Source organism: Urocitellus parryii, chromosome 3 (assembly GCF_045843805.1).
Source record: "Urocitellus parryii isolate mUroPar1 chromosome 3, mUroPar1.hap1, whole genome shotgun sequence".
NCBI lineage: Eukaryota > Metazoa > Chordata > Mammalia > Rodentia > Sciuridae > Urocitellus > Urocitellus parryii.
The window spans coordinates 208,571,756-208,643,844 of NC_135533.1; the positions used below are offsets into that span (position 1 = coordinate 208,571,756).

At 39.5% G+C, this 72,089-nt stretch overlaps 4 protein-coding genes across 4 annotated transcripts in view; all 4 read left to right on the forward strand.

Moving 5' to 3' along the window:
- The first annotated feature begins 4,789 nt into the window (after positions 1-4,789).
- On the forward strand, positions 4,790-5,728 carry LOC144253874 (olfactory receptor 7A10-like). The gene has a single exon (XM_077796531.1). The coding sequence runs from the start codon at positions 4,790-4,792 to the stop codon at positions 5,726-5,728; it is 939 nt and encodes a 312-aa protein (XP_077652657.1).
- Positions 5,729-22,438: 16,710 nt separating this feature from the next.
- On the forward strand, positions 22,439-23,374 carry LOC144253875 (olfactory receptor 7A17-like). The gene has a single exon (XM_077796532.1). The coding sequence runs from the start codon at positions 22,439-22,441 to the stop codon at positions 23,372-23,374; it is 936 nt and encodes a 311-aa protein (XP_077652658.1).
- A 10,553-nt stretch (positions 23,375-33,927) lies between these two features.
- On the forward strand, positions 33,928-41,794 carry LOC144253548 (olfactory receptor 7A10-like). Its single transcript, XM_077795735.1, has 2 exons — positions 33,928-33,937; positions 40,890-41,794. The coding sequence occupies exons 1-2, from the start codon at positions 33,928-33,930 to the stop codon at positions 41,792-41,794; spliced, it is 915 nt and encodes a 304-aa protein (XP_077651861.1).
- Positions 41,795-62,328: 20,534 nt separating this feature from the next.
- The window catches only part of LOC144253876 (olfactory receptor 7A10-like), a 15,594-nt gene continuing 5,833 nt past the window's right edge, over positions 62,329-72,089 (forward strand). Inside the window, exons 1-3 of the mRNA XM_077796533.1 lie at positions 62,329-62,343; positions 64,333-64,550; positions 67,660-68,585. Coding sequence (XP_077652659.1) covers positions 62,329-62,343; positions 64,333-64,550; positions 67,660-68,585 — 1,159 coding nt within the window. The remainder of the gene's footprint in view (positions 62,344-64,332; positions 64,551-67,659; positions 68,586-72,089) is intronic.

Consider the following 72,089-nt stretch of genomic DNA (forward strand, 5'->3'; position numbering starts at 1 on the left):
ACACTTGATTCTTCAGGATCTTGAAATCTGACTTGAGGACCAAAGCTGGACCCATTTCTGTTCTCTTGTCTGGGGTCAGAGCCTCACTCTGCACTTTCAACATCCAGGGAAGAAGTGAAGCCTGTGCATGAAGACCCTCCCATCAGAGATGCCACCCAGGTGAGCCTGAGGACCCAGCAGACACTACAAGAGAGGACTGAAGAGAATGAAGGCAGGAGCTTTCATCTGAGGTTCCCTGAGAGCCCAACTAGCATGGCCTGCATCCCACAGATGGTGGTGTCTGTTTCTAGCTTAATTAATATATTAATGTATTTATAAGGTACTAAAAAGGATAAGTGACCAAGAAATCAGCAGCACTGGGTCATTCTTGACCATTAATTTATGGTAACAGAATCTCACTTAGAAGAAGGATGGGAGGCACTAAGTGATTCAAATAAAGTAAAATGTAAATCTGCTTACCTTTGCAATAAAGGGGAATGGATAAATCCAGTATTAAGTATGGAGAGACATGCACTGGAGGGAGCTCATTAAAAAAAAAATTATACTGCAACATATTTCAGCCCATTTTCATATTGGTGAGAAAGATCTAGATTTAGGAGTTTGTATAAGTAAATTCCTGCATGAGAAAATCATGATATAGATATTTCATTGAATCCTCTTCCTCTCTGGGTATCCACATGGAAAATGAACTAACTTAATCAGTGAAGATGAGTATGCCAAAGAGTTTTACATTGCAAGTATTTCACAACATGTCAAGATGAAATCAACAGGATGGCTCTCGACCTATTTCAATTTGTTAAGACCCTTTGCTTAGAGTCTATTCCCTCCCATTCTACTTTATTCTTTAGTTTTTTTTACTGGTTTTGCATATTGTCTCTAGTTTCATTTACATAAGCACAGCACATAAGTGGAGATATATCTGTGGGGAGTCTGAAAGTCTACAGATTCTGATGTTTTCCAATAGGCCAGTGTTTGTTATTGGGCTCCTGGCAGTGTTTTTCATTCTGAAAGATGTGACTCAACACATATTTCTTGACTTGTGAATCCTTGCTTTAAAAGAAAATTATGCACTCCTTGCACTAATAAGTCAACTTTTCAACATATATCCAACTTATTTTCATGTCTCTCTTAGGTCTCTTTGCCTCCTGATTTTCCATGATTCAATGTAGGCATTGCTCATCATCATTTTATTGGAGATCACATCCAGTATCTACAAGTATATTGGAGTTTGTTTCTCTATAGATAAGGAAGATTCAATCATAGCTTTTTACTCTACTTCCTTATCTTTTATTTCCAAGGCTTTAGCAATTTATTTTTACATTTTCTTGCTAGTACCCTTTTTGATCATTATGCAACATTTTCATGTATCAAAACATCACAATATGCCCCATAATCATATAATTATTATGTCTAACATGCACAAAAAATTTTTAAAAGCCTCAAACCCAAGAACAATCATGAAATGACACACACAAAACAAGCAAAGTAAAAACATAAGGAAGTAGAGTAAGGACTTAAGGAGATTGAAAGGCTAATTACCCTGATGTGATTGTCACACAGCACATAGATATATGGAATGATCACATATATACTCAGTGAACACGCACAATGATTCTGTATGAATTTTAAAATAGTGAGAAAAGGCTGCCTTTATCTGCAACATAGCTAGGGACAAGCCAATAGGTCAGGTGAAAGGGGCAGAACTAGGGAGACAAATCTGCTATTTCATATTCAATGTTCCCCACTTAGCTGTTTATATCTTGGATATCTCCTCTTGTGAGTTGCTGATATTTGACATTTGGTCATTTTTTTTTCTTTTGAAGTGTATGGTCTGTTGGGTGCCTTGACACAAGGAAGAGGAACAGTGGGAGGGAGGAGAGGAGGGAAAAGGGAGGTACTGGGGACAAAAGTGGAGCAAAGTAGATTCCCTGCATGAGAGCCTGTGTCAAAATGACCCTGACAGGGCTGGGGCTAGGGCTCAGGGACAGAGCACTTGCTTAGCAGGTGTGGGCACTGAGTTCAATTCTCAGAAAAAATAAGTAAATAAAATACAGGTATTGTGACCATCCACAACTAAGCATATTTAATGACCCCAACATTATGTATCACTGCAATGCAATAATGAAAACGTTTAAAATGTAGATTGAGAAAATGATGTCACTACTTTGGTGTTTTGGGCAAATGTATTTTGCTGCTTAAGGTTTTTGCTGGGCACTCAGTGAGGGTCACTGGGTTTGGAATACTGCCAGGACCAAGGCAGCCATTTCCTCCTGGAGAAGAGACACCCGGGCTTTCAAGGTCCTGTTCCACTTTGTTCATGTCAGCTCACTAGGTCTCTGACCTCACCTCTTCAGGTTCTGTCCACCACTTTGCCTTTTCTATCACTCCCCCCAATATATTCTGTTTCTGTTTCTCCCTCTGTTAACTGCACAGCTTTTCATGCTCCTTTTTAAACAGAGAGAAGAAGAGAAGCATTCTTTTTTTTTATTTCTTTCATACATGACAATAGTGGAATGCATTACATTCATAATTACCAATTCACAGCACAAGTTTTCATAACTCTGTATATAAAGTATGTTCATGACAAATTATGCCATTATACACGAGCTCTCTTATTGATATTTTTGCATTACAATTCTTAATACTCTTTTATACCACAATTTATCATATCTGTGTTTGCATATTAGGTGGGTTCACTCATTTGTTCATGGAAAGAGTGTCAAGTGGACTCTCCAGGTACCCTGTCCACATTCTTCAGAGAAAAGACAAACTCAGCTTGTTTTGTGGAAGCTCACAACCTTGTCAGGGTGACTGGTGCAGAGAGGCCATGGCAGAAATCAGGCTATGAGAGTGTGTGAGTGTGTGTGTTTGCCTCTTGGAGGGCTCAGAAAAGGTGACCTGATGTTATATATTCCAGGGTGATTCTTAGCAGTTAGAGGCCAGAACTTATCCTCAGGTGGTAGCAAGGAGGGAATCCTTTTGCAACCCACAGAATGTGTTTGCTGCAAATCTAAGTGCAAGAGGTTCGGGGTGTGGATTACGGACTCCCTGCACCTTGTAACCTCAGAGAGCAGTGAGGCCAGCTCACTCTTTAATATTCTCTGACACCATCTCTCATCACTCTCGGCCTTTTTCCTCCTCCTTGCCAACAGCATTCTTTTATACCTCAGTTTTTCACACAAGCATGTTACCTTGGACCTGTGCACTGACTGTCCCCCAATGAAGACCACTCCACTGAGGATGACTTTTGGCTCCTGCCCTGCATTCCTTGTGGTCTCCCTTTGGATGCCCCTCTTTCTGCTGGTTTTCCCTGCATTGCTGTAAAACTACAACTACCTCTGCTCTTTTTTTCCTCTTAGTACCCATCACCATGAGACACATTAAGTGATTTTAACCATTTTCCTTATGTGCTTTCCCTGTCTTTGGATAATGTGGACTTCTGTGTTTTATCTCATACAGATTACTGATCCAATGCGTGGAACGTACTTGATACTCAGTAATTAGTTATAGCTTTATTTTTAATTGACATATAATTATACACATTCACAAAAATAACTTTATATCTACATACATGTATAAATTGTATAATAATTGAACAAGTATGATTCGCTTAATTTTCTGAATCATTTATCATTTCTCTGTGACAAACATTCAAAGTCCTCTCCTCTGTTTTAAAATAGGTAACATGTTATTTTTAACTATAATTACCCTACTGTGCAATACAGCACCAGAAGCTATTCCTCTTCTCTTACTGTAATTTTTTCCCCTTGAGGAGCTTCTCCTCATCCCTTTGGGCCCAGAATGCACCTCAGCTTCTGGTGACCATCATGCTATGCTGACATTCTATGAGATCAAATTTCTCAGAATCCACACAGGAATGATATCATGCAGCTTTAGTGATCCTGTACCTGGCTAATTTGACTTCATAAATGTCCCCAGGTTCATCTATGTTGTCTCCAATGATAAGACTCATAATTTCATTAATAGCTGTTATTATTCCACTGTGTATCTGTACCATTTACAAATGGCCAATAGCTGTATTAAATGTGCTCAAAATTGCTAATTATCTGGGAAATGCTAATCAATACTATGGTAGACTGTGGACTAACTTCAGTTGGAAGGGCTATTATCAAAAAGACAAGGATATCAAGGGCCTAGGATTATGGGGGGAGAAAAAGAATCCTGACCTGGAGTTGGTAGGAATGCAAGTTATTGAAGCCATTATAGAAAACATTATGGAGAATCCACAAAATTAAATACAGTTATCACTTGATGTAGCAATCTTATTACTGGGTATGTGGCCAACGAAAATGAAATGGGTATTTTGAAGAGATCTGCCCTTCAACATTGACTGATGCACAATTCACTGTAGCCAAAACACAGAAAGAACCAAAGTGCTCATGAGGGGTGCTCAATTTACACTTCTCAAAGGCCTGAATAACTTACTTATTAGAATTCTGAAATGCATGACTTCCTAGTGAAACCTTCAGAATGAAACAGGAATTCCTCTTCAGAGGTGACACAAGATCCCTTAGGGAACAAGAGCCACACATGTTCTATAGAAGTTATTTTTCCCCATTCTCTTGGCATTTCTCTATTTTTTTTTTTTTTTGAGGTACGTGGGTGGTAACCAGGGCCTTGCATATGTTAGGCAACCACTCCAACATGACCTACACACACATCACTAAAATTATTTTATAGCAAAATATGTATTGTTTCATTTCAATGATGTAAGTAATACCTGTCTTAAAAAAATTGTTATGCTCTTTTTCTCATTTCTGGTAGTCACATGCATTTGGAACCAGGGAATGATACTCAACATTTAGAATTCCTTCTTCTGGGACTTGCAGAGGATCCAGAACTCCTGCCCCTCCTCTTTGGCCTTTTCCTGTCCATGTACCTGGTCACTGTGCTGGGGAACCTGCTCATCATCCTGGCCACCATCTCAGACTCCCACTTGCACACACCCATGTACTTCTTCCTCTCCAACCTGTCCTTTGTAGACATCTGCTTCACCTCCAACACCATCCCAAAGATGCTGGTGACCATCCAGACACAGAGCAAGGCCATTACCTATGCAGGATGCATCACCCAGATTCACTTTTTTGTACTCTTCATTGGGTTGGATGACTTCCTTTTGACTGTGATGGCCTATGACCGGTATGTGGCCATCTGTCACCCCCTGCACTACGTGGTCATCATGAACCACAGGCTCTGTGGATTGCTAGTTCTGGTGCCCTGGGTTGTGAGTGTCCTACATGCATTGTTACATAGCTTAATGATATTGCGGCTGTACTTTTGCACAGGCTTGGAAATAATCTCCCACTTTTTCTGTGAACTTAACCAGGTGATTCAGCGTGCCTGCTCTGACACCTTTCTCAATGAGGTGGTGATATATATTGCTTCTTTCGTGCTGGCTGTTGGACCCCTCATTGGCATCCTTTACTCTTACTTCAAAATAGTGTCCTCCATCCGTGCATTCTCATCAGCTCATGGCAAGTACAAAGCCTTCTCCACCTGTGCATCTCACCTCTCTGTGGTCTCCTTATTTTATGGCACAAGCCTAGGTGTGTACCTCAGTTCTGCTGTGACCCAAAACTCACACTCTACTGCAACAGCCTCAGTGATGTACACTGTGGTCACCCCCATGCTGAACCCCTTCATCTACAGTCTGAGGAACAAAGACATCAAGAGTGCTCTGAGAAAAATTTGTGACAAAGTAAGATAAAAGTGTTAATTGTGCTGAGACTGAATAAGTGCCCATGACTGCAGGGATCAGAGCCTCAGTAGCAGAATCTGCAATTCTTCACTGGAATGTGGAAGCAGGACTGGATCCTTCTATGTTAACTGAGAGTTTCCATTTCTTTGATTTCAACTTCGACATACAATCCCACTACACCTTTCACTTTATTGCACTCTATGATCGCTATGAAATTCAACCCTTTCCCCTGTCATTTCCAACTTGCCCCAAATTATTCCCACTTTGGATGAGAAATACTTGAAAATTCTCATTTATCCCAAAAGATATATTTTTAGAAATAATCTCCAATGACTTATGTAATGCTAAATAATTGTTCATTTGGCTTAAAATATGCATAATTACTATTCAAATGTGAAAAACTGAATATAACAACTGAAGTTAATGTTAATAATTTTATTGTGGAAGTAAATCTGAGAAAATAAAATTTGATACTGTGGATTAAACCCAAGACTGTTTAACCACTGAGCCATAGGCACAGCTCTTTCTGATTTTTGTTTGAGAGAGTGTCTTGCTATGTTGCTTAGGGCCTTACTACATTGCTGAGGATGGCTTTGATATGTGATCCCCCTGCCTCAGACTCCTGAGTCACTGGGATTGCAAGTGTGCACCATGCATGGATGAGAATAGATATTCCAATTTTGTATTTTTGGTTTTTTTCCTATATTATTTCCAAAACTTCCATTTTTGATAAGGTAGCCTTTAACTTCCCAAGGTATTAGCTGGTCATTAGGTTTTATTCTCACTTTTGAATTGTGTTTCTATTTCAGCGTGGTGTCCACAGTGCCTAACATAGTCATGGGCACAACAGGTCATGTTCCCAGAAGTATCTACTCCACCATTTTTACCAGGTGCATATTTTTATGTGCTAGACCACACTTGAAATGCTAGCAATATATAAATGGTGAGCAGATTGATGGTTCTGGGGGGCCAGGCACTGGGCAGGGAGAAAGGTGGATGGGGCTGTAACAAGTCAAAACTTGGGATCCTTGACTCCTGGGAATTGTTCTGTTTGTTATTTGATGAGTGTAAATAACTGTAAATATTAAGGAGGTTCAGTGTGATATTTCCACACATGCCCACAGTGAACACTCATCAAATATAGCCATCCATTATCCACCCTCTCCAACCTGATGTATAGTAATCGGTATTCTATATTCAAGTTAGCATTTATTTTATTTTATTTTTATCTTCCTTATTTGAGAGAGACCATGAAAGACTTTTTTTTTGGTATCTGCCTTATTCACTTAGCACAATGTGCTCCGGTTCCATCCACATTGTCCTAAATGACAAGATTTCATCCTAACATAAGGATAAATGGTGTTCCATGTTGTGTATATGCCATGTTTTTTCCCTTCACTCCTCTGGTGATGGGCACTTAGATATACTCCGTATCTGAGCCTGTGTGAATGATGTGGTAAGACATGAGCAGTGAGCTTCTCCTTGCTCGGTGTGTTCATTTTTTGTTATCAGCACTGATAAGTTGCCTGTGATATTTTGCTCAGTTTTACCATGGTGGAAACTGACTAAAGGGTCTTTGGAATCCTCTCTGTCTTTTTTTTTTTTTTTTTTTTTTTTTTTTTTACTATCACATGTTTCCCCAAATGGAAAGTTCCATTAAGAATTATAAATAAAAACGGAAAGCAGAGCAAGCCATTTGTACATAGTTTAAATGTTGATGCGTTTCTCCTTTCCTCCTGAACTCATGATTGCTGTTCACTTTCTCCCACGGTATTGCAAGATTTCATTGCTGTCCTGGTGCATCTAGGCTTCAAATTACCCTATGTTCTTTTTTTCTAATGAGAGCTGGTAAATGAAAGAGTTCCAGGTTTCTGTTCTCGTGACTAAAAGGCTCAGGGGTCACTCTAGTTAAACTGGGCTAACTGGGATGCACGAAATACCCACACAAGGCACTTCCATGGAAGATTCTATCCTAAACAGGGCAAGGGGTTATATTACAAAGGAACAGGTGAGCAGAGGTTCACCCATGGGGCTGTAGCAAGACACACCCATTTCTGTGACTGAGCGCCTCAGCACCCAGCTGGGGAGTGAAACTGAATCACCCATAAGGTTGGCCTCCCACATATTCCCCCTTTCTTAATATGAAAAAAAGAATGTAACTGGGAAATTTTCTTTCAGTCACTTGGCTCTTGGTCCAAGGTCATCTCAATCTGCTATTGAAACACAAAAAGAATTAGTAGAAAACATATTATCTTCATAAGAGTCAACACAATAATCTGGATTATTATTACCTTGCCAAACACTCATCAGAAGATTTTTAATCTTTTCCCAATTTTATTGGGACACATTGTGTTTGGCCGTAGTAACAGACGTTTTCATTCTCATGGCATTTAGGCCTCTCCATAAACCATAGAGCAAAGGGCTCACTCACATTATTCATTACATTGTCTTCTAGAACATCATTACTTAGTTCTCATCATTCCATCAGCACTTATCTGACCATGAAGGAAGTTGGATGTAATTTAAGTCAAACATTAAGAAAATCCATACATTGTAAGTGTTAAGACATAGCCACAAAGGCCTAAATTGAATAAGCAAGGAATAATATTTAAAGTAGTCACTTTAGGGATTTTGAGACCAGCAGTTTGTCTAGGTCTGGTTAATAGACATACACCTGTTTCAAGGCCTGAATATTAACTTCAGCATATTATAGTTCTGAAATATTAGCTGGCAATAACTAATGAGGCAATAAGTTGTATTCTTATAGGCTACAGGATATTTATCATTTTTTTCTCTTCACTCTCATATTTAAGGAGTTACATACCCTTGGAAAAATCTATTTTAATTATCTTTCCAACAATTGTCCATAAAGGTAAATGTAGTCTTAGTCACTAAAGTCCAGCATAATTGGCTGGCTTGGGTTTTTTATCGGCTGTCTAGCATAAGTTTCTGTCACTGGTGTGGTCAATTTGTTGCTTGGCTATTTGGCTACCTCAGTCCTGGGAGCTGGTGATAACTGACTGGTGACAAACCTCAAGTCAATGTCCAGTAGCTCAGTTTCTTTTTGGAATGTACACAACTGTTATAGGGTTTGAGTGAGGCATGCCTGTAAATCTACATAAGCAAGATAATATCCATAAGCCAATCATCTTCTGCTTAATATAACCATACTGTGAGAAAACTATATGCTTGTAGCTGTTAGTTGCAACTGAAGGCTATTCTAACATTTTCTCCTCTTCTATTAAATTTATTGTCAAAGGAGAACCCTGATGAGAAAAGAAAGGAAAAGGAAAAGCATAGAAAAAACATGAGAACTAAGAAAGAGAAAAGTATCCAGACATGGCCCATTCCTGTAGCTGCATTTGTCTCCTGCTGTGGTGAGCAGGCAGTCACTGTTGACTAGGTCTCTGTCACTAGGGTTCTGATCTGAGCTGGATGTGGGGAGCAAAGCAGCCATGGGGCAGGAGACCTCTCTCAGAAGGGGAGAAGAATTAGGCCTTTGCATCAGTGGGGGGTGAGGTTCTTTGCCTCACCTCTATTGGCCCCCCAATTTTTTCCTGATGGCCCCTCTGCGACTGTGCCTGTCTTAGGTTGTACCTCCCTTGAGGAATCTTACCTGTCATTGGCTCATCAGCCATTATCTGGGGCCAAACAGGGTGATGTGGAGTGTGCATGGCATCGTCCCCAAGAGGACTTTCTGTCTCCTTGATAGATAATGCCCTCGTGGCCTCCACGCCAGCATTTACCCTAGGATCAGCAAACTCAGGTTTCTTCTCCATGGAGGGCCAAGCTCACAGCCCTGGGCTGGTGCGGATGTGTTCAGGAAGGAAGGAGACAGGCCATAGAAAGACAAACTGTAGTATAGTGACAAAGCTGAGAGAGACGGATGAAGAGAGATCCCTCATACAGAACTGGCCCTTAACTGGTGTCACTCACATCTGGTCCATAGCTGCTATCCATAATGATGCAGAACAATCCGTTATTTCAACACTGTCTTTTTCTCAAAAGATACTTCCAGACAGTCTGTTTACCATAGAATCAATATATAGGTATAACTGACCATTCAGTCAGGACAATTAATCTAGTTTCATGGGTGGACTTTCCAGTCCTCACTGCAAGACACATTAAAGGTGGACCTGGGAAATGGGTCCATGCAAGTCTTTTCATAATTTTTATTTACCTAACAAGCTCGTGAAGCTGCATGGCTATAAACTCTGTAGCTGGAAATTTACCTTCCTGTGCCAGGTTTCTCAGTCATTATCATGATGACTGGTTTAAACTCTCCTTTGATATCTGATTTAATTTACTGAATCATGTTCAGTAACATTAAGACTCTCAATATTACAATTTAAGAAAAAACTTTTAAAGTATTTTGTAAAATCTAGTATCTCTCTGGGATCCTGTATTCCCCCTTTTCCTTATTTAATAAAATTGAGTAAAGGCTTGGTATAAGTCATAGTATTATTAGTTTAAGTTATAGATAATAATACAAGTATTTAAATGACTAAGAATAGATTTACCTTTTATTGATTATTAAATTTTTTATTATAGACTAGTTGATCCATCCTAACAATTTAGAAAGAATCCTCAATCTTTTTGAGGATTCTCTATATTTTAATTAATATTCTCTATATTTTAGAATATTATCCTTTAAATAGGTATCTCTTAATTATTTAAAAATATGATTAAGGTTATTTTCTGTGTAGGAAGCAGTATATAAATCTTACTGTATTTTTTTTTGGACAATAGATCTAGTTAGAGAACTTATATAATATCAATGATTTTTTTAAAGTTTGTAACCTTTATTGTTTAAAATTAATATATAACTTTAATTTGGAGAACATTAGTCTTAATAAAATGTTTTTTTAATTTTATAATTATCTAACAAACAAAATATGTAAAAATTAGTATCTCAGTGTCTTAGTTAGAATCAATCGATTTTAGTCTCTAAGGACAATTGTTAAAATCAGGATTTAAGTTAGTAGTTCAATATACTTAATGTTTAATCAACAATGTGAATTTATTTACCAAAATTAATCTTTGTCTTAAACAGTAAGAATTATTAGGCAATAAAGATCTTTCTTTAAAGAAATAAACTTACATTTTAATAGGTTGCTTATCATGTCAAAATATAGACAAAATCTTAGCTCACATTAGTATAGTTAAATTAGGAAAATAACCTGAAATATCCTTAAATTAATTATAGTCAGTTTAGTATATATAAATCTCTTTTTTAATCATTCTAACTTTTTACATAATCTGTTTAGATAATAATATAAAAATCTTTTTTACTTAGGAAAATACTTTTATCATTGAAATATGAATATAAAGACCTTGTTTTACCCAAAGATGATTTCTTTCTTCTTTTTAGGATCCATGTGTGCTTTTTCTTTGTTGAAGCATCTTTTTCTTTTAGAAAAAAATTTTTGGTTATACTTTGGAACAATTTCTGAAAACCTTAGAATCTATAAACAAATTATGGTACTTTGATAAGAAATATCAATGAAAATATAGCTAAAATCCTTAGATATTTTGTAGACATAATTATAATTATTTATCATCTTATGAGTTTGAACAGTAACTTTGAGAATTAGAAACTACTTGAAGATTGTATTTTCACTTAAAAGCAAATTTATAGTAAATACATTTATCTCAAATATCTGTAACTGAAAAGGCAGAGTATCTGATAAATGTAGATATAAAACATAAATTATGGGTTTTCTGTTGAAGAAAAACAATTAGGCATATATATATTAACTAATCAATTAGGCATGTGCTAATTATTTTATAGATTAACAAATATAGGTTATCTAAATATCTAAAAAATATATATTAAGAATAAGAACATAACTTATAATTGTATTAACTTTATGTAACCACGTGGTCTTAAAATATTTGGATCCACTTTAATTTATTTTTAACTAGGAGTGCACTCTTCTATGTGATGTCACTTGATGTAACTGAAATAAGATCCTTGAGTATACATATTTATTGTTTATAGTTAGGAATGAGAATAAGGATTTTTTTGGTCATTACAGGAACATTGCCGGCTTTGTTCCTGTGGTGAGAAAATGCATCCTTATAACCTCTAAAATTAAATGTAAAATATAAAGAATCATGTTTGATATGTCTCATCAATAGAACATTATTTAGTAACACAACTATAGAGAAAAGTCAGGTTATTCAACTCAGAACTAACTTAAATTTAGGGCTGCAACATAGAAACCTGTGGAATTAAATTTTGTCTGAAAAAGATATCTTTCGTTAGCATTTACAGGTAGGCATTCTTAAAAATACAGGCTCTGAACAGCTCCAGTAGAAATCTGAAACATAGTAGTACAGGTTAGTGGCTGGAAGGCAGGACTAGAAGTCCCATCTGAGTGACTGTGGAAGAACCAATTGGCAGCCCGGGAAAGTGTGGGAGGTGGGACTAGGAAGCCCGTTCTTCTGGCCAGGCACTCCGTGGTTACCATGGTGATGCAAACAACATGGAGTCTGCTGCCCATTGTCGGGGCAAAAGTTCCTTCCTAGCCGATTGCATTTTGTTTGATTTTGTCTGCATTTTCCCCCGCCTGGTCAAGATCCTACTGCAATAGCAGCTTGTTCTGCCTCTACGACCTGCGGTTGCAGCTCATGTACATCCTGCACTTTTTTTCTGTGGCACGTGGGTGCTCCAAAGGTTTTTTTTAGCAGCAAACGCTAGCATTACCATCAGATCTTAAGTTAGTCTGTGTTTGGCATTTAGGTCAAGTAATTCAAGGGTTAAAAGCACTGCTGGCTGCAGGGGCTAGGACCCCATAGGCAGCAGCCAGCGGCAGCAGCTAAAGTCTCTTGTCCCCAGCGGCTGAGTTACAGCCATTCTGATTCATAGGACAATCGAGTAGTAAAAAGGCCCATACATACTTTCTGAGTATTGACAAAAACAATAGAAAATTGAAACTTATTTCTCTCCAGGTAAACATCACATTTTCTCTCCCTTTTTCTCACTCTCCTAGCGCAAACTTCTAGAACATAAAGGCCAAAAAACTCTTTTTTTTAGCTCTTTTTTTTTTTTATGTGATGCTAAGCATCAAACTCAGGTTCCGCCCATGCTAGGCAAGCACTCTACCGCTGAGCAACAATCCTAGCCCCCCAAAAATCTTTTATAAAGATTTATAAAAACAATTTTTAAAAATCCACAAAAGCGCGCTTTCCATGGAGAGGACTCAACTCAACAACATAGCCCATCAATCATCTTAATAACTATATTTATTTAGAGTCTCTACAATTATACCCCAATATTAAAAATTTTAACGTCACAGATTTTCCTTTTCTCTAATTCACTTACTTTCTACAATTCTGCCTACAATACTCTGCAATCCTAAGCATGCTTAACTTTTGGAGAGAACTTTCAACTTCACTAACTTTCTTTAACATTTAAATTGGAGTCCCCTTAGGAGCCAGCCTTTGTCGATTTTGTCCCTGCAGCTTAAAGACCTTTTGGCCCATGTTGGACTCCAATTGCCTGGTTTCTGTTCTCAGGACTAAAAGGCTCAGGGGTCACTCTAGTTAAACTGGGCTAACTGGGCTGCAGGAAATAACCACACAAGGCACTTCCATGGAAGATTCTATCCTAAACAGGGCAAGGGGTTATATTACAAAGGAACAGGTGAGCATAGCTTCACCCATGGGGCTATAGCAAGACACACCCATTTCTGTGACTGAGCACCTCAGCACCCAGCTGGGGAGTGTAACTCAGTCACCCATAATGTTGGCCTCCCACAAAAGAGAACACCATCTTGATGACTATGTCAACCCACACACAAAATGTACAAAGACTGTGGTGAAGTCTGATTTTCAGATTGGTGTAAAAATGTTGGATATTGAAATAAACAGATTCGTGACAAAAAGAAATGTTGGCATATTACAACTCATTGATCTTGATCTCTGCTACATAGAGAAGAGAGAAGACATTACTGATGAATATTTCATTTAGAATATGGCTTTTACTTAAGTAAACCTCTTCTACTGCCCACCTTTTGCAAAAACTTACGAACCCCACACTGTTCCGGACTTGCCAGAATCCTGAGTTCCCCTATTCAGGCAACCTCATAAATAACATAGTAGCGTTCTTTGCTTCTATCATTCTAGAATTTTGACAGTCAAAAACCAGTTCAAAGCCTTTTCTGCATGTGGGTCAAAAATAATGGTAATGTCCATGCATTATGAACTTTCTATGTGAGTCAGCATTCTGTTACTCTAAAACAACACCTGAGATAATGGATTTATAAGAAGAGAGCATTTATTTTGGCTCACAGTTTTCAAGATTCCAATCTGTTTTGGATTGGCCCCATGGCTTGGCCCCATTGCAATGAGCACATGACCAGGGGTGGCAAGAATGTGGCAGAAGAAAGCCGCTGACCACATGGCCTGGATATAGAAGAGATAGAGGAACAGATGAGGGGTCCTACAATCCCTTTCAAGGGAAATTCCCAAATGAACTAAGATTTCCCACTAGACCTTCCTATTAGCATTTCCTCCACCTTCCATTGTACCAAGCTGGGGACCAAGCTTTAACACAGGGCCTTTGGGTGACACTTAAGATTGAAACTGTAGCACCGGCCTTCAGGTCTTCCTCAGTTCTTCAGGCACTTTGTTGTCTAGGATGACCTTGATGTGGCCTTGGTGTCACCCACATGTTGAGCCCCTTTGTCTACAGTCTGAGTAGCAGGGAGTTGGAGGGGTCAGGAGGATGGTGTCCCAGTGAAGGCCCTGGCAGGACTCTCCTGAGCAGCAGTGGGCACCACATCAAGGGCCCCAGAGCCTGACCTCCTCCATCCAGCCCTTTGACGACTTCAGCTTTCACAGGTTTTAAAGCCACTCCTCCCTGGGGTCTCCCTTCAGGACCTCCCTGTCTCCAGGACTATTTCTAAGGTTCCACATTGGATCAGCCTTTTAACGTTCACCAGGAAATCTCAGTTGGATGAATATAATAGGGCATTTTCACAGTTATCTACAATAAGGGATTGTCTTTAAATTAAACAAACCAAATCTTACACCTTTAACAAATAACCTCACAAGTGATGCCTTGTTGCCCTGGAAACTCACTTTCAGAGATGTGTTCTGAGGTGATGCAAATGAGACCAACTCTGAAGATTTCCTGCCTTTTTGTTGGATCCCCTTTCCTTCCCATCATCCCCTACTTACTGAAGTTTTCCATTCACTATGAATTCCTAGAAATTCTGAACCCTATCTCATCTGTGCCTGCAACCATGATGTCTCCTACAGTTCCTGGTAAGGAGTTTGTCCTGTGTGAATTTTAGTTAAATAGAATGAAAATTAGGAGATGATTGAAGAGAAAGAAGAGAGAGTCTGAGCCACAAAAGTATACATGGGCAGATGATCTAAGAGGCTTTGAGGAAGAAAAATAATCCAGACTCATGGAGGTAGATCTTGATAATAAAGCAAGAGAGGGAGTGAAGTCAGCACCCAAAGATGTATCTGCACTCCCCCACCTTCTTCACAGTAGTCAAGGTATGGAACCACCTGAGCTTCCTGTCTGTGGATGCATAGAAAAGGAAATGAGGTATATCCATAACTGAGCTCTTCAGTCTTCAAGAAGATTAAAATTCTGTCATTTACAACACAATGAATGGGACAGGCCATTGTGTCCCATGAAAGAAGCCATACAGAAGCAAACACTGCATGTTCTCCTATGTGGAGACCAAAGGAGCCTCAATCTATATACAGAATAGTGACACTGGAGGCTGGATAGGAGGCAGGAGAAGGAGGAGCAGGGGAGGCTGGATAACAGGTACAGGAACACAGGTGAATAGGAAGACCCAGTCCTGGTTTTTCACAATGAGTATGTTGGGTGGGGGCTGCAGTGCCCAGATCTTGACATGTGTTTTATGAAGATCTGAAGTGAGGAGCACAAACCTGGAATCATAAGGTAATGATATGGGGAGGGAAAGTTTCCTTAAGCTGTTTCGTTCAGCACACTCCATAGTATGTGCTAAAATGCCACACTCACCCCTATTGATATGTACAATCACATGTCAGTAAACATTAAATTAAAGATTTTATAACTCCACTCAGCATTTGATGGTTGGTTGGACCACCTGATACACACTGTCTCTGGAGGTTCCTGGTCACTCCTCCATGAGTCAGCAGGACCTTATGGTCTCCAGGCAATGAGCTTGAGGTCACAGGGGATGATGAGCCCCCCCGCCCCCAAGCTGTGTGGAGCAGGCCTGGCTCCCAGACCTGATGTCCATCTGGCTCTAGAGAAGCTCTTCCAATGTTAAAGCTCAAGGTCAAAGAAAAGAGAAGCTTCTGATACAAACTCCTTCTACTGGTATTCTCCCAAACAAAGAAGCACTCTATCTCTGGGTGTTGAGTTTTAGGACTAAAGTGAACACCAAGGTAAGGTATTTAAAGTTCCCTTGATGATTTTAATGTGACTTTTAAGATATTTAATTCCAAATTATTTTCTTAATTCTACAAATTATTAGAGAGTGGCATATTAATTCAATTCATGTATACAGTGTGTAATGATCATTTTAGGGTAGTCAACAAGTCCATTTTCTTAAACAATTTCAGAAACATGTGTAATTAACATGTAATAATTGTATGTAGGTATGGGTACAGTGTAATACTTTAATACTTGTGCACAGCAAGTATTGATAAAAATGAGGATAATTAATGCTTCCCTCTATTCCTAACTATCTCTGCTCTGGAGACTTTGACCTCCTCTTTCCTAGTTATTCATAAAATATATGAAGTGTTACTAAGAACATTTCCCCTCTTGTGCTCAATTGAAGAATGTGTTCAATAAGGCTTAACTGTTTTATATATAATTGTTATAAAATTGGCATCCTTGATCCTATGGAGAGAACTGGAGGTCACCATGTGAAGGGCAATAAGCTAGCCACAGAGAGACAAGTACGGCAGGACCTCACTCACATGGAGAAGGTACAGAAGTTGCTCTCACAGGTTCACAGAGCAGAATGCGGGTTCCCAGAGGCTGGAAATGGTAAGGGAGCAGGAGGGACAGAAGAAGGTTGGCCCCAGGGTATTAAGTTGTAGTCAGGTAGGAGGAATTGGTTCTGCTGTTCTGTCACACAGTACAGTCATGATAAGGTCCTGCATATTTCAAAAATGATGGAATCCAATATCCTTTGCAATTAGTGCTTTATAATTATACATAATTTTGGGATTCATTTTGACTTAGTCATGAAGCATGGAATATAATTTGCTCCAACAGTCCACATTACTTCCCCTTTTCCTCCTCTCCCCCTTCCTTTTTTCACTTTCCTTTCTTTTTTAAACCACTCTTGAGTTTTTTCACCACAAAGAAATGATAAATCTTGGGGAGGTATATATGCATACCTTGATCTGGACATTACCCAATGTATACCAGTATGGAAACATCACATGGTGCCCTAAAAATATGTGACACTTATATGACTCCATTAAAACTCTAATATCAAGAAAATTAATCTTCCCAATGCTCCTTTTTTCTGAAGTTAATCTTTGGAAATAAGCATAAATTCAGACCAATGTTCTGAGGAATGAATGAAATGTGTGGAAAATACCACAGAAAGTGGTCATGTACAGGGTGTGAATAAGACCATGTGTGCCTCTGGATTTGTAAGACATTTTGCTTAAAAGTTGAATTGTCAACCCAAATGGATACAGATGTACATACAATGTCCATTTTTTCATCTTGAAATGTGAGAGAAGGGATATGAAAAGAGCTAACTTTGAATGAGCATGAAATGGGAAGACAACTCAAGTCATGGTGCCTGAAGAGAATTCTATTCATCTCTTCAAACTCAACTCACATTTGAAGTCAAGAGCCGTAATTTGGTCCCTTATTAGAAACATGAGTTCATTAGAAGCATGACATTCCAGGTATGATTGGCAACGTGTGATGAATAGAGGATGGGTTGTCTTATGGCTTCACATTAAAAAATCAACCAACCAACCAGCCAACCAACAAACAAACAAAAACAGTGAATGCTTTTCTGATAAGAGGGAAATAGGAAAACTCTGGAGACACCAGAGGCTGTCTTCCCAATGTGAATCAGTGTTTTGAAGACATATGATTCCTAACCAAAGCAAGTTTCTTAGCTTCAGACATGGAAGTAAACTATATGTCAGACGAGGGATATGGTGATGGGAGGTTGGGACTTTGGGAAGGTGGCACTGATAGATTGGTGGTAATAAGGGGAGGATTTGCCTGATTCCACTTGATCTCAGGGGAATCTATGCAAACTCTTCCCTTTCCTGTATAGACCAGAGTCCTGCAGGGAAATCTGGTGCTTGGAGGTTAGAGTAAAAAGAAGGTCATGTGCCTAAAGAGCAGATAGAGAAAGCTGTAAACTACAATTGCTCCAGTCTCTGTGAGTGCACACACCGGAGCACACTTGATTCTTCAGGATCTTGCAATCTGACTTGAGGACCAAAGCTGGACCCATTCCTGTTCTTTTGTGTGGGGTCAGAGCCTCACTCTGCACCCTCAACATCCAGGGAAGAACTGAAGCCTGTGCATGAAGACCCTCCCATCAGAGATACCACCCAGGTGAGCCTGAGGACCCAGCAGACACTGCAGGAGAGTACTGAAGAGAATGAAGGCAGGGGCTTTCACCTGAGGTTCCCTGAGAGCCCAACTACCCTGGCCTGCAGCCCAGAGATAGTGGTGTCTGTTGCTAGCTTATTTAATTTATTTGTGGATTTCTAAAATACTAAAAAGAGAAGTGATCCAGAAATCAGCAACACGGGGTCATTGTTGACCATTAACTTATGGTTACAGAAGCTCAAATAGAAGAGGGATGTGAGGCATGAAGTGGCTCAAATTAAAGTGAAATGTAAGTCTGCTTACCTTTGCAATGAAGGGGAATGGGTAAATCCAGAATTAAGTATGAAGAGATATGCACTGGAGGGAGCTCTTTTAAAAAAATTACAAAGGAGCATATTCAGCACATTTTCATATTTGTAAGAAAGATCCAGATTTAAGATTTTTTTGCAAATAAATCCCTGTAGGAGAAACTCTTGATACAGATATTTCACAGAATCTTGTTTCATTCTGAGTATTATCCAAATAAAAAATAAATTTACATAATAAGTGAAATGGGCATGCCATAGAGTTTTATTTTGTAATTATTCCATAAACAGTCAAGATGAAGTAAATTGGAAAGCTGTTGAATTCTCTATTTCAAATTGTTAAAACCCTTAGCTTTGGGTTGGAATGTATTCCTTCCCCTTCTTTCTTCTTCCATTTTATTTTTTCAGACAGAATATTTTTCACTGATTTTAATATTGCCACTTGTTTTTTTTTACATAAGCACAAAACATATGTGGAGGTGTGTCTGTGAAGAGTGTCTGCAAATCTACAGATTTTAATGTCTTCCAATAGATGAGTGTTTGTTACTGAGTTCCTGCCAGGGCTCTTCATTCTGAAAGATCTGACTCAATAATCTGATATTTCTTCACTTATTAATCCTCAGTTTAAATGAAAATGCTGATGAAAGTTTTTCTGCACTTTTTGTGCTAATAAGTCACCTTTTCAGCACATTTCCAATTTATGTTCCCATCTCTGTTGTGTCTCTGTGTCTTCATTTTACACAGATGTAGGTGTATTTCCAAAAGCCTCGTCATCTTGGCCAGCAGTTGGAAGGCATTCCCCTTCATTATTTCACTAAAGATCACCTCCATCCTCCACAAATAAATTTGAGTTTATTTATCTTTAGATAAGATATCATCATAACTTTATGTTCTACTTTCTAATCTTTTATTTCCAAGTCTCTAGCAATTTATTCTTACATTTTATTCCTAGTACCCTGATCTGATCATGATACAACAGTGTATTCATGTATCAAAACATTAAAAAATACCTGATAAAAATACCTATACATTATTATGTATCTAACAATATAACACTTATAAAAAGTAAGATACCCTCAAGCCCAAGAACGTCCATTAATTGATTCCACAATTCATGGAATCAAAGAAATGGTGTCTAAGGAGAATGAAATGCTAATCACCCTGATTTGATCAACACACAACGCATACATATATTGAATTATCACATGTATACTCAAAAACAGGTACAATAATTCTGTGTGAATTTTAAAACAGAAAGAGGTTTGCCTTATCTACTACGAATCTAGGAAAAAGCCAATAGGTTGGGTGAGCAAGGAAGACAGATGTGCCATTTCATATTAAAATTTCTCAACTTTCTGTACATACTTTGGCATCTGCTGTTGTGTATTGTTGATTTTTTACTTAGGTCATTTTATTATTTGAAGTGTATAATCTGTCCAGTGCCTTGACATTAGGAAGGGTTAGGGTTAGTGGGTGCAGGAGAGGAGGGAATGAGAATGTACTGGGGACCAAGGTGGGCCCAATTATATTCCATGTATGTGTGATTGTGTCAATAGGACCCCAACATTAGGTTTTACTGCAACGCACTACTAAAAACATTAAACAGTAGGTTAAAAAATGTTACCACTTTGATCTTTTGGCAAATTTACTTTTGCTGTTTATGGTTTTTGCTGGGCACCCATTAAGGGTCACTGGGTTTGGAATGCTGCCAAAACCAAGGCAACCTTTTCCTCCTGGAGAAGAGACACCTGGGCTTGCAAGGTCCTGTTCCCCTGGGTCCACGTCAGCTCGATCTCCGCCCTCACCTCTTCATGTTCTGTCCACCCCTTTGCCTTCTCTCTTTTTCTCTCACTCCCCATCCTTCTATATTTCTCTTCCTCCCTTGGTTTACTGAATAGAAATCATGCTCCTTCGTAAAAACAGGGAAGAAGAGCAGCATTCTTAAGTGGGTCTGCTCATTTGTTCAGGGAAAGTGTGTCGAGTGGACTCTCCAGTGCCCTGTCCACATTCTGTAGGGAACTGATCATCTCATCTGTGTTGACACTCACAGCCTTGTCAGGGTGATTGGGACTGAGAGGTCATGCAGAAATAAAACCATGAGCCCAGGGTGTGTTGTGTGTTCCTGTGAGTGTGTGTGTGTGTGTGTGTGTGTGTGTGTGTGTGTGTTCATGTGCCTCATGGAGGGCTCAGAGAAGGGGTACGTTATCTTATATATTCCAGGGTAACTCTTACCAGGTAGAGGTCAGAACAGAACATAACCCTCAGGTGGTAACAAGGACGGAATCCTTTGCAATTCACAGAATGTCTTTGCAGCAAATTGAAGGGAAAGAGATTCAGGGTGTGGATGAAGATCTCCCTTTACCTTGTAGCCTCAGAGAGCAGTGAGGCCAGTTCATTCCTCAACATTCTCTGACACCATCTCTCATCTCTCCCCCTCTTATTCCTTCTCCTCTCCAAGGCCTTTCTTTTAAGCTCGGTTTCCCAAAACAATCACATTTCTGAGGATCTTTGCACTTACTATTCCCCCATTGAAGACCACACTGCTGAGGATCATTTGCGGCTCCTGCCCTGCCTTCCTTGTGGTCTCTCTTTGGATGCCCCTCTTCCTGCTGGTTTTTCCTGCCTTGATGTAAAAGTACAACTACCTCTCTACTCTTTTTTTTTTCTTCATAGTACCCATCACCATGGGACATATTAAGTGATCTTAAAATATTTTTCTTATGTTCTCTCCCTCTCACTGGGTAATGGAGATTTTTGTCCTTATATATATTACTGATGCAATAGAGTTGATACTTAATAATTAGTTATTGTTTATTATTAATTAACATAATTGTACAACTTTATAGGTATAACTATATGTTTCCATACTTGTGTAAATAGTGTAATAATTGCATAAGGATAATCAGCTTAATTACCTGGAACATTTATCATTCCTCTGTGGTGGAATACTCAAAATCCTCCCCTTTAGCTATTTTAAAATATGTAATATATTAGTTTTAACTATAATTATATACTGAGTAATACAGCATTACCTTGTCCCCCGTGACAGGATTCAATCTTTCATAAATAATGAATATTATTCCACTGTGTATCTCTACCACATACAAACAACCAATAGCCATATGAAAAATGCTTAAAATTGCGAATTATCAGGGAAATGCTTATTAAGACTGCAGTAGAATGTCACCTCACACCAGTTAGGAGGGCTGTTATCAAAATGACCAAAGATATCAGTGAGAGGGCCAGTGAGAATGTGAAGAAAAGGAGAATCCTTATTCAGAGTCGGTAGAAATGCAAATTAATGAAGTCATTGTGGAAAAAGATAGGGAGGTTCAACAAAACTAAAACAGAGTCACCATGTGAACCAGATATCCTACATCTGGCTATGTAGCCAAAGAAATGAAATAAGTATGTTATGGAGATATCTGACCTTCCTACTTTACTATGCATAATTCAGAGTTGCCAAGACACAGAGTGTTCATCAGGGGTGTTTGATTTGTATTTCTGAAATGCATGAAAATCTTTACAATTCTAAAATATATGACTTCCTAGTGCACCATACAGTGAAGTAGAAATTCATTATAGAGATGGCATGAGATCCCTTAGGGGATAAGATACACAGATCTTCTATGGAAGTTAATTTCTCTCCTTTCCCTGGGTTTTTCTTTTTCTTTTTCTTTGGGCTAAGGTTGGAACCCAGGACCTTGAACATGATAGGCAATCACTCCACCACTGAGCTACTCCCTAAATTAATTCGTTTCAGAAAAATATGTATCCTTTCACTTCAATGATGTGAGTAATATCTGTCTAGGGAAAATTCATTATGCTCTTTTTCTCATTACTGGTAGTCACATGAATCTGGAACCAGGGAATGATACTCAACGTTTAGAATTCCTTCTTCTGGGACAGGAAGAGGACCCAGAACTGCAGCCCCTCCTCTTTGGCCTTTTCCTGTCCATGTACCTGGTCACTGTGCTGGGGAACCTGCTCATCATCCTGGCTGTCATCTCAGACTCCCACCTGCACACGCCCATGTACTTCTTCCTCTCCAACCTGTCCTTGGTGGACATCTGCTTCACCTCCACCACCATCCCCAAGATGCTGGTGAACATCCAGACACAGAGCAAGGCCATTTCCTATGCAGGATGCATCACCCAGATTCAATTTTTTGTACTCTTTGTTGGGTTGGATGACTTTCTTTTGGCTGTGATGGCCTATGATCGATATGTGGCCATCTGTCTTCCCCTGCACTACATGGTCATTATGAACCGCAGACTCTGTGGACTGCTAGTTCTGGTGTCCTGGTTTGTGAGTTTTTTACATGCATTGTTACAAAGCTTAATGATGTTGTGGCTGTCCTTCTGCACAGACTTGGAAATCCCACACTTTTTCTGTGAACTTAATCAGGCAATTCACCGTGCCTGTTCTGACACATTTCTCAATGAGGTGGTGATATATATTGCTTCTTTCTTTCTGGGAGGTGGCCCCATCGCTGGCATCCTTTACTCTTACTGCAAGATAGTGTCCTCCATCCATGCAATCTCATCATCTCAGGGCAAGTACAAAGCCTTCTCCACTTGTGCGTCTCACCTTTCCATGGTCTCCTTATTTTATTGCACACTCCTGGGAGTGTACCTCAGTTCTGCTGTGGCCCAAAACTCACACTCTATTGCAACAGCTTCAGTAATGTACACTGTGGTCACCCCCATGCTGAACCCCTTCATCTACAGTCTGAGGAACAAGGACATCAAGAGTGCTCTGAGAAGACTCTATGAGAGAGAAAGATAAAAGCATCAATTCTACTGAAACTGGAGCAGTGCCCATGATTGCAGGGCTCAGAGCCTTTGGTCTGAAATCTGGGATTCTTTATCAGAACTTGCTCCTTCTAATTTATTCCTGAGTTATCATTTCTTTGATTTCATCTACTGCATACAATTCCACTGAATCGGTCACTTCATTTCACTTTCTGATCTCTATGAATTCAAATCCCCTCCATTTGTCATTTTCCAACTTTCTCAAAATTATTCCCATCTTTAGATAAGAAATATTTGAGAATTCTCACTTATCCCATAAAATACATCTTTTTTTAGAAATAATTGAATCTCAATTGACATACATCATAGTAATAGTTTATTTTGCCAAAATAGTCATAATTCATATTCTTATGTGAAAAAACTATTTGACAACTAAGGGTAGGCTATTTTTATAATTTTCTTGAGGAAGAAAGTTTGAGAAAAAAATTTCTTTTGGTAGTATTGATCAAACCCACTGGTGCTTGACCACGGAGCTACATCCACAGACATTTCTGTTTTTTGTTTGAGATAGTGTCTTGCTAAATTGCTTAGGGCCTCACTAAATTGCTGAGGCAGGCCTTGAACTTGTGATACACCTGCCTCAGCCTAATGAGTCAATGGGATTACAAGCAAGCACCACCCTGTCTGCCTGAGAATAGTTTTTCAATTGTGTATTCATGATATTTTTCCTATATTACTTCCATTTTTGATAAGGTAGTCTCTCACCTACCATGGTGTTAGCTGTTCATTAGGTTTTATTTGCATCTTTTGGATCCTATTTCTGTTCCAACATGGTGTTCACAGGGACCACATTAGTCATGGACAAAACAGGTATCCAGTCCACCATTTTTTCCAGGCACATATTTTTACACATTAGACAACATTTTTGAAAAGATAGCAATAGTTAAATGGTAAATATATTAATAGCTCTAAAGTCTATGCACTGGGCAGAGGTGGGGGGTTGAATGGGGCTGTAACAGGACAAAAGTTGGGATCCTTGACTGATGGGAACCATCCTCTTCATTGCTGATTATATATTAATTATAAACATGAATGAGGTTCAGCCTGATATTTCCACACATGCCAATGTCAATTCTACTGAAACTGGATATATATATATATATATATATATATATATATATATATATATATACACACACACACACACACAAACACACTCATTCTTTAACTATAATGCAATGAGTATACTCCTCAAATCCAGCCTCCATTTATCCTCTCCGCTCCAACACATTCCCTATATCTACTAATCTCTATTCTACATTCTAGTTGGCATTTTATTAACTTCCTCATACAAGAGAGACCATGAAGAGCTTCTCTTTCTGTATCTGCATTATTCCCTTTGCATAATGTCCTCCAGCTCCATCCAAATTGCCCCAAATGACATGGTTTCATCCTTAAATATGGTTGAATGATGTTCCATGTTGTGTATATAACACATTTTGTATCTCCAATCATCTGTTGATGGGCACATAAGTTGACTCCATATCCTACTATTTTGAATGATGCAATAAACATGGGCATGGATGCTTCTCTTTGCTCTATGATTTCATTTCTTTGTTATCAGTGTAAACACCCTGGATGTAATATTTTGCTCAGTGTTACCATGGTGGAAGCTCACAAAAGGGTCCTTGGATCTCAAATGGTCATTCATAATTTTCTCCAATTAAAATGTTAATTTATAATTTTCTCCAATTAAAATTTCAATTAAAAATTATTAAAGTGAATGATATCTGTTAACAGTTCAAATTTTGATGTGTTTCTCTTTCCTGTTGAAGTCATGATTGCTTTCCACTTTCTCCCATGTAATTGGAAGCTGTCATGGCTGTCACGGTGCATCCCATGCTGAAATTACCCTCATGTGCTTTGTTCTAATGAGACCTGGTAAATGAAAGAGAACCCTGAAATGTGCTGTGGCTTTCTGTCAATCCAGACATAAAACGTACAGAAGACTGTGGTGAAGTTTGCTTTCTGATTGGGGTAAAAGTGTTGGATATTGAAATAAACAGATTTGGGACAATAAGAAATGTTGGCATCTGACGTTTCATTGTTCTACTCTCTGCTGTGTAGAGACCAGGGGAGACGGTACAGATGGACGTGTGGTTTACACTGTGGCTTTTACTACTTAAGAACCTCTCCTACTGCTCCCTTCTGCACACACATGGGGATCCCACACTCTTCTGAGATCTTACCAGAGCCCTGAGTTCCTCCATTCAGGCAACCTCATCAATAAAGTAGCAGTATATTTAGTTTCTATCATTCTAGGTTTTTTTTTCCTCTCTTACTGAAATCCTCTTCTCTTCTTCTCAGATTTTTTTCGCCTCCATCCTGAGAATTTTGTTTCCTGGGTTCTAGTCCAAAGCCTTTTTCACCTGTGGGTCTAATTTCTTGTTTGATGCCCTGGCTGTGCTAGTCAGCACTCTGTTACTATAATACAGCACTTCAAATAATTGATTTATAAGGAGAGAAGGTTTATTTTGGCTCAAAGTTTTCAAGGTTCCAATCTGTGATGGATTGGCCCCATGGCTTGGCCCTGTGGCAATGAGCCCTTGATGAGGGGTGGCAAACACGTTGCAGAGTAAAGCTTCTCACCTCATGGCCAGGAAATGAAAAAAGAAAGAGGAAGAGACCTGGGTACCAATTTCCTATTCAGGGTAAATCCACCAATGAACTAAGGCCTCCCACTAGACTTTCATTTTAGCATTTCTACCACCTTTTAATAGCACCAAGCGGGGGCCCGAGGTTTAACACAGGGTCTTTGGAGGACACCTCAGATTAAAAATGCAGCTCTTGAGGTCTACCTCAGCACTGCAGGAACTCTCTTGTCTAGGATGATCTTGATGTAACTTTGGAGAAGGTCACCCACATGCTGAACACCTTTATCCACAGTCTGAGAAACAGGAATGGGAAGGGGCCAGAGGGATCATTCTCCCTAGTAAAGGCCATCTCCTAAGCAGCAGCATGCATGACATCGAGGTACTGAGAGCCTGGCCTTTGTCATCTAGCCCTCTGACTACTTCTGCTGCTACCTGTTTAAAGAAACTCATCCCTTGGATCTTTCTTTGGGATCTTTTCTGATCTTGGCACTGCTCATAAAGTTCTATGTTGATCATCCATTTTACTTGTCATCCAGAAAATCTAAGTTTTATGAATATAACATGGCATTTTCCCAGCTATCTACAATAATGATTATTTCTTTTTTAATTTTTAAGAAACCAAATCTTTAATAAACATTCTCAGAAGTGATGCTCTATGTGTGCTTTTGCTCTGAAAACTAACTTGCAGAAATGTGTTCTGAGGTGAGGCAAATAAGACCAACTCAAAGATTTCCCACCATTTTGTGTGATTCTCTTTGCCTCCTGTCATCCTCAGCTTACTGAATTTGTCTCCTCATGCACAGTATGAATTCCTCAAAATTCTGAACCCTATCTCATCTGTGCTTGAAAACCGTGATGTCCAGCACAGTTCCTGGTAAGGAGTTTGTCCTCTGTGAATTTTAGTTGAATAGAACAAAAATTAGGAGATGGTTGAAGAGAAAGAAGAGAGAGTCTGAGCCACAAAAACTACACAGGGGCAGGTGAACTAAGAGGCTTTGAGGAAGAAAAATAATCCAGACTCATGGAGGTAGATCTTGATAATAAAGCAAGAGAGGGAGTGAACTCAACACCCATCGAAGTACCTGCACTCCCCACCTTTCCTGGGGCAGTCTTCACAGTGTTCAGGGTATGGAAGCAGCCGAGCTTCCCATCTGTAAATGCATGGAAGATGGAAATGAGGTATATCCATAACTGAGTGCTCTTCAGCCTTCAAGAAGAATGAAATCCTGTCATTTAAAACACAATGAAGGGGACAGGTCCTTGGGTTACATGGAAGATGCCAGCCAGAAGCAAACACTGCATGTGAGCATTTCTATGTGGAGGCCAATGGATTCTCAATCTATAATCAGAAGCTGGCTTCTTCTTCACAGGAGGAGTCCAACACATGTATGGGCTTTTGAGTGAAAATGAAAGAGAACTTACTCGTGTGTTCCCTGGCCTTTGAGAAGAGATTATTCTTTTAAAAATGCAAGTTGTCCCATGAGATAAATGGGAATTTCCAATATTTCCAATCCACAATTGAAAATAACTTTGAGAAAGTACGAAAGGGACAAAGGTGAACACAGTTAGGATGTCAAAGGGCAGAAAGCTTCACAAAGTGAGTTATGAAACTGTTGTAGAGGAGTTGAAACCAAAGAAAAGGAAACTCAAGAAAATAAACAGAAGGAACAAGTTCTACTTCCACCATCTGAACAAACTGGCCATTTCTTGCTCTGAGGCTTCAAACTCTGCAGCCAACAGCAAGTTTTTAGTCTCAGGACAGTGGATACTTATATAGTTTATCTGAGAATATTTTCAGAGCACTCTTGATGTCCTTATTCCTCAGACTGTAAATGAAGGGGTTCAGCATGGGGGTGACCACAGTGTATGTCACCAAGGCTCTTGCACTTGAGTGTGAGTTTGTGATCACAGCAGAACTAAGGTGCACAATTTGAATAGTACAATAAAATAAGGGGACCACAGAGAGGTGAGATACACAGGTGGATGCTTTATACCTCCCCTGAGCTGATGAGATCGCACAGATGAAGGAAACAAGTCGTCCCTTATACTTTAGTTTTAAGCAGCTTCCCTGAGACCTAGTTATAGTTGAAGGACTGCACATATGTCATGTGCACAATCTGATGAGTTCAGTCATGTATAGAGCCTGGTGCCCGAATGCAATCAATGCCTTAGACACATTCATCCCTTCCAGAGTTTTATTTTGTTTTTTGCTTTGTTTTTGTCTGTGGTAAGGGCAATTAACACCAGTTCTGTCCTCCTGGAATGTTTTCAATATCATTTGCTAGTTCCAGGCACTAGGTTGTATTCAGGTGTCTAGAAATTAAATGTCTTATAAAATTAACTTTATACCCAATGAAGAAGCAAATGTTTCCTCCCACACTCCCTCAGCACCCTTCTGCTCTGTGCTCAATGACCTTGGTCACTTTAGAATTCTCATGTAGGTGGAATCATGTGGAATTTGATTTCAAAAGCATCCCCTAGACCCAAGTGGATTCCTTTGTTTCAGTCATCTGTAATTAAAAGTGATGATCTGGACAGACAAGGACCCTATAAAGAAAGAAAACTTGCAGACTGATGTTCTTCATGAACATAAATAAAAATACCCTCAGCAAAATATTTGCAAGATGAATTCAATAGCACCTCGAAAGGATCATTCCCAACTGAGAATACATGAACTCAAGAACCACAGCTCTGAAGACCACTCTCTATAACCTCCATGGCATCCCGCCCTGTTGAGCGCCACAGCTGAAGTGGCCCCAGCAATCTTCCAGCTGATTGGCTCACAGCGGCCCCAGCAAACTTGTAGATAGGCTTATTCAAACAGCTACCAGAGTTTTTGGGGATACAGAACAAGCAATGCCATTAATTAACAGCTAGCCTATGAACAAGCAAACAGATGGTGCAAGGAGACTATTAGATCATGGAAACATGGAGATTTAAACACATATATTAAATTATGCAGAGTCATTAATGAACAAGGGCAAGTCGTGCCAGCTGCAATACAACAGCTTTTAGATGCCAGGCCAAAAATAAGCTACAATTGTGAACAAACTGGACATTTTAAAAGGAATTGCCCCATAGGAGGAGGGTTTAAAAAAACTAGGTATCAAAGGAGTAGAATACCAGGTATTTGCCCACAATGCTGTAGAGGGAGACATTGGGCTAATGAATGCCATTCTCAAACCACCATAGAGGGTATTCTGTTATCAAAAAATGGACAAGAACCAAGTGTTTACCCACGATATCATGGAGAAAGGCATCGGGCTCCATTGCCAAAAAACAGACGGGGGGTCCAATGCTCCGGGGCCTATGACCACAAATGTACAGGGCACTGGAGGAACCCAGCTACACCATCCGGGTAGTGCCCAGGACACATTATCCATTAGATCCCTCACTAGACAAACCAGAGGGAGTGCAGGGTTGGACATTTGCACCTCCACCAGAGCAGTATTAACTGAGAGATGGGAGTTCAAATCATTCCCACAGGAGTAAAAGGACCTCTTCCCCAAGGGACAGTAGGCTTATTGTTATGACACAGTTCTTCTACTCTAAAAGGACTTATGCTAAGTCCTGGGGTAATTGATCCCAATTATGAAGGTGAAATAAAAATTATAGCCAGTTCTCCAAAGGGTATATCAGTAATTTCACTAGGAGATAGAGTAGCACAGTTACTAATAATACCCAGCCTACATGATAAATTTTCCAGTTGTACTGTATAAGGAGTTTCCAAGGGATTAGGCTCCACAGGTGTAGAATGGGCTATGCTTTCTTTAAATTTAGATTCTCTCCCCATGCTAAAACTAAATATTCAAGGACATGAATTTAATGGGCTACTGGATTCAGGTGCAGAACTTAGCATCATCTCTTGCCAAGAATGGCCAAAACATTGGCCATTACAACAAGCCAATCAAACGCTTCAAGGCCTAGGAGTGGCGACTATTCCCCATAGAAGTGCAATGGTATTAGATTGGAAGGATCCTGAAGGATGTGAGGGAACTCTACAGCCTTATGTATTGGATCATCTTCCCGTAAATTTATGGGGATGAGATGTCCTAGATCAATTAGGTTTGACATTAACAAATAATATCAATCAGAATGTACCCACTATTATGACTAGACAAGGTTTTAGGAAAGGAAAAAGATTAGAAAAACAAGAACAAGGTATAGCAGCACCAATACAAAAAGATCAAGGAACAGACAGACATGGGTTGGATTTTCAGAAAGGGCCACTGAGACAATAAAGATTACTTGGGAATCAGAAAGACCGGTATGGGTTCCTCAGTGGCCCCTGACTAAAGAAAAGATACAAGCAGCCCATGACCTGGTCAAACAACAATTAGCGGAAGGACATATACAACCTTCTGTATCTCCCCATAATACTCCCATTTTTGTCATCAAAAAGAAATCTGGTAAATGGAGATTACTGCAAGATTTAAGAACCATTAATAATGAAATGGTTATTATGGGACCTGCTCAATCAGGGATTACTCAATTGTCTGATTTGCCAAAAACCTGGTATGTTTTAGTTATAAATATCAAAGATTTTTTTTTCAATTCCAATTCATCCTGAGGATAGTCCACGTTTTGCATTTACTATCCCTGCACTGAATCATGAAGGTCCCGATCAGAGATATGAATGGAAAGTACTCCTTCAAGGGATGGCTAACAGCCCAACTATGTGTCAAATTTATGTTAACAAAGTAATCCAGCCACTTAGAAATCAAAATCTTGAACTACAAATATTTCACTATATGGATGATGTATTATTAGCACACACAGATAAAAGCACATTGCTAGAATGTTATGCCACACTTACAAACTTATATAAAAATTATAATCTAGAGATAGCAATAGATAAAGTACAATTAAATTTTCCAGTTACTTATTTAGGAGTTCTATTATCCTCAACCATGGTCTGTCCACCAAAAATTCAAATACGAGTAGATCAACTCAAATCACTTAATGACTTTCAAAAATTATTAGGAGACATAAATTGGATAAGGCCCTATCTAGGTATACCAACAGGAGAGTTGGAACCTTTATTTGATATCTTAAAAGGTCCATCAGATCCAAGTTCACCCCGAATGTTAACGCCTGAAGCAAGAAAGGCATTAAAAATCATTGAAACATATATGGAAAATATGCATTTGGATAGAATTGATATAAGTTTGCCTTTATTATTTATTGTATTACCAACAAAAAAATATTCCCACAGGAGTATTTTGGCAAGAAGGTCCATTATTATGAATACATTCATCTTATTCTCCTAACACTATGATCCCATATTTCTACTATAATACAACTATAATACAACCCAACAAGATAACACCAAACAAAACCGAGACAGAATGAAATAAAAATGGAACAACAGAAAATCATTATAGCCTTTCTATCCTCCTGACATGTGCATCCATCCTTTCTCCCTATCTGTTCCTCAGACGTAAATAGTTTTTCCTCAGATGTGAGCGGTTTTTCTTCCCTCTCACTCATCTCCAGGGACAGGCAACTTAGAACAAAAGTGAAGCAAAACAAAAGAGGAATCTTAAAATGGCTACCCATCCTCTCTCCCTGCCCTCAGGGGTGAGCAGTTTACCTTATCACTTACCCTGAGTTGCTCCCTGTGCGAGCCACCAAATGCTGCAGTCTGGCTTGGCACAATTCAGGAGCCACTTGTCAAAAGAAACTGACTTTATTTTTAGAACTACAAACGCCAAACAAAACAGCTCCTCAGGAAAAACCCTCAGAGCCCAACTGCCACCACCAGCTTCCACAAGCCTCTCCCCCACACAAACCTCACCACCTCCCACAATCCTCCTGCTCTTGAGTCCCATTGGCTGGGTCACGTGGGCAGAGCTAAAGAAGTCCCCCAGTGAGCATCACCACAGAGGAGCCAATCAGCTAGATGTTGCTGGGGCCGCTCTGAACCAATCATCAGCTGGCAGTCTGAAAGGGCAGGGAAACAGCCCAATGAGCATCACCACAGAGGAGCCAATCAGCTAGAAGTTGCTGGGGCCGCTCTGAGCCAATCATCAGCTGGCAGTCTGAAAGGGCGGGGAAACAGCCCAATGAGCATCACCACAGAGGAGCCAATCAGCTAGATGTTGCTGGGGCCGCTGTGAGCCAATCATCAGCTGGCAGTCTGAAAGTTTGCTGGCAGCTGGATGTTTGCTGGGGCCCCTTCGGCTGTGGCTCTCAACAGTGAAGTTTGCTTTCTGATTGGGGTAAAAATGTTGGATATTGAAATAAACAGATTTGGGACAATAAAATTTATTGGCATCTGACGTTTCAGTGTGCTCATTCGGTGCTATGTAGATACTAGGGAGATGGTACAGATGATGTGTGATTTACACTGTGGCTTTTACTACTTAAGAACCTCTCCTACTGCCTCCCTTCTGCACACACATCAGAATCCCACACTCTTCTGTAATCTGGCCAAAGTCCTGAGTTCCCCTATTCAGGCAACCTCATCAATAACATAGCAGTATACTTAGCTTCTATCACTGTAGAACAGTCAGAAATGAGATCAAAGCCTTTTCTGCATGAGGGTCTAAACTATTGATAATGTCCTTGCATGCTACACTGGCATATGTGAGTCAGAATTCTGGTACTATAGCACAACACCAGAGATAGTTGATTTATATTCATTTTGGCTCACAGTTTTCAAGATTCCAATTTGTTTTGGATTGGCCCCGTGGCTTGGCCCAATTGAAATAAGCATATGTCTAGGGGTGGCAAGCATGTGGCAGAGGAAAACTGGTGACCTCAAGGCCTGGAAGAAGAAAAGATATAAAACAGATTGGTGTCCTACAATCCCTACCAAGGGTAATTTCCAAATGAACTAAGGCTTCCTACTAGACTTTCCTCTTAGCATTTCAGCACTTTTGAATAGCACCAAATTGGGGATGAAGCTTAACACAGGGCCTTTGGGTGACTCTTAAGATTGAAACTGTAGCACTGGCCTTGAGTTCTTCCTCAGTTCTGCAGGAACTTTGCTGTCTAGATGACCTTGATGTGGCCTTGGTGCTACCCACATGTTGAACCTCTTTGTCTACAGTCAGAGGAGCAGGGAGTTGGAGGGGTTAGGTGGATGGTGCCCCAATGAAGGCCCTGGCAGGACGCTCCTGAGCAGCAGTGGGCACCACATCAAGGGCCCCAGAGCCTGGCCTCCTCCATCCAGCCCTTTGACAACTTCATATTTCACAGGTTTTAAAGCCACTCTTCCTTGGGGTCTCCCTTCAGGAGCTCCCTGTCCCTAGAACTGTTCCTTAGGTTCCACATTGGATCAGCCTTTTAACCTTCACTAGGAAATCTCAGTTGTGTGAACATAACAGGGCACTTTCCTAGTTATCTACAATAAGGGATTGTCTTTAATTTTAACAACCCAAATCTTATATCTTTAACACGGAACCTCACAACTGATGCTTGGGGAGCTTTGTTGCCCTGGAAACTCACTTGCAGAGATGTGTTCTGAGGTGATGTAATGAGACCAACTCTGAAGATTTCCTGCCTTTTTGTTGGATCCTCTTTCCTTCCCATCATTTTCAGATTCATAAAGTTTTCCACTCACTCACTATGAATTCCTACAAATTCTGAACCCTATCTCATCTGTGCCTGCAACCATGATGTCTAGCACAGTTCCTGGTAAGGAGTTTGTCCTGTGTGCATTTTAGTTGAATAGAATGAAAATTAGAAGATGGTTGAGAAAGAAGAGAGTGTTTGAGCCACAAAAATACACATGGGCAGATTGACTAAGAGGCTTTGAGGCAGAAAAAAAATCCAGACTCATGGAGGTAGATCTTGATAATTAAAAAAATAGATGGAATGAAATTATCATTCAAAGACGTACCTGCACTTCCCAATGTTCCTGGGGCAGTCTTCACAGTAGTCAAATGTGGTATCTTTATAACTGAGTGCTCTTCAGCCTTCAAGAAGAATGAAATCCTGTTATTTACAAGAGAATAAAGGGGACATGCCCTTGTGTATCATGAAAGAATCCAGCCAGAAGCAAACACTCATGTGCTCCTATGTGGAGGCCAAGGGAGCCTCAATCTATATTCAGAATAGTGGCCCTGGAGGCTGGGAAGGAGGCAGCAGGAGGAGGAGGAGGGAGGCTGGATAACAGGTACAGGAGCACAGGTGAATAGGAAGACCCAGTCCTGGTGTGCCACTGTGAGTGGGGGTGGGTGGGGGCTGCAGTACTCAGATCTTGTCATGAGTTGTATGAAGATCTGAAGTGAGGAGTACAACCTGGAATCATAAGGTAATGATATGGGGAGGAAAACTTCCCTTAAGCTTTTTTGTTCAGCATACATTGTGTGCATGGGCTAAAAATATCACATTCACCCTATGGATATGTACAATCACTAGTCCATAAATATTAAGTTAAGATTTTAAAACTCCACTCAGCATTTGCCACTTTGTTGGACCATCTGATACACACTGTCTCTGGAGGTTCCTGGTCAAGCCTTCACCAGGTAGCAGGACCTTATGGTCACCAGGCAGTGAGCATGAGGTCACAGAGGGCAGGCCATGGTCCCAGACCTCATGTTAAGATGGCTCTAGAGAAGCTTCACTAAAGTATAAATTAAGCTCAGAGGAGACAAGAACTTCTGATACAGACTCCTGCTTCTGGGGTTCTCCCCAACAAAGAATCGCTCTGTCTCTGGGTGTTGCAGATTTAGGACTACAGCAAACACCAAGGCAAGATATTTAAAGTCCCCTTGATGATTTTAATGTGATTTTCTCTGTGTACTCATGAAATTGAGCACATTTTCATGTTCCTAAGCCATTTGTATCTATTCTTTTAGGTCATTGACTCAGGCACATTGACTATGTTTTCTTCCATTTTAAAAATTATAATTGTTTTGAAATAATTTGTGTATGTATATTTTGCCTTTTAGAATTTCATTTCATTTAAAATTAATTTATTTTAGGTGAATATTCTTGTTCATATTTGATGTTTGTTATAGGGTAAATATAGGTAGTAAATGATTACAATAATGCGGCAAATATCCACAGTATACAAAAAAATTTTCCCCTAGTTTTTAAAATTTCTTATCAATTCTTTAAATTTATTTCTAAAAAATTTGTTCCAATTCATTATACATGACAGTAGACTGCATTTTGAAACATTATACATAAATGGGGTATGACTTTTCTTTCATCTGGTTTATATGATGTGGAGTAGTAATGTAGGTAATATAATCATGTATGTACATAGGGTAATGATGTCTGATTTATTCTCTTATCACTTTTGACATGCATAATTCAAAATAATTTGTTCAATATTTTTTTCTTAATTGTACAAATAGAGTATGGCATATTAATTCAATTCATGTGTACAATGTGTAATGATCAGGACAGGATAGTCAACATTTCTATTTTCTTAAACAATTTCAGAAATATCTAATTAACATGTAATAGTTACATGTAGGTATGGGTACAGTGTGATACTTTAACACTTGTGTGCATTAAAAGCTGATAAAATGAGGATAATTAATGCATCCATATACTCCTAACTAGATATTCTCTGAAGAGTTTGAGCTCTTCTTTCCTAGTTATTCATAAAAAAGATACAAAACATTACCATGAACAGTTCCCCTCATGTGCTCAGTTGAAGAAGGTGTTAAATAATGTTTAAGTTTTTTTATATATTATTGTTATAAAATTGGCATCCTTGATCCTATGGGGAGAACTGGATGTCACCGTGTGAAGGTCAATAAGCCAGGCACCGAGAGACAAGTACTGCAGGATCTCACTCACATGTAGAAGGCACAGAAGTTGCTCTCACAGAAGCACAAAGCAGAATGCTGGTTCCCAGAAGCTGGAAAGAGTAAGGGAGCAGTAGGGACAGAGAAGGTTGGCCCCAGGGTACTAAGTTGTAGTCAGGTAGGAGGAATTGGTTCTGCTGTTCTGTCACACAGTACAGTCATGATAAGGTCCTGCATATTTCAAAAATGATGGAATCCAATATCCTATGCAATTAGTGCTTTATAATTATATATATAATAATTATATTTATTATTTTGCCATAATCATAAAGCATGGAATACAATTGGCTTCAACTTAGTCCCCAGTACCTCTCCTTTCCCTTCCTGCTTCTTCCCCAATTTTACTTTCCTTTTTTCTACCAGTCTGGAGTGCGTTCACCTGAAGAAAAGATAAATCTTGAGGAGGTAAATATGCTTACCTTGATCGGGTCATTACCCAGTGTATAAAAGTATTGAAACTTCACATGGTGCCCTAAATATATGTGACACTAAAATGACACTATTAACAATTTAATATCAAGAAATTTAACCCCCCCAGTGCCCTTTATTCTGAAGTTAATCTGGGTAAATAATAATAACCTCAGAACAATGTTGTGAGGAATAAATGAAGTGTGTTGAAATACTTTGAGGGTCCACAGAAAGTAGTCATGGTACCAGTTGTGATGCAGAGGTGTGATGCATGAGAGGTATGAAGGGACAAATCCTACAACATGTGTGCCTATGGATTTGTAAATTTTTTAAGAGTTGAGACATCTACCCACACAAATCTACATGTACCTACAAAATCATGTTTCATTTTTCAATTTGAGAGGATATGAAAAGAGCCAACTTTGAATGAGCATGAAATGAGAAAGCAGCTCAAGACTTGGTGCTTAAAAGATTCTTATCTCCTTAAACTCATACGCACATCCTAAGGTAAGAGCCATCATTTGGTCCCTCATTAGAAATGTGAGTTATCAGATGCATGACATTGCGGGTATTGTTGGCAAAGTGTGATGAATACTGGAGGTGTTGTCTTATGGATTCACATTTTATGCAAAAACAGTTCACTCTTCTGTTAAACAGGGATAGAAAAAATTTCTGGAGAAACCAGAGACTGTCTCCCCAACATGAGTCAGTGTTTTGAGGACACAAGATAACTAACCAGGGCTTTCTTAGTTTCACACATGGAAGAAAAGTGTAACTCACAGGAGGGATATGGTGGTAGGGTAGATGGTTTGGACTTTGGGAAGATGGGGCCTGTAGATTCGTGTTAATATGGGGTGATGCACCTGAATCCACTCTGCTCTCAGGAGAATCAATGCAAACTCTTCCTGATTATAGACCCAAGTCCTGCAGGAAAATCAGGTGCTTAGAGGCTGCAGTATAAAAAAGGACATGTGCCTAGTGAGGAGATAGAGAAAGCGGTAGGCTGTGATTGCTCCTGCTCTCCCTGAGTGCACACCCTTGGGACTTGCTTTATTCTTCAGGATCTTCAAATCTGATATGAGGATCAAAGCTGGACCCTATCCAGTTCTCTTGTGTTGTATCAGAGTCTCACTCTGCACTTTCAACATCCAGGGAAGAACTGATGCATGTGCATGAAGACCCTCCCACCAGAGATGCTACCAGGTGAGCCTGAGAACCCAACAGACACTGCAGGAAAATACTGAAGAGAATGAAGACAGGAGCTTTCACCTGAGGTTCTCTGAGAGCCCAACTAGCCTGGCCTGCAACCCAGAGATGGTGGTGTCCTTTGCCAGCTTAATTAATTTACTAATGGATTTATAAGATACTAAAAGGGTCCCAGAAATCAGCAACAAAGGGTCATTGTTATCATCAACCTATTGTTTACAGAAGCTCATTTAGAAGATGGATGAGAGGTATGAAAGGTCAAATCAAAGTTAATGTAAGTCTGAGTACCTTTGCAAGGAAGGGAAATGCATCAACACAGAATGAACAGCAGAGGGATGTACCCTGGTGGGAAATCCTTTAAAAAATTACAAGGGAGCATATTTCAGCCCACTTTTAATATTTGTAGGAAATATCCAGATTTAGGATTATTTTTGTAAAAAAATCTCTGCATCAGAAACTCTTTATATAGATATATCACAGAATCTTCTTGCAATCTTGGTTTTATCCACATGAAAAATAAATTTACTTAATAAGTGAAAAATAGGTATGATAAAGAGCTTTATATTATGATTATTTCATAACCTGTAAAGGCAGTGCATTGGAGGGATGTTAAATTCTCTATTTCAATTTTTAAAACACTTTGCTTTGAATTGGAGGGTATTCTTTTCCATTCATTTTTTCTTTTCTTTTTTTCCTGCATTTTATTCTTTCAAACAGAATGTTTTTCACTGATTTTGATGATGCCACTTGTTAGCTTTTCTTTTCCATGAGCACAGCACCCATGTGGAGATGCATCTGTGGGGAGTGTCTTAAAGTCTACAAATTTTAATATCTTCCAACAAATGAGTGTTTGTTATTGGGTTCCTGCCAGGTCTTTTCATTCTAAAGGATCTGACTCAACAATGTGATATTTCTTCACTTGTGAATCCCCACTTTTTCAAAAATGCCAGTGAAAATTCTTCTGTTCTAATAAGTCAACTTTCCAACATATTTCCAAGTTATTTTCATTTCTCTCTTATGTCTCTGTGCCTCTTGATTTTCCACACTTTAACACAGGTATATCTCCAAATGCCACGTCACCTTTGGCCAGCTGTTGGAAGATATTCCTCTTCATCGTTTCACTAAATATCATGTCCAACCTCCACAAGTAAATTTGAATTTATCTTTAGAAAAATCATAATTTTAAATCCTACTTCCCAATCTTTTCTTTGCAAGAGTCTAGCAATTTGTTTTTACATTTTATTCCCAGTACCCTGATCTGATCACTATATAACATATAAATGTATCAAAATATCACAATATACACAATAAACCTATACAGTTATTATGTGTCTAACAAAATAACACTTATAAAAAATTAAAAAAAAAACAAGATCAACCAGGAATTGATGTCACATACAAAAAAAAATGGAATCAAGGAAATGGTCAGTGATAAAGAGATTGAAAGCTATTTATCCTGATTTGATCATTACACAGCACACACATTATTGGATTATCACCTATACCCTCAGTGAAAAGGCACAATGAAGCTTCGTGAATTTTAAACAGGGAGAAAGAGGCCTGCCATATCTGTTTCGGATCTAGGCAAAACTCAATGATCAGGTGAAAGAAACAGCAACAGGAAGACAGATGTGCTGTTTTCTATTAAAAGTTCCCCACTTTGCTGTATGTACTTTGGACATCTCCTGTTGTCAATTGCTGATTTTTGACGTTTGGTCATTTTTTCTAATGTGTATGAACTGTCAGACGCCTTGACATGAGGAAGAGAAAGAGTGGGAGGGAGGAGGGGAAGGAGGGAAAGTACTGGGGACTGAAGGGGAGCAAAAGAGATTCCCTGCATGTGAGATTCTGTCAAAACAAGCATGTTCCTCAGGAATGACTGTCCCCCAGTGAAGACCATACCACTGAGGGTACCTTAAGGTTTTTCCCTGCCTTTTTTGTGGACTCTGTTTGGATGCCCCTCTTCCTGCTGGTTTTCCATGCACTGGTATAAAAGTACAACTACCTCTCTACTCTTTCTTTTTCCTCTTAGTACCCATCACCATGGGACATTTTAAGTGATTTTAACCATTTTTGCTTATATTATTTCCCTCTCTTTGGATAATGGAGTCTTTTTTTAACCTCATACAGATTACTGATACAATGCCTGGAATGGAGTTGGTACTCAATAATTAGTTATTTCTTTTTATTTAATGACTTAAATATACAACATTATTAGTATAACTTTATATTTAAATGCATTTATAAATTGTGTAATAATTGTATAAGGGTAATTAGTTAATCACCTGAAACATTTATCATTTCTCTGTGGTGGAACATTGATTCCTCCGCTCTAACTATTTTAAAATATGTAATAAATTATTGTTAATTATAATTCTCTACAGTAGAGTACAACACCAGAAGTCATTCCTCTTCTCTAATTATGTGTTTACTCGCCTTCAGAACCTTCTCTCCATCCCTTTGTCCCCACCATGCTCCTCAGCTTCTGGTGACCATCTTGCTCTGCTGAGGTTCTATGACATCAGCTTTTACAGAATGGGCCTATGGATGATGTCCTGCAGCTTTAGTGTTCCTGTACCTGGTTTATTTCAGTTCACATAATGTCCTCCAGGTTCATTCAGGTTGTCCTCAATGAAAGAATTCAATCTTTTATCATCAGCTGAGTATTATTCCACTGTGTACTATACAGATACAAATGGCCAATAGCCATATGAAAAATGCTCAAAGCCAATTATCAGGGAAATGCTAATCATGTCGCCATAGAATAATATCTTATTCCAGTTAGAAGGTCTATTATAAAATGTTCAAAAATAACAAGGGCCAGTGAGAATGTGGAGGTAAAAAAAACTCCTTATTCAGAGTTGTTTGTAATGCAAATTAATAAAGCCATAATGGAAAACCATATGGAGGTTCTATAAAAATTTAAATGCAGTTATCACATGATGCAGCAATCACAGTATTGGAATATAGTCAGAGGAAATGAAATGCATGTGGTAGGAGATATCTTTTCTTTCATGTTTACTGATGCCAAGTTAACTGTAGCCAAGTTAACTTTCAACTGTAGCCAAGTTACAGGACGAACCAGAGTGCACATCAGCGGTGCTTCTTTTATACTTCTCAAAGGCACTATTAATTTTCCCTTTAGAATTCTGAAATACATGACTTCCTAGTAAAACTCTGAGAAGAGGAATTCATCATCAGAAATGGCACAGCATCCTTTAGGGGAACACAACACAAGCACGTTCCATAGAAGTTAATTACTTTCCATTCTAAGTTTTTGGTTTATTTTTTTTATTTTTTTTTTGTTTATTGTGGGGCTAATGATGGAATCCTGGGCCTTGCACATGTTAGACAAGCACTCCTCCAGTGAGCTACACATCCATTCCTATAATTAATTTCTTTACAGCAAAATATGTAGTTTCCTTTCAAAGATATGAGAAACACCTGATTATGGGAAAATTAGCTATGGTCTTTTTTCTTATTTCTGGTAGTCACATGCGTGTGGAGCCAGGGAATGATACTCTACATTTAGAATTCCTTCTTCTGGGACTTGAAGAGGACCCAGAACTGCAGCCCCTAATTTTTGGGCTTTTCCTGTCCATGTACCTGATCACTGTGCTGGGGAACCTGCTCATCATCCTGGCTGTCATCTCAGACTCCCACCTGCACACGCCCATGTACTTCTTCCTCTCCAACCTGTCCTTTGTGGACATCTGCTTCACCTCCACCACCATCCCCAAGATGCTGGTGAACATCCAGACACAGAGCAAGGCCATAACGTATGAAGGCTGCATCACCCAGATTCACTTTTTTGTACTCTTTGTTGTGTTGGATGACTTCCTTTTGACTGTGATGGCCTATGACCGGTATATGGCCATCTGTCACCCCCTGCACTATATGGTCATCATGAACCGCAGGCTCTGTGGATTGCTAGTACTGGTATCCTGGCTTGTGAGTTGTTTACATGCAATTTTGCAAAGCTTAATGGTGTTGTGCCTATCCTTTTGCACAGACATGGAAATCCCACATTTTTTCTGTGAACTTAACCAGGTGATTAAGTGTGCCTGCTCTGACACCTTTCTCAATGAGGTGGTGATATATTTTGCTGCTGTCCTGCTAGCTGGTGGCCCCCTCATTGGTATCCTTTACACATACTGCAAGATAGTGTCCTCCATCCGTGCAATCTCATCAGCTCAGGGCAAGTACAAAGCCTTCTCCACATGTGTGTCTCACCTCTCTGTGGTCTCCTTATTTTATGGCACAGGGCTAGGTGTGTACCTCAGTTCTGCTGTGACCCAAAACACACACTCCATTGCAACTGCTTCTGTGATGTACACTGTGGTCACCCCCATGCTGAACCCCTTCATCTATAGTCTGAGGAACAAGGACATCAAGCGGGCTCTGAGAAGACTCTGAGAGAGAAAGATAAAAGTGTCAATTGTTTTGAGAATGAATAAGTGCCCCTGATTGCAGGGCTCAGAGCCTCCAAGTCAGAATGTGGGATTCTTTATCAGATTCTGGAAGCAAAACTTGCTCCTTCTACTTTATTCTTGCATTTCAATTTCTTTGATTTTGAATTCTTCATGCAATTCCACCGAATCATTATTTTTTTGCACACTCTGATCTCTATGAAATTCAATCCTTTTCATTTGTCATTTCTGAACTTTCTCAAAATATTCCCATCTTTGGATGAGAAAATCTTGAGAATTCTTATATGTTCCATGAGATACAATTTTAGAAATCAGTTAATCTCAAATGACATGTGTCATGATATTTAATTATTTATTTTGCTAAAAATAGTCATAATTTATATTCATTGTGAAAATATTTATCAAATAAAATTGTTTTCATTATCTTTTTGTGGAGACAAATCTCAGAAAAAAAAATTAGTACTATGGATTGAACGCAAGGGTGCTTAACCACAGAGACATACCCATGGACATTTATGGTTTTTGTTTGAGATAGTGTCTACCTATGTACTTAGGCCTCACTAAATTAATGAGGCTGACCTTCATCTTTGATCCTGCTGCCTCAGCCTCCTGAGTCACTGGGATTACAAGCATGCACCACCATACCCGACAAAGAATACATTTTCAATTGTGTGTTCATGATTTATTTCCTGTAAGACTTCCAGAATTTCCAATCTTCATAAGGTAGCCTTTAACATACCATGGTGTTAGCTGGTCATTAGGTCTTATTCTCAACTTTTTGGATCCTGTTTCTTTTTCAGCATGGTGTCCATAGTCCTAACATAGTCATGGGCAAAATAGGTCCCCAGAGGTACCTATTTCACCATTTTCCCAGGCACATATTTCTATGTGCTAGATAGCACTTTTGAAATGCTAGCAATATATAAATGGTGAATAGATTAGTGGTTTGAAGGTGCAGGCTCTGGAAAGGGAGGGGAGCAGATGGGGCTGTAACAGGGCAAAACTCAGGACATGGGACTGATGGGAGCTGTTCTGTTTTTTATTTTGAATATCATCAATTGTTGTAAATGTTAGGTTCAGCCTGACATTTCCACACCTGCCCACAGTCTGCATGATCAAATCCAGCCTCCCTTTGTCCACCCTCTCTAACCCTTTCCCAACATCTAGTAATCTCTATCCTTTATTCAGGGTGACATTTTACTTTTTTTTAATCTCCTCTTGAGACATCATGAAGTACTTTTCTTTCGGTGTCTGCCTTCCTCACTTAGCACAATATCCTCCAAGTCCATCCACATGGCCCCAAGTAACAGGATTTCATCCTTTTATATGGCTGAATATGTTCAAGTTGTATATATGCCACGCTTCTTTCTCCTCTCATCAGGTAATGAGCACTTAGGTGACCTAATAGCGTACCTATTGTGAATGATGCTACAATAAACATGGCCATGGATGATTCTCTTTGCTATGATTTCATTTCCTTGTTATCAGGGTAAATATCTGGCTGTGATATTTTGCTCAGTGTTACCATGGTGGAAACTCATGAAAGGGGCCTTGGATCTCTCCCTGTCAGTTTTTAATTCTGCCCATTAATCTACAATGTTCTCCAATTAAAAGTTCCATTAAAATCATAAATAAAAACCGATGGACATATGAAGAAGCCGTTCATAAACTGTTCATATTTTTATGTGTTTCCCTTTCCTCTTGAACCCATGATTGCTGTTCACTTTCTTCCATGTGATTTTAAGCTGTCATTGCTGTCATGGTGCATCCTGTCCTTAAAATTACCCTGTGTACTTTCTTCAAACAAGAGCAGGAAAATGAAGAGAACATTGACATGTTGATAATGTGCTGTGGCTTTCTGTTAATCCAGACATAAAATGTACAGAAGACTGTGGTGAAGTTTGCTTTCTGATTGGTAAAAATGTTGGATACTGAAGTAAACACATTTGGGACAATAAGAAATGTTGGCATCTGACGTTTCATTGTTCTCACTCTCTGCTGTGTAAAGACTAATGGAGATGGTACAGAAGGACGTGTGATTTACACTGTGGCTTTTACTACTTAATAATCTCTCCTACTACCTCCCTTCTGCACACACATGGGAAGCCCACACTCTTCTTTTCTTGCCAGAGTCCTGAGTTCCGCAGTTCAGGCAACCTCATCAATAACATAGCAGGGTATTTAGTTTCCATCATTATAGGTCTTTATCTCTTCCAATTCATACTCACCATCATTTGGTCCTTCATTATAGAAATGTAAGATCATTACCAGCATGAAATTTCTGGTATTGTCAGCAAAGTCGGATGAGTGCAGGAGGTGCCATCCTGTGGTTTCACATTTCAAAAAACAAACAAACAAACAAACAAACAAACAAAAAACAGCTCACTCCTCTGTTAAAGAGGGAAAGAGAAAACATATGGAGATGCCAGAGACTGTGTCCCCAATGTGAGTCAGTGTTTGGAGGACATAAGATACCTAACCAGGGCAGGTTTCTTAGTTTTAGACATGGGAAGAAAAGTGGAACACAAAGGGTGGATGTGGTGATGGATGGTGGGACATTGGGAAGGTGAGGCTCATGGATTGGTGATAAAAAGGGGCAGATCAATAGCACTCCACTCTGATCTCAGGGGAATCTATGCAAACTCTTCCTTTCCTGATTATAGACCAATGCCCTGCAGGGAATTCAGGTGCTTAGAGGTTGGATTAAAAAGAAGGATATGTGCCTAATGAGCAGATAGAGAAAGCTGTAGACTATGATTGCTCCTGTCTCCCTGAGTGCACACCCTGGGGCACATTGATTCTTCAGGATCTTGAAATATGACTTGAGGTCCAAAGCTGGACCCATTTCCCTTCTCTTGTCTGGGATCAGACCTCACTCTGCACCTTCAACATCCAGGGAAGAACTGAAGCCTGTGCATGAAGACCCTCCCATCAGAGATGCCACCCAGGTGAGCCTGAGGACCCAGCAGACACTGCAGGGGGGGGACTGAAGAGAATGAAGGCAGGAGCTTTCACCTGAGGTTCCCTGAGAGCCCAACTAGCCTGGCCTGCAGCCCAGAGATGGTCCTGTCCTTTGCTAGCTTAATTTATTTATTAATGTATTTATAAGGTACTAAAAAGAATAAGTGACCAAGAAATCAACAACACGGGGTCACTGTTGACCATTAACTTATGGTAACACAATCTTAATTAGAAGAGGCATGGGAGGCACAAAGTGGTTCAAATAAAGTAAAATGTAAGTCTGCTTACCTTTGCAATGAAGGGGAATGGGTAAGTCCAGTATTAAGTATAGAGAGATATGCACTGGAGGGAGCTCATTTAAAAAAAAGTTATAGTGGAACATATTTAAGCCCATGTGCATATTGGTGAGAAAGATCTGATTTAGGAATTTCTGTAAAAAAATTCCTACAGGAGAAACTCATGATATAGATATTTCAGTGAATCCTCTTCCTCTCTGGGTATCCACATGGAAAATGAACTAACTTAATAAGCGAAGATGAGTATGCCAAAGAGTTTTACATTGCAAGTATTTCACAATCTGTCAAGATGAAGTCAGCAGGATGGCCGTCGACCTCTCTATTTCAAATTATTAAGACCCTTTGCTTAGGTTTAGAGTTTATTCCTTCTCATTATATTATTTTTTAATTCTTCAGGGTTTTTTTCACTTTTTGCATGTTGTCCCTTGTTTCATTTACATATGAACAGCACATAAGTGGAGATGTATCTGTTGGAATCTCTGAAAGTCTACAGATTCTAATGTTTTCCAATAGACCAGTGTTTGTTATTGAGATCCTGGCAGGGTTTTTCATTCTGAAATATGTGTCTCAAAATCGGATATTTCATGACTTGTGAATCCTTGCTTTAAATGAAAATGCTGTTGAAAATTCTTCTGCACCCCGTGTACTAAGAAGTCAACTTTTCAATATATTTCCAACTTATTTTCCTATCTCTCTTAGGTGTCTGTGCCTCTTGATTTTCCACGAAGGAGAAATGTACACATTGCTCCTCATCACTTTACTGGAGATCATATCCACCATACACAAGTATATTGGAGTTTGTTTATCTTTAGATAAGAAAGATTCAATCATAACCTTTTACTCTATTTCCTTCTCTTTTATTTTCAATGCTCAAGCACTTTATTTTTACATTTTCTTACTGGTACCCTTTTTTGATCATTATGCAATATTCTCATGTATCAAAACATCACAATATGCCCCATAAACATATATAATTATGTCTAACAAAATAACATGTATAAAAAAATTTAAAAAGCCCCAAACCCAAGAATAATCATGAAATTATGCCACACACACACACACACAAAAAAAAAAAAAAAAAAACAAGCAAAGTAATGTTAAGGACGTAAGGAGATTGAAAGGCTAATTACCCTGATGTGATTTTCAAACAGCATATAAATATATGGAATGATCACATATATACTCAGTGAACAGGAACAATGATTCTGTAGGAATTTTAAAATAGTGAGGAAAGCCCTGCCTTATCTGCAACATACCTAGGGACAAGACAATAGGTCAGGAGAAAGGGGCAGAACTAGAGAAGACACATCTGCTATTTCATATTAAAATTTCCCCACTTTGCTGTAGGTACATTAAATATCTCCTCTTGTGAATTGCTGATTTTTGACCTTTGGTCATTTTTTTTCCTTTTGAAGTGTATGATCTGTCATATGCCTTGACACAAGGAAGAGGAACAGTGGGAGGGAGGAGAGGAGGGAAAAGGGAGGTATTGGGAACTAAATTGGAGCAAAATAGATTCCCTGTATGTGAGATTGTGTCAAAATGACCCTAACAGGGCTGGGGCTGGGGCTTAGAGACAGAGTGCTTGCCTAGCAGGTGTGGGCACTGAGTTCAATTCTCAGAAAAAAAATAAGTAAATAAAATACAGGTATTGTGACCATCTATAACTAAAAATATTTAATGACCCCAACAACTATGCATCACTGCAATGCAATAATTACAACATTAAAAATGTAGATTAAGAACATGATGTCACCACTTTGGTGTTTTGGGCAAATTTATTTTGCTGCTTATGGTTTGTGCTGGGCACTCAGTGAGGGTCACTGGGTTTGGAATACTACTAGGACAAAGGCTAGCCTTTTCCTCCTGGAGAAAAGACACCTGGGCTTGCAAGGTCCTGTTCCCCTGGATCCACGTCAGCTCGCTCTCTGCCCTACCTCTTCATGTTCCTTCCACCCCTTTGCCTTATCTCTCCTTTTCTCTCACTCCCCATCCTTCTCTATTTCGTTTTTCCCCTGTGTTGACTGCACAGATTTTCATGCTCCTTTTCAAACACAGGGAAGAAGAGAGGCATTTTTTTATTTCTTTCTTACATGACAATAGTGGGATGCATTACATTCATAATTATCCATTCATAGCAAAATTTTTCTACTGTGGATTGAAATCAAGGCTGTTTAACCACTGAGCCATAGGCACAGCCCTATGATTATTTTCTTAATTGAACAAATAGAGTATGGCATATTAATTCAATTTATGTATACAGTGTGTAATGATCATGTCAGGATAGTCAACAATTCTATTTTCTTCAATAATTTCAGAAACATGTATAATTAACATGTAATAATTACATGTAGGTATAGGTACACCATCATACTTTAATACTTGTGTGCATTAAATGCTGATAATATGAAGATAATTAATGCTTACATATCTTTCCTAACGACGTCTGCTCTGGAGAGTTTGACCTCCTCTTTCCTAGTTATTCATAAAAAGATATAAAACATTACTATGAACAGTTCCCCTCATGTGCTCAATTGAAGAAGTGTTCAATAAGGTTTAACTGTTTTATATATAATTGTTATAAAATTGGCATCCTTGATCCTATGGAGAGAACAGGAGGTCACCGTGTGCTGGGCAATAAGCCAGGCACAGAGAGACAAGTACGGCAGGACCTCACTCACATGTAGAAGGTACAGAAGTTGCTCTCACAGGTGCACAGAGCAGAATGCTGGTTCCCATAGGATGGAAAGGGTAAGGGAGCAGGAGGGACAGAAGAAGGTTGGCCCAGGGGTACTAAGTTGCAGTCAGGTAGGAGAAATTTGTTCTGCTGTTCTGTTGCACAGTACAGTCATGATAAGGTCCTGCATTGTGGTGAGCCGTTTCTGTGAACTGTGGCCGCCATTACAAGATGGCGCTGGTTTCCCCTGTAGTCTGTGACAAACAACTCCTTATCAGAATGAGTTGGCACGCTGTGACTTGGCACCCTATGAGAAAAGTCCACGTGGCAGTTGTGCATTGGGGCTTTATCTGCTTTATTAAGGCTGGGGCACACGGGAGTAGTAGTAGTGGCAGTAGGAGTAGCAGTAGAAGTAGTAGTAGGAGTAGCAGTAGAAGCTAAAAGACATGTCAAAACAAAGGCCTGAATAAACTGCTGAAAGAAGAAAAAGTATCAAGGACCTGAATAAACTGCTGAGAGAAGATTCCTGAGTTGTGTCTTCCTTGCGGGCAAGGGGTCGCGACAAGTGGCGCCGAAACCCGGGAACCAGAACTTTCAGTCAGTCAGGGGTGGTGCACTGGTTAGTCCCAGGTAAGTGGGATCTGCGATCAAAGCAGGGATAGTCCCAGTAAGTGGGATCCGCGTCCAAAGCGGGGTCAGCTCCTCTACAAAGAAAGAGAGAGCCTTACATTTTATTGCAGCTGCACTGTGTACTTTCACTTTTGTTTTCTGTGTTTCTTTTGTTGTGTCATTTCGCTTTTGTTTTTTGTGTTTCTTTTGTTGTTGTGTCATCTGTAGATAAAGAGAGAGCGGGAAAAAAAATAATAAATAAGACGCTCCTCTGTAGATAAAGAGAGAGCGGGGGAAAATAATAAAATAAGACGCTCCTCTGTAAATAAGGAAAGAGCGGAGTTTTGTATTTTCACTTTCTTTATACTGCTTGGAACAGTATGGGTGCTACTCCCTCAAGCCCAATTTTGGTGGCCTTGGATGGGCTGCTGCGTTCTAAGGAACTTAAAGTGAAGCGGAGCACATTACAGAGGTTTTTAGAAGAGACTGACTCTGTAGCTTCTTGGTTTGCTTTTTCAGGGAGTCTCACGATTCCCAGTTGGGACAAATTAGGGAAAGATCTGGATTTCGCTTACAAACAAGGAACTTTAAGGGGCGGTACCATTCCGCTTTGGAAATTAGTGAGGGGGTGTATAATGGATGGTAAATGCCAGAAAGCTGTGAGCGAGGGTCAGGCTGTTCTTGAGCAGTTGCATGAAGAAAAATCGGAGGGGTCACATAGCGAGGTAGCAGAAAGTCTTAGGAGTAAGAGTGGTGAACAGATAAGGGAGTCTGAAGTTAAACAGAGGAGAAGGCTCTATCCGGACTTGACTGAGTTAAAAACTCCCAAGGACACAAGTAGCTCGGACAGTTCTGAGGAATTAGATCCACCCTAGCCGCTCTCAACCCCGCCTTCTCATCTTCCCCCTCCCTATCAGGCCCACAGAAAAGTCTTAATTGACCTTCTCCAGAATATTCACCATGGCTTATTTTAGGACTTTCAGCAAAAAAAAAATCTCTACAAAAAGGTTTAATGTAGATAAACTTCCTATTTTCATGTTGCCCTGTTTTATTTGGCTACTGTCTGAAAAAATCAGCATTCCAGGCACTGGACACTCCCTTACTAGTTTTTCACAAAAATATGTAACAAGGCCTCTGGCCTTGAGCTGGGCTTCACAGTGCTGACTACATTTCTAAGATAAGGGAGTTACTAACTGGGCTCCATGGTAACAGCTGGCAGGAAGAAGAACTGGAAAGGGAGATAGAGGAACTGGAGGGTCAATTGAAAAAGTCAAGATTTAAAGCACCTACAGCCCTGATGCTGTCACGCTCCCTCCTTATAACCCCGATTGGGACAAGGACAACCCCAAGTTCAGTGGCAGCCTAAGACGGCCCAAACTTCCCAGTAATTGAAAACTTGGATGGACAGCCGGCCAGAGTGCATGTTCCTCTAGCCTTTAAGGATATTAAGCAACTAAAGGAGGCAGTTACTAATTACAGACCCCATGCCCCCTTTACATTGACTCTCTTTGAGTCTTTCTCTGCCAATCAGCTGACACCTAGTGACTGGCAACAGCTTTGCATGGCTGTGTTGTCTGGAGGGGATTTTTTGTTGTGAAAAAGTGAAAATCAAGAGAGGTGTCGCGAGCTAGCCCGAGTCAATCAGGACGCCGGCTTCCCACGGCATAACCTTGAAATGTTAACAGGCTTGGGACAATATGCTATCATAAATCAACAAATTAATTATAATCCTGGGGTCTATGCTCAGGTAGCTACAGCAGCCATTTAGGCTTGGAAGGCTCTACTTATTTCAAATGCTAAAACAAAAATTTCAAAAATTGCTCAAGGACCCTCTGAGCCTTATTCTGACTTCATTGCCTGATTGATGCAGGTGGCAGGGAAAATATTCCCTAACTTGGAACAAGCCACGCTGGTCATTAAGCAATTGGCTCTTAAAAATGTAAACTCCTATTGCCAAAATGCTATTAAATCTACCAGAACAAAGAGTGTTGATGACATGATTCGAACTTATAAGGATATTGATAGAGCTCATATTACTGGACAGGTTCTGGCCGCTGCCCTCAAAACAGGAACAGGGGCCCACCCCAAGGTCTACTGGGCAATCCAGGGACGGAATGATACCCTGGGGAGTGGGCGACTTCGTCACCTCCCACGGATCAACCCCTTTCTATCTGTAGACTCCCCAGGGGAACGCCAGGAAGTGCAGGATATACAAGAGCTGCAACAGCAGGTCACAGAGACAGAACAAACTGCTACCGCAGTAAGATCTTGGCCAGGCGCGAAAAAATGCAGACAAACTCAAACAAAATGCAATTGGCTAGGAAAACTTGGAGAACTTTTGCCCCGAAAATGGGCAGCGGACTCCATGTTGTTTGCATCACCATGGTAACCATGGGGTGCCTGGCCGGAAGAGTAGCTTCCTGGTCCCACCTCCCACACCTTTTCGGGCTTCTGATTGGTTATTCCACAGTCACTCAGACAGGACTTCTAGTCCCGATTTCCAGCCACTAACCTGTATTGCTGTGTTTCAGATTTCTACCGGAGCTGCTCAGAGCCTGTATTTTTTTTAAAAAAAATGCCTACCTGTAAATGCTAATGAAATATCTTTTTCAGACAAAATTTAATTCCACAGGTTTCTATGTTACAGTCCTAAATTTAAGCTAGTTCTAAGTTAAATAACCTGACTTTTTCTCTATAGTTGTGTTACTAAATAATGTTCTATTGATGAGGGATATCAAATATGCTTCTTTATATTTTACTTTTAATTTTGAAGGTTATGAGGATGCATTTGCTCGCCACAGGAACAAGCCGGCAAAGTTCCTGTGATGACCAAAAAATCCTTATTTTCATTGCTAACTATAAAAATAAAAATGTATACTCAAGGATCTTATTTCAGTTACATCAAGTGACGTCACATAAAAGAGTGCACTCCTAGTTAAAAATAAATTTAAATGGATCCAAATATTTTAAGACCACGTGGTTACATAAAGTTAATACAATTATAAGTTATGTTCTTATTCTTAATATATATATATATATATTTTAGATATTTAGATAACCTATATTTGTTAATCTATAAATTAATTAGCACATGCCTAATTAATTAGTTAATATATATTTGCCTCATCGTTTTTCTTCAACAGAAAACCCATAATTTATGTTTTATATTTACATTTATCAGATACTCTGCTTTTTCAGTTACAGATATTTGAGATAAATGTGTTTACTATAAATTTGCTTTTAAGTAAAAATACAATCAAGTAATTTCTAATTCTCAAGGTTATTGTTCACACTCATAAAATGATACATTATTATAATTATTTCTCCAAAATATCTAAAGGTTTTAACTTTCTTTTCATTGATATTTCTTCTCAAAATATAATAATTTGTTTATAGATTCTAAGGTTTTCAAAAATTGTTCCAAAGTATAAAAAGAAATTTAAAAAAAAAAAAAGGCACACATGCCTCCTCCTGGATAAAGAACCTTGGTGTCCTGTGATTTTTTTTTATTTTTTAACCTCGACGTCTCTCGCCGGACTCGGTTTCCGTTAGCCGGACTTGGCATCTGGAGGTCCTTACCGAGATTCGGAAAGCAGAGGTAAGCGGAGGAGGCTCACCTTCTAAGGGAGAAGGGGGAGGATTGGATCAAAGATAATTTAAAGAGACAGGGTACGTACCATGGGTAACTCAACAGTGAAACTTCGTCTGGCTAACGAAGTTAAAGAACTGTTAAACAAACAAGGAACAAATATAAAAACCAAGACAGCAACTGAATTCGTTGAAGCTATAGCCCAGGCTTGTCCTTGGTTTCTGACAGGAGGCTTTCTTAATAACAGTGATTGGGATTTGGTAAAGCAGGATCTCCAAAAGTTGTTGAGGGACCAGGGTCCAGATAGAGTCCTGATTGCTACTTTCTCTCTATGGAGATTGGTAAAGGACGCTCTTTTAACTGATAAAGTGAAGATTAAGGAACAGCTTGCTGAATGCAAACAGGCTCTTAATCAGGTCCAAACTGCTGCCACTATTAATCAGGTTATTCAACAAACTTCCAACATACTCGAATCTCAAAGTAAAATTAATCAACATATTTTGCCAGGGATTTTAGCTGCCAACCAAAGAATAGATTTACTCCAAGCTCAGGTAGAAGAATTGGCTGACTTGGTGCTTTTGGGTTGTGTTGACCAACGTGCACATTTATGCATAACCTCTGTCAGATTTAATAATTCCAGGAATGCTTCCTGCATCATCGGAGAGTACTTGGCCGGAAATTGGTCCATGGTGACAAAAAATTTGATCCAGTCTCAACTGACTCAGATAGCTGTTTTGAACGACACCCGTGTCATACCGGTGACTTTGGGACAATTCACCCTTTGGATTTCTTCTGCCTTTTCCTTTTTTAAGGAACGGGTGGGAATAGGCATTTTTGGTGCAATGTGTTGCTTTGGTATGTTTCTCTGCTTGTAGTTTCTCTGTCGCCTCAAGGCCCGCAGTGCTCATGATAAGGCTATGATCATACAAGCTCTTGCTGCTTTAGAAAATGGCAACTCGCCACAGGTCTGGCTTGCGCATCTTAAACAGTAAACCTTTGACATGGTCGTTGCACCCCAAGTTATTATAACATTGCACTGGGATCGACATGTCTTTCTTTTGTCATTCTTTTAATGTTGAAACTTCTACCATATCTTTCATTTGTGCATACCTCTCCTCCCTGCCTTTCTGCACTAGGATCTTTACTAACTAATCTTACGGTTCAACTACACCTGCCATTTGATGGTGATGGTCATGGGTCCTGTATATGGAGGCAGTTAAACATTTACCATGACAATGTCCTGTTGGTCACAACACGCTGAGCTGATCTTGTAGTACCCAGTGACGGGCAACTTCCACGCTTGCACTGCAACCTAAGACAGGGGAATGGGGCCTCCCCAGAGACGGGTAAGCAGTGCAGGGGCGGTGGACCACCTAAGACAGGGGCTACTTGATTCCCTTTGACATGCAATAAACAAAAGAGGGGAACTTGCTGATAGCAGGCCTTCCCTGGCCCCCGGGGCCCAGCCCCCAATTCCTTGTTCTGCATGTCAAAGTGGCCAGCTCACAGGGCCATGACATATGTGCTCCACGGGAACGTGTTGACCTTTATCTAACAATGGCATATGTCACAACCAAATTTCTCCCCCTTTCTACTGTCCGTGCCTTTCTTTCAGGGTGCTGCCAACTTGTTTGTCATCGTATTTCTAATCAGCCACAGTTCAGCCTCAGCTGTCCCCCTTCGTCCACCATCGTCACGATACAGGATGCGAGGCAAGGCACTGCACTTGAGTGATCCTTGAAGTGGACCTCAAGGAGAGCATGTCCTATTGCATGCGGGTTGGACGTCCACGCCCCGCCCCACGAAAAAAGGCGTCGGCTGATATGGCCTCAGGTTTGGGGAAGGGCCCTCCTTAAGGCTGGGCCATACTATGCAGCCACTTCTGCACAGTGGGATAGGACCTCTACTCTCGCCTGTATTGTTGTAATAAAACAAAAAAGGGGGAACTGTGGTGAGCCGTTTCTGTGAACTGTGGCTGCCATTACAAGATGGCGCTGGTTTCCCCTGTAGTCTGTGACAAACAACTCCTTATCAGAATGAGTTGGCACACTGTGACTTGGCACCCTATGAGAAAAGTCCACGTGGCAGTTGTGCATTGGGGCTTTATCTGCTTTATTAAGGCTGGGGCACACGGGAGTAGTAGTAGTGGCAGTAGGAGTAGCAGTAGAAGTAGTAGTAGGAGTAGCAGTAGAAGCTAAAAGACATGTCAAAACAAAGGCCTGAATAAACTGCTGAAAGAAGAAAAAGTATCAAGGACCTGAATAAACTGCTGAGAGAAGATTCCTGAGTTGTGTCTTCCTTGCGGGCAAGGGGTCGCGACACTGCATATTTCAAAAATGTTGGAATCCAATATCCTTTGCAATTAGTGCTTTATAATTATACATAATTTTGGGATTCATTTTGACATAATCATAAAGCATGGAATACAATTGGCTCCAACTTAACCCCCAGTACCTCTCCTTTCCCTTCTCTCTCCTTGACCTTTTTCAATTTCCTTTTTTCTACCAGTCTGGAGTGTGTTCACCACAAAGAAATGATAAATCTTGAGGAGGTTAATATGCTCACCTTGATCTGGTCATTACCCAGTGTATACAAGTATAGAAACATCACATCGTGCCCTAAAAATATCTGACACTAAAAATAGAACCATTAAAAATTTAATATCAAGAAAGTTAACACCCCTTAGTGCCCTTTATTCTGAAGTTAATCTGGGGAAACAAGCATAATGTTAGAACAATGTTTTGAGGAATAAATAAAGTATGTGGAAATACTTTGTGGATCCACAAAATTGGTCATGGTACTGGGTGTGAATATAACATGTTTGCCTGTGGATCTGTAATTTTCTTTTTTTTTCTTTTATTTTTTATTGTTGGTGGTTCAAAACATTACATAGTTCTTAATATATCATATTTCACAGTTTGATTCAAGTGGGTTATGAACTCCCAATTTTACCCCGTATACAGATTGCTGTATCACATCAGTTACACTTCCATTAATTTACATATTGCCCTTCTAGTGTCTGATGTATTCTGCTGTCTATCCTATTCTCTACTATCCCCCCTCCCCTCCCCTCCCCTCCCCTCCCCTCCCCTTTTCTCTCTCTACCCCCTCTAGTGTAAATCATTTCTTCCACTTGTATTATTCTTCTCTTACCCCTCCTTTCCTCTTATATGTAATTTTGTATAACCCTGAGGATCACCTTCCATTTCCATGTGATTTCCCTTCTCACTCCCTTTCCCTCCCACCTCTCATCCCTGTTTAATGTTAATCTTCTTCTCAAACTCTTCGTCCCTACCCTGTCCTTGGTTACTCCCCTTATATCAAAGGAGTCATTTGGCATTTGTTTTTTAAGGATTGGCTAGCTTCACTTAGCATAATCTGCTCTAATGCCATCCATTTCCCTCCAAATTCTATGATTTTGTCATTTTTTAATGCAGAGTAATACTCCATTGTGTATAAATGCCACTTTTTTATCCATTCATCTATTGAAAAGCATCTAGGTTGGTTCCACAATCTTGCTATCGTGAATTGCGCTGCTATGAACATCGATGTAGCAGTGTCCCTGTAGCATGCTCTTATTAGGTCTTTAGGGAATAGACCCAGAAGGGGAATAGCTGGGTCAAATGGTGGTTCCATTCCCAGCTTTCCAAGAAATCTCCATACTGCTTTCCAAATTGGCTGCACCAATTTGCAGTCCCACCAACAATGAACAAGTGTACCCTTTTCCCCGCATCCTCTCCAGCACTTGTTGTTGTTGGACTTCATGATGGCTGCCAATCTTACTGGAGTGAGATGGTATCTTAGGGTGGTTTTGATTTGCATTTCTCTGACTGCTAGCGATGGTGAGCATTTTTTCATGTACTTATTGATTGATTGTATGTCCTCCTCTGAGAAGTGTATAAAGAAAGACATGTGCCTAGTCAGAAGATAGACTGTTGGCTGTGATTGCTCCTACTCTCCCTGAGTGCACGCCCTTTGGACTTAATTCATTCTTCAGGATCTTCAAATCTGCCTTGAGAACCAGAGCTGGACCCATTTCTGTTCTCTTGTCTGGGGTCACAGTCTCAATCTGCACCTTCTTCCAGGGAAGAACTGATGCATGTGCATGAAGATCCGCCCATCAGAGATGCCACCCAGGTGAGCCTGAGGACCCAGCAGACACTGCAGGAGAGGACTGAAGAGAATGAAGGCAGGAGCTTTCACCTGAGGTTCCTTGAGAGCCCAACTAGCCTGGCCTGCAGCCAAGAGATGGTGGTGTCCTTTGCTAGTTTAATTAATTTATTAATGGATCTATAAGATACTAAAAGTGTCCCAGAAATCAGAAACACAGGGTCATTTTTGACCATCAACTTATGGTTAGAGAAGCTCAATTAGAAGATGGATGGGAGGTATGAAGGCTCAAATCAAAGTAAATGTAAGTCTGAGCACCTTTACAAGGAAGGGAAATGGATCAACCCAGAGTGAACAGAAGAGGGATGTACACTGGTGGGAGATCCTTTTTAAAAAATTGCAATGGAGCATATTTCAGCCGATTTTTAATATTTGTGAGAAAGATCCAGATTTAGGAATTTTTATAAATAAATATCTCTGCACCAGAAACTCTTAATATAGATATATCACAGAATCTTCTTTCACTCGTGGTATTATCCACATGAAAAATAAATTTACTTAAGTGAAAAATAGGTATGCTAAATAGTTTTATATTACAATTATTTCATAACCTGTCAAGTGAGTGCATTGGAGGGATGCTGAATTCTCTATTTCAGATTTTTAAAACTCTTTCCTTTGAAATGGAGAGTATTCCTTCCCATTTTTTCTTTCTTTTTTGTTTTGGCATTTTATTATTTCAAACAGAATAATTCTCACTTATATTGACTGGTTCCTTTTCCATGAGCACAGCACCTAGGTGGAGATGTATCTGTGGGGAGTGTCTGAAAGTCTACAGATTTTAATATATTCAAATAGATGAGTGTTTGTTATTGGGCTCCTACCATGGCTTTTCATTCTGAAGGATCTGACTCAACAATGTGATATTTCTTCTTGTGAATCCCCACTTTATCAAAAATGCCTTTGAAAGATCTTCTGTACTAATTAGACAACTCTTCTACATAGTTCCAAATTATTTTCATATCTCTATTATGTCTCTGTGCCTCTTGATTTTCCAATCTTTGATACAGGTGTATTTCCAGAAGCCTAGTCACCTTTGGCCAGCTGATGAAATGTGTTCCTCTTCATCATTTCACTAAAGATCATGTCCATCGTCCACAAGTAAACTTGAATTAATTTTTCTTTCGATAAATCATAACATTATATCTGACTTCCTGATCTTTTATTTCTAAGAATCTAAAAATTTATTTTTATATTGTCTTCCTAGTACCCTGATCTGATCACTATAAAATATATTCATGTATCAAAACATCACAATATACCCAATAAACCTTTTATAGTTATTAGGTGTCTAACAAGAAGATAAAAGTTGTAATTGTGCTGAGACTAAATAAGTGCCCATGATTGCAGGGCTCAGAGCCTCAGAAGGAGAATCCGGGAATATTCACCAGAAGGTGGAAGCAGGACTTGGTCCTTGTACATAATACAGAGTTTCTATTTCTTTGATTTCAACTTTGGTATACAATCCCACTACACCTTTCACTTTATTGCACACTGTGATAACTATGAAATCCAAATCTTTCTCTTGTCATTTTCCAGCTTTCCCCAAATTATTGCCACTTTGGATGAGAAATACTTGAGAATTCACATTTATCCCATAAGATATATTTTTATAAATAATCTCAAATGACATATGTCATGCTAAGAAATTTTTCATTTTGCTTAAAATATGCATTATTACTATTCACATGTGAAAAAAATGCATATAACAACTAAGGTTAATTTTCATAATTTTATTGTGGAAGTGTATCTTAGAAAAGAAATTTTTTGATACCATGGATTGAAACAAAGGCTGTTTAACCACTGAGCCATAGACACAGCCCTTTCTTTTTTTTTTTTTTTTTTTTTTTTGTTTGACAGTGTCTTGATACATTGCTTAGGGCCTTACTACATTGCTGAGGATGGCTTTGATATGTGATCCTCCTGCCTCAGACTCCTGAGTCACTGGGATTTTAAGTGTGCACCATACCTAGATGAGAATAGATATTCAATTTTGTATCTTTGAATTTTTCGTATATTATTTCCAAAATTTCCACTTTTGATAAGGTAGCCTTTAACTTACCAAAGTATTAGCTGGTCATTAGGTTTCATTCTCACATTTAGATAGTGCTTTTATTTCAGTGTGGTGTCCACAGTGCCTAACATAATTGTGGGAAAAACAGGTCATGTCCCCAGAGTATCTACTCCACCATTTTTTTCCCAGGCGCATATTTTTATGTGATAGACAACACTTTTGAAATGCTAGCAATATATAAATGGTGAGCAGATTGATGGTTCTGGGGGGCCAGGCACTGGGCAGGGAGAAAGGTGGATGGGGCTGTACCAGGGCAAAACCTGAAATACTGGACTACTGGGAACTGTTCTGTATGTTATTTTGATGAGCGTAAATAACTGTAACTATTAAGGAGGTTCAGTGTGATATTTCCACACATGCCCACAGTGAACACTCATCCAATATAGCCATCCATTATCCACCCTCTCCAACCTGATGTAATCTCTATATTCAAGTTAGCATTTATTTTATTTTATTTTTATCTTCCTCATTTGAGAGAGACCATGAAGTACTTTTGGTACCTGCCTTATTCACTTAGCACAATGTGCTCCAGTTCCATCCACATTGGCCTAAATGACAGGATTTCATCCCTACATAAGAATAAATGGTGTTCCATGTTGTATATATCCCACATTTTTTTCACTTCACTCCTCTGGTGATGGGCACTTAGACTGACTTCGTATCTGAGCCTGTGTGAATGATGTGGTAAGACATGAGCAGGGAGCTTCTCCTTGTTCCGTGTGTTCATTTCCTTGTTATCAGCACTGATAAGTTGCCTGTGATATTTTGCTCAGTGTTACCATGGTGGAATCTTACTAAAGGTTCTTTGGATTTCTCTCTGTCTTTTTTTTACTACAACATGTTAATCCACAACTTTTTCCAAATGGAAAGTTCCATTAAGAATTATAAATCAAAAGGGATAGTAGAGTAAGCCATTTGTAAATAGTTTAAATGTTGATGTGTTCTCCTTTCCTCCTGAACTCATGATTGCAGTTCACTTTCTCCCATGGAATTGCAAGCTGTCATTGCTGTCCTGGTGCATCCTAGGCTTCAAATTACCCTCATGTGCTTTCTTCTAATGAGACCTGGTAAATGAAAGACAACACCATCTTGATGACAGTGTGCTGTGGTTTTATGTCAACCCACACACAAATTGTACAAAGACTGTGGTGAATCTGCTTTTTAGGTTGGATATTGAAATAAACAGATTTGGGACAAAAAGAAACGTTGGCATATGACATTTCATTGATCTTGATCTCTGCTACATAGAGATGAGAGAAGACAATACTGATGAATATTTTGTTTAGAATATGCTTTTTACTTAAGTAAACCTCTTCTAATCCCCACTTCTGCACATACATAGGTACCACACACTGTTCTTTACTTGCCAGAATCCTGAGTTCCCCTATTCAGGCAACCTCATTAATAACAAAGCAGTGTCCTTAGCTTCTATCATTCTAGAATTTTGACAGTCAGCTACCAGTTCAAAGTCACGTCTTTATGTGGGTCTAAACTATTTGTAATGTCTTTGCATTATGAACTGGTTATGCAAGTCAGCATTCTGTTACTATAACACAACACCTAAGATAATTGATTTATAAGGGGAGAACATTTATTTTGGCTCACATTTTTCAATATTCCAATCTGTTTTTTATTGGCCCTATGGCTTGGCCCTATTGCAATGAGCACATGATGAGGAGTGCCAAGAATGTAGCAGAGGAAATATGCTACCCTCATGACCTGGAAGTGGAAGAGATAGAGGAACACATGGGGTCCTACAATCTCTTACAAGAGTGATTTCCAAGTGAACTAAGACTTCCACTAGACCTTCCTCTTACTATTTCTACCATCTTCCAATAGCACCAAGCTGGGGGCCAAGCTTTAACACAGGGCCTTTGAATGACACTTAAAAATGAAACTGAAACACTGGCCTTGAGGTCTTCCTCAGTTCTGCATGAATTTTATTGTCTAGGATGACCTTGATGTGGCCTTGGTGTCACCCACATGTTTAGCCCCTTTGTCTACACTATGAGGAGCAGGGAGATGGAGGGGTCAGGTGGATGGTGCCCCAGTGAAGGCCATGGCAGGACTCTCCTAAGCAGCAATGGACACAGCATCAAGGGCCGAGAGCCTGGCCTCCTCCATCCAGCCCTTTGATGACTTCAGCTTTCACAGGTTTTAAAGCCACCCTTCCCTGGGGTCTCCCTTCAGGAGCTCCCTGTCCTCAGGACTGTTCCTGAGGTTCCACATTGGATCAGCCTTTTAACGTTCACCAGGAAATCTCAGTTGTGTGAATATAACAGGGCACTTTCCCAGTTATCTACAATAAGGGATTGTCTTTAATTTTAACAAACCAAATCTTGTACCTTTAACACATAACATTACAAGTGATGCTCAGCATGCCTTTTTCCCTGGAAAAAAACAGAGCTGTGTTCTGAGATAACGCAAATGAGACCAACTCTGAAGATTTCCTGACTTTATGTTAGATCCTGTTTCCTTCCCATCATCGTCAGCTCACCGAAGTTTTCAACTCACACACTATGAATTCCTAGAAATTCTGAACCCTATCTCATCTGTGCCTGCAACCGTGATGTCTAGTACAATTCCTGGTCAGGATTTTTTTCTGTGTGAATTTTAGTTGAATAGAATGAAAATTAAGAGATGATTGAAGAGAAAGAAAAGAGAGTCTGAACCTCAAACTACACATGGGAAAATTAACTAAGAGTCTTTGAGGTAGAAAAAAATAAAAATCCAGACCCATAAAGGTAGATCTTGATTATGATAAAATAGAGGGATTGAAATTATCATCCAAAGACATACCTGTACTTCCAAAATTCCTGTGGCAGTCTTCACAGTAGTCAAATGTGGTATATTTATAACTGAGGGCTCTTCATCCTTCAGGATGAAGGAAATCCTGTCATTTACAACAGAATGAAGGGGATAGGCCATTGTTTCCCATGAAAGAAGCCAGACAGAAGCAAACACTGTATGTGCTCCTATGTGGAGGCCAAAGAAGCATCATTCTACTTACAGAATAGTGGTCCTGGAGGCTGGGGAGGAGGCAGGAGGAGGAGGAGGCAGGGAGCCTGGATAACAGGTACAGGAACACAGGTGAATAGGAAGACCCAGTCCTGGTGTTCCACAGTGAGTGTGGTGGTTGGGGGCTGCAGTGCCCAGATCTGGTCATGTGTTTTATGACGATCTGAAGTGAGGAGCACAAACGTGGAATCATAAGGTAATGATATGGGGAGGGAAAGTTCCCTTAAGCTATTTTGTTCAGCACACATTGTTTGCATGGGCTAAAAATATCACATTCACCCTATGGATATGTACAATCACTAGTCCATAAATCTTAAATTAAGATATTAAAACTCCACTAAGCATTTGCCACTTTGTTGGACCATCTGATACACATGGTCTCTGGAGGTTCCTGGTCACTCCTTCACTAGGTAGCAGGACCTTATGGTCACCAGGCAACGAGCTTGAGGTCACAGAGGGCAGGCCATGGTCCCTGACCTCATGTTAAGATGGCTCTAGAGAAGCTTTACTAAAGTATAAATTAAGCTCAGAGGAAACAAGAGCTTCAGATACAGACTCCTGCTTCTGGGGTTCTCCCCAACAAAGAATCGCTCTGCATTTGGGTGTTGCAGATTTAGGACTACAGCAAACACCAAGGTAAGGTATTCAAAGTCCCCTTGATGATTTTAAGGTGATTTTTCTCTGTGTACTCATGAAATTGATCACATTTTCATGTTCCTAAGCCATTTGTATCTATTCTTTTAGGTCACTGACTTAGGCATCTTGACCGTTTTTTATTGCATTTCAAAAATTGTAATTGTTTTGAAATAATTTTGACATTTGGGATTTCATTTAAATTTAAATTTAAATTTATTTAGAGTAAATCATATTGTTCATATTTGAGGTTTGTTATACGTTAAATATAGGTAGTAAATCTTTACAATAATGAGACAAATATCCACAGCATAAAAATATTTTCCCCTAATTTTTAAAAATTTCTTATCAATTCTTTACATTTATTTCAAAAAAATTGTTTCGATTCATTATACAAGACATTAGACTGCATTTTGACACATTATACATAAATGGAGTATGACTTCATATTCATCAGGTTTAAATGATGTAGAGTAGTAATATAGGTCATACAATCATGTATGCACATAAGGTAATAATGTCTGATTTATTCTATTACTTTATCATGTTTGACAAGCATAATTTAAATAATTTATTCAATAATTATTTTCTTTATTGTACAAATAGAGGATGGCATATTAATTCAATTCATGTATACAGTGTGTAATGATCATGACAGGACAGTCAACATTTCTATTTTCTTAAACAATTTTAGAAACATGTAGGAAAGGGTAAAGTGTAATACTTTAATAATTGTGTGCCTTAAATAATGATAAAATGAAGATAATATTGCTTCCATCTCCTCCTAATGACCACTGCTCTGGAGACTTTGACCTCCTCTTCCCTAGTTATTCATAAAAAGATATAAAACGTTACTATGACCAGTTCCCCTCATGTGCTCAATTGAAGAAGTGTTCATTAATGGTTAACTGTTTTAAATATAATTGTTATAAAATTGGCATCCTTGATCCTATGGGAGAACCTGTGGTCACTGTGTGCCAGGCAGCAAGCCAGGCACAGAGAGACAAGTATGGCAGGACCTCACTCACATGTAGAAGGCACAGAAGTTGCTACACAGGAGCTCAGAGCAGAATTCTGGTTCCCAGAGGCTGGAAAGGGTAAGGGAGCAGGAGGATAGAAGAAGGTTTGCCCCAGGATACTGTGTTGTAGTCAAGTATGTGGAATTGGTTCTGCTGTTCTGTCGCAAAGTACGGTCATGATAAGGTCTTGCATATTTCAAAAATGATGGAATACAATATCCTTTGCAATTAGTGCTTTATGATTATACATAATATTGGGATTCATTTTGCCATAATAATAAAGCATGGAATACAATTGGCTCCAACTTAACCACAGTACCTCTCCTTTCCCTTCCTTCTCCTTCCCCTATTTCACTTTCCTTTTTCTACCAGTCTGGAGTGTGTTCACCACAAAGAAATGATAAATCTTGAGGAGGCAAATATGCTCACCTTGATCTGGTCATTACCCAGTGTATAAAAGTATGGAAACATCATATAATGCCCTAAAATATGTGGTATCAAAATGGTACCATTAATTTAATATCAAGAAATTAACACCTCCCAATGTCCTTTATTCTGAAATTAAACTGGGGAAACAAGCATGATGTTAGAACAACGTTGTGAGGAATAAATGAAGTTTGTGGAAATACATTGTGGGTCCACAGAAAGTGGTCATGCTACCAGGTGTGAATACAATATGTGTGTCTGTGTATTTCTAATTTTCTTAAGAGTTGAGTGTTCCACCCACACATATCTGTAAGTACATACAAAATCACGTTTCATTTTGAAATATGAGAGAAGAGAAATGAAAAGAGCCAACTGTGAATGAGCATGAAATGAGAAGGGAGCTCAAGTCTTGGAGCCTGAAGAGATTCTTATCTCCTCAAAATCATACTCACATCCTAAAGTAAGAGCCATCATTTGATCCCTCTTTAGAAATATGTGAGTTTATCAGGTGCATGGCATTGCAGGTATTGTTGGCAAAGCGTGAGGTGTTGTCTTATGGATTCACATTTTATACAAAATAAGAGCTCACTCCTCTGTTAAAGAGGGATAGAAAAAATTTCTGGAGACACCGGAGACTGTGTCCCCATCATGAGTCAGGGTTTTGAGGACATAAGATAACTAACTGGGGCAGGTTTCTTAGTTTCACATGTGGAAGAAAACGATAACTCACAGGAGGGGTATGGTGGTAGGAGGTCTGCACTTTGGTAAGATGGGGCCTGTAGATTGGTGGTAATATGCACCTGACCTTACTCTGCTCTCAGGGGAATCTATGCAAACTCTTCCTTTCCTGATTATAGACCAGAGTCCTGCAGGGAATTCAGGTGCTTAGTGGTTGCAGAATAAAGAAGGATATGTGCCTAGTGAGAAGATAGAGAAAGCTGTGGGCTGTGATTGCTCTTGCTCTGAGCACATGCGCTTGGGACTTACTTCATTCTTCAAGGACTTGAATTCTGACTTGAGGACCAATGTTGGACCCATTTCTGTTCTCTTGTCAGGGGTCAGAGCCTCGCTCTTCACCTTCAACATCCAGGGAAGAACTGGTGCATGTTCATGACGACCTTCCCACCAGAGATGCCACCCAGGTGAGCCTGAGAACACAGCAAACACTGCAGGAGAGGACTGAAGAGAATGGAAGCCAGAGCTTTTACCTGAGGTTCCCTGAGAGCCCAACTAGCCTGTCCTGCAGCCCAGACATGGTGGTGTCCTTTGCTAGGTTAATTAATTTATTAATGGATTTATAAGATACTAAAAGTGTCCAGAAATCAGCAACACTGGGTCATTGTTGACCATGAACTTATGGTTACAGAATCTCATTTAGAAGATGGATGAGTGGTGTGAAGGTTCAAATCAAAGTAATAGTAAGCCTGAGTATCTTTGCAAGGAAGGGGAATGGATCAATCCAGAATGAACAGCAGAGGGATGTACACTGGTGGGAGATCCTTTTAAAAAAATTACAATGGAGCATATTTCAGCACATTTTTAATATTTGTGAGAAAGATCCAGTTTTAGGATTTTTTTTTGTAAATAAATCTCTGCATCAGAAATTCTTAATATAGATATATTACAGAATCTTCTTCTTCTCTTGGTATTATCCCCATAAAAAATAAATTTACTTAATAGGTGAAAAATAGGTATGTTAAAGAGTTTTATATTATAATTATTTCATAGCCTGTCAAGTAAGTGCATTGGAGGGATGTTGACTTCTCTATTTCAGATTTTTAAAATTCTTTGCTTTCAATTGGAGGGCATTCCTTCCCATTTTTTCTTTCTCTTTTATTTTGGCATTTTATTCTTTCAAACAGAATGTTTTCCACTGATTTTGATGTTGTACTTGTTTCTTTTCCATGCGCACAGCACCTATGAGGAGATGTATCTGTGGAGAGTGTCTGAAAGTCTACAGACTTTAATATATTCCAACAGATGTGTGTTTGTTATTGGGTTCCTACCAGGGCTCTTCATTCTGAAGGATCTGACTCAACAATATAATATTTCTTTTTGTGAATCCCCACTTTATTGAAAATGCCCGTGAAAGGTCTTCTGCACTAATAAGTCAACTTTTCTACATATTTCCAAATTATTTTCATATTTCTCTTATGTCTCTGTGCCTCTTGATTTTCCTCACTTTGATACAGGTGTATTTCCAGAAGCCTCATCACCTTTGTCCAGCTGTTGGAAGGTGTTCCTCTTCATCATTTCACTAAAGATCATGTCCATCATCCACAAGTAAATTTGAATTTATTTCTCTTTAGATAAATCATAATATTATATCTGACTTCCCCATCTTTCATTTCTAAGAGCAATTTATTTTTACATTTTATTCCTATTAGCCTGATCTGATCACTATAAAATATATTCATGTATTAAAACATCACAATATACCCAATAAGCCTACACAGTTATTAGGTGTCTCATAAAATAACACTTAAAGAAAATTAAAAAAAAAACAAGATCAACCAGGAATTGATGTCACATACAAAAAAAAAATGGAATCAATGCACTGGTCATTGATAAAGGAGATTGAAAGCTCCTTATCCTGATTTGATCATGGCACAACACTCACATATATTGAATTATCACCTATAGACTCAGTGAACAGGCACAATGATGCTATGAGAATTTTAAAACAGGGAGAAAGAGCCCTGCTGTAACTGCTGAGAATCTAGGGAAAAATCAATAGGTCAGGTGAAAGGAATAGCCACCTGGAAGACAGATCTGCTGTTTCCTATTAAAAGTTCCCCACTTTGCTGTGGGTACTTTGGACATCTCCTGTTGTCAATTGTTGATTTTTGACGTTTGGTCATTTTTTTCTAATGTGTATGAACTGTTAGACACCTTGACATGAGGAAGAGGAAGAGTGGGTGGGAGGAGGGAAAGGAGGGAAAGTACTGGGGACTGAAGGGGATCAAAACAGATTCCCTGCACGTGAGATTGTGTCAAAATGACCCCAACAGGGCTGGGGCTGGGGCTCAGGGGCAGAGCGCTTTCCTAGCATGTGTGGGGAAAGGTATTGGATCCTCAGCACAACAACAACAAAAAATAAGTAAATAGAATACAGGTATTGTGTCCACCTATAGATAAAAAATACTTTCAAAAAATAGTCCCAAACTTATGTATCACTGCAAAGCATTAATAAAACATTTAAAAACTAGGTCAAAAAAAGAGTCACAACTTTGGTCTTTTAGAAAACATAGTTTTATTGTTTATGTTTTATGCTGGGCACTCAGCGAGGGTCACTGGGTTTGGAACGCTGCCAGGACCAAGGAAATCTGTTCCTCCTGGAAAAGAGACACCTGGGCTTGCAAGGTCCCAAGTTCCCCTGGGTCCACGTCAGCTCTCTCTCTACCCTCACCTCTTCATGTTCCATCCACCCCTTTGCCTTCTCTCTCCTTTTCTCACTCCCCATTCTTCTCTATTTCTCTTCCTCCCTCTGTTGACTGCACAGATTTTCTTGCTCCTTTTTAAACACAGGGAAGAGCAGCAGCATTCTTAAGTGGGTCTGCTCATTTGTTCATGGAAAGTGTGTCGAGTGGGCTCTCCAGGTGCCCTGGCCACATTCTACAGGGAAAAGATCATCTCAGCTGTGGTGTCGACACTCAGAGCCTTGTCAGGGTGATTGGGGCTGAGAGCCATGGCAGAAAAAAGACAAGTTATTCCAGTTAGAAGGTCTATTATAAAATATTCAAAGATAATAAGGGCCAGTGAGAATGTAGAGGAAAAAACTCCTTATCCAGAGTTCTTTGGAATGTAAATTAATGAAACCATTCTGAATGTAGGTTCTATAAAAATTAAAATGCAGTTATCACATGATGCAGCAATCACAATATTGGGAATATAGTCAGACGAAATGAAATGGGTGTAGTAGGAGATATCTGTCCTTCCATGTTTACTGATGAACTATTCACTGTATCCAAGTTACAGAAACAACCAGAGTGCACATCAGGTGTGCTCATTTTACACTTCTCAAATGCACTATTAATTTTCCCTTTAGAATTCTGAAATAGATGACTTCCGAGTGAAACCCTGGGAGTGAAAGAGGAATTCATCAACAGAGATGACACAGCATCCTTTAGGGGGACATGACAGACACATGCACGTTTTATAGAAGTTAATTACTTTCCATTCCATTCTTTTTTTACTTTTGTTTATTGTGGGGCTAATGATGGAATCCTGGGACTTGATCATGTTAGATAAGCACTCCTCCACTGAGCTACATACCTATTCGTAAAATTTTGTTTCTTCTCAGTAAAATATGTATTGTTTTACCTCAATGATGTAATACCTGTTTATGCAAAAATTACTTATGCTCTTTTTCTCATTTCTAGTAGTCACATGCATATAGAACCAGGGAATTATACTCTACATTTAGAATTCCTTCTTCTGGGACTGGCAGAGGACCCAGAACTTCAACCCTTAATCTTTGGATTCTTCCTGTCCCTGTACCTGGTCACTGTGCTGGGGAACCTGCTCATCATCCTGGCTGTCATCTCAGACTCTCACCTGCACATGCCCATGTACTTCTTCCTCTCCAACCTGTCCTTTGTGGACATCTGCTTCACCTCCACCACCATCCCCAAGATGCTGGTGAACATCCAGACACAGAGGAAGGCCATTTCCTATGCAGGCTGCATCACCCAGATTCACTTTTTTGTTATCTTTGCTGGGTTAGACATTTTTCTGTTGACTGTGATGGCCTATGACCGGTATGTGGCCATCTGCCAACCCCTGCACTACATGGTCATCATGAATCACCAGCTCTGTGTAATGCTAGTTATGGTGTCCTGGGTTGGGAGTTTTTTACATGCAATTTTGCAAAGCTTAATGGTGTTGCAGCTGTCCTTCTGCACAGACTTGGAAATCCCACACTTTTTCTGTGAACTTAACCAGGTGGTTCACCGTGCCTGCTCTGACACCTTTCTTAATGACCTGGTGATGTATATTATGGCTGTCTTCCTGGGAGGTGGCCCTCTCACTGGCATCCTTTATTCTTACTGCAAGATAGTATCCTCCATCCGTGCAATCTCATCAGCTCAGGGCAAGTACAAAGCCTTCTCCACCTGTGCATCTCACCTCTCTGTGGTCTTCTTATTTTATGGCACAAGCCTAGGTGTGTACCTTAGTTCTGCTGTGACCCAAAACTCACACTCCATTGCAACTGCTTCTGTGATGTACACTGTGGTCACACCCATGCTGAACCCCTTCATCTACAGTCTGAGGAACAAAGACATCAAGAGTGCTCTGAGAAGACTCTGTGAGAAAGATTAAAGTGTCAGTTCTACTACAACTGAATAAGTGCCTGTGATTGCAGGGCTCAGTGCTGCAGAGCCTCAGAGCTCAGAACTGATTTTCTGTATCAGAACCTGGAAACAGAACTTGCTCCTTCTCCTTTATTCCTGCATTTCCATTTCTTTGATTTTGAGTTCCTAATACAATTGCACTGAGTCATTATTTATATTGTGCGTTGTGATCTCTATGAAATTCAATCCTTTTCATTTGTCATTTCTGAACTTTCCCCAAATCATTCCCATCTTTGCATGAGAAATACTTGAAAATTCTCATTAGTTCCATAAGATATAATTTTAGAAATAATTTTTATCTCAAATGACATACGCCATGTTACTTAATTGTATATTTTGCTAGAAAGAGTACTAATTTGTATTCACATGTCAAAATAATATTTATCAACTGAGGCTATTTTCATGACTGTGTGTGGAAGCAAGTATGAGAAAAAAAATATTTGGAGTACTATGGATTGGAACAAAGGTTGCTTAACTACTGAGCCATATCAATGGACATTTTTGGGTTTTGTTTGATATAGTGTCTTGCTAAGTACTTAGGTCCTCACTAAATTGCTGAGGCTGACCTTCATCTTTGATCCTCCTTCCTCATTCTCCTTAGTCACTGGGATTACAGGCATGCATCACCATGCCCAACAAAGAATAGATATTCAATTGTGTGTTCATCATTTATTTCCTGAACTTCCAGTCTTCATAAGGTAACCTTTAACATACCATGGTGTTAGCTGGTCATTAGGTTTTATTCTCAATTTTTATGATCCATAACATATTCATGGGCAAAAGAGGTCCCTGGAGGTTCCTACGTCCCCATTTTCCCAGGCACATATTTCTATGTGCTAGACAACAGTTTTGAAATGCTAGCAATATATAAGTGGTCAATAGATTAATGGTTTGAAGGTCCAGGCTCTGAGAAGGGAGGGGAGTAGATGGGTTATAACAGGAAAAATCTCGGGACCCTTGACTGATGGGAGCTATTCTGTATTTTATTGATGATCATAAATTATTGTAAATGTGAGGTTCAGCATGACATTTCCAAACCTGCCCATAGTGTGCACTGATCAAATCCAGCCTCCCTTATCCACCCTCTCCAACCCCTTCCCAAGATCTAGTACTCTCTAGCCTTTGTTCAGGGTGACATTTTACTTTTTTTTCAAACCTCTTCTTGAGATATCATGAAGTACTTTTCTTTCAGTATCTGCCTTCTTCACTTAGCACAATATCCTCCAGGTCCATCCACATTGCCCCAAATAAGAGGATTTCATCCTTACATGTGGCTGAGTATGTTCAAGTTGTGTATATGACATGCTTGTTTCCTCCTCTCATCAGGTGATGGGCACTTAGGTGACTTCACAGAGTAGCTATTGTGAATGATACTACAATAAATATGGCCATGGACGATTCTCTTTGCTGTAAATTCATTTCCTTGTTATCAGTGTAAACACCTGGCTGTGATATTTTGCCCATGTTTCCATGGTGGAAGCTCAGGAAAGGGGCCTTGGATCTCTCCCTGTCATTATTTACTTCTGCACATTAATCTACAATTTTCTCCAATGAAAAGTTCAATTAAAATTATAAATTTAAAAAGTGATGGACATCTGAGGAAGCCGTTTATAAACTGTTCACATTTTGGTGTGTTTCCATTTCCTCTTGAACCCGTGATTGCTGTTCACTTTCTCCCATGTGACTGTAAGCTGTCATTGCTATTATGGTGTATCCTGTGCTTAAAATTACCCTGTGTACTTTCTTCAGTCAAGAGCAGGTAAATGAAGAGAACACCGACTTGATGATAATGTGCTTTGGCTTCCTGTTAATCCAGACAAAATGTACAGAAGACTGTGGTGAAGTTTGCTTTTTGATTGGGGTAAAAGTGTTGGATATTGAACTAAACACATTTGGGACAGTAAGAAATGTTGGCATCTGATGTTTCCATTGTTGTCACTCTCTGCTGTGTAGAGAAGGGGGAAGACACTACAGATGGAAGTGTGATTTACACTGTGGCTTTTACTACTTAAGAACCTCTCCTACTGCACACACATGGGAAGCCCACACTGTTCTGAGATCTTGCCAGACTCCTGAGTTCCTCAGTTCAGGCAACCTCATTAATAACATAGCAGGGTATTTAGTTTCTATCATTCTAGGTCTTTATCTCATTCTCACATTTGAAATCAAGAACCATTATTTGGTCCCTCATTACAGAAATATAAGTTCATAACCAACATGAAATTTCTGGTATCATCAGCAAAGTATGATGAGAGCAGGAGATGCTGTCTTATGTTTTCACATTTCACAAAACAAACAAACAAACAAAACAGCTCACTCCTCTGGTTAAAGATGGAATGGAAAACTTCTGGAGATGCCAGAGTCTGTGTCCCCAATGTGAGTCAGTGTTTGGAGGGCACAAGACACCTAACCAGGGTAGATTTCTTAGTTTTAGACATGGGAAGAAAAGTGGAACACAAAGGGTGGATGTGGTGATGGATGGTGGGACATTGGGATGTGAGGCTCATGGATTGGTGGTAAAAAGGGGCAGATCAATAGCACTCCACTCTGATCTCAGGGGAATCTATGCAAACTCTTCCTTTCCTGATTATAGACCAAAGTCCTGCAGGGAAATCTGGTGCTTATAGGTTGGCATAAAAAGAAGGACATGTGCCTAATGAGCAGTTACAGAATGCTGTAGGCTGTGATTGCTCCTGTCTCCCTGAGTGCACATCCTGGGGCACATTGATTTTTCAGGATCTTGAAATATGACTTGAGGTCCAACGCTGGACACATTTCTGTTCTCTTTTCTGGGGTCAGAGCCTCACACTGCACCTTCAACATCCAGGGAAGAACTGACGCCTGTGCATGAAGACTCTCCCATCAGAGATGCCACCCAGGTGAGCCTGAGGACCCAGCAGACACTGCAGGGGGGGACTGAAGAGAATGAAGGCAGGAGCATTCACCTGAGGTTCCCTGAGAGCCCAACCAGCCTGGCCTGCAGCCCAGAGATGGTGGTGTCTGTTGCTAGCTTAATTAATTTATTAATTTATTTATAAGGTACTAAAAAGGATAAGTGACCAAGAAATCAGCAGCACGGGGTCACTGTTGACCATTAACTTATGGTAACAGAATCTCAATTAGAAGAGGGATGGGAGACACAAAGTGATTCAAATAAAGTAAATTGTAAGTCTGCTTACCTTTGCAATGAAGGGGAATGGATAAATCCAGTATTAAGTATGGAGATACATGCACTGGAGGGAGCTCATTTAAAAAAATTGTAATGCAACATATTTCAGCCCATTTTCATATTGGTGAGAAAGATCTAGATTTAGGAGTTTCTATAAATAAAATCCTGCAGGAGAAAATCATGATATAGATATTTCATTGAATCCTCTTCCTCTCTGGGTATCCACATGGAAAATGAACTAACTTAATCAGTGAAGATGAGTATGCCAAAGAGTTTTACATTGCAAGTA

Coding starts and splice junctions, on each gene's coding strand:
- LOC144253874 (XM_077796531.1), top strand. CDS start 4,790: ATGCATTTGGAACCAGGGAATGATACTCAACATTTAGAATTCCTTCTT.
- LOC144253875 (XM_077796532.1), top strand. CDS start 22,439: ATGAATCTGGAACCAGGGAATGATACTCAACGTTTAGAATTCCTTCTT.